Here is a 72,089-nt window from a genome sequence, read left to right on the forward strand (position 1 = left end):
AAGCGGTTAAACCGTTAACCCGGTGTCAAATTGTACTGGTAACCATGGTAACTCCAGGTTTAACCGGTTAACCCGGGTTAGTGGAATGGTGCAAGCGGGCCTAAGTATACATATCTCTCGAGCATACTCTGGTGTCTCAAATCTAAGACATTTGTTTTTAGGGTTCCGTACCCAAAGGGTAAAACGGGACCCTATTACTAAGACTTCGCTGTCCGTCCGTCCGTCCGTCCGTCCGTCCGTCCGTCCGTCTGTCACCAGGCTGTATCTCACGAACCGTGATAGCTAGACAGTTGAAATTTTCACAGATGATGTATTTCTGTTGCCGCTATAACAACAAATACTAAAAACAGAATAAAATAAAGATTTAAATGGGGCTCCCATACAACAAACGTGATTTTTGACCAAAGTTAAGCAACGTCGGGAGTGGTCAGTACTTGGATGGGTGACCGTTTTTTTTTTGCTTTTTTTTTTCGTTTTTAGGGTTCCGTACCCAAAGGGTAAAACGGGACCCTATTACTAAGACTTCGCTGTCCGTCCGTCCGTCCGTCCGTCCGTCCGTCCGTCCGTCTGTCACCAGGCTGTATCTCACGAACCGTGATAGCTAGACAGTTGAAATTTTCACAGATGATGTATTTCTGTTGCCGCTATAACAACAAATACTAAAAACAGAATAAAATAAAGATTTAAATGGGGCTCCCATACAACAAACGTGATTTTTGACCAAAGTTAAGCAACGTCGGGAGTGGTGAGTACTTGGATGGGTGACCGTTTTTTTTTGCTTTTTTTTTTCGTTTTTTTTTTGCATTATGGTACGGAACCCTTCGTGCGCGAGTCCGACTCGCACTTGCCCGGTTTTTTAAATTTGTTGCCAATACTTCATTTCTCTAGAGTCTCTAGACAAAAAATAGAATATATAGTTCTCTCTCACAAGTCACAACGGATGTCAGCTAGAGAGCGGACCATGCTAAGTATTCATGCCAAGTGCTACGTCGAGTATCCATGGACTTATGGAGCTTATAGGGACATGTACATCAGAAGACCGGTTACTCGCTGAGGGTGTTCCAGCTTCGATCGCGCCACTACGTGCACTTCAACTCTTTTGTGGTGCGCGTGCCGCGACCGCTGCAAGAGACCATCGAGTGCGCCGACTTCTGGCCGAAAGGTGTCGTGTTTCGGAGGTTCCGGGGCAAACTGCCGAATCCGACACAAGAACAGCCGATTCAACGGAGCCACGCCGTTTTGTCGCATAAATAGTGTTTAGTTTTTAAGTTTATAATATATATATATATGTATGTTAGTCTGTAAGGTATTTGTAATATGGGCCTTGTTGCCTGATTTAAATTTTAAATAAATAAATAAATAAATAAATAAGTAATTAAGTATGCGTTCTTAAGTGTTCTTACTGCTAAATTTGTGCAATTTAGGGTGGTCAGAGTCTAGCCGTTTGGTTACGCCTCGTCTAGTTAGTTGTTTGTTTGAGAACCCTGTAGATTGTAGACGGCGTTCGAAGTATACGGTACCCTAAAAACCAAAGTGTCCCATGAAAATGCCAGGCCGTGTTTGGCGATCGTTTGTAATCGGGAGCAATCTCAACGAGTCCCAAGGCAGGGGGCGCCGGGGGGCGAGCTTGTTTTATTGATATTTTAGCGGCGGAATGATTTGGAAGCCCGATGGGCGCTCGGGGCCCGTTACTATTGATGGCTGGTTCGAATGTTACTCGTACCTCAGTTTTAGAGTCAACTGAAGTCGTACCGTAAAAGTATAAAACTTTGCCCTTTAACATAACTTTGCCCACCGCGTCACAGTTCAATAAAAGCGAAATAACTTAAAAGTAGTTACAGATACACTTTCTGAAGAAAGTAAAAAAAATGACTACTTTTAAGTTACATATTTCGCTTTTGCTGACCTGTGTCGTGGTGGGCAAAGTTATGCTAAAGGGCAAAGTTTTATACTTTTACGGTATAAGTATAGTAACTGATGGTAAGCCGTTTCCGCATTTATAGTCAGGCGTTATATGAAACGAAGGAGATTCAGAGGTTATTAAAATTGGAACAAACTAAATCTGCATGGCATATAATATATAAAGTGAATATATTATGTTAATTTGCATAAATTGAAATGTGGCAATGTCATCATAAATGTCAAATTGATAAGAAAATATGACGTTTATAATGACACTCCCACACTTTGTTCTGTTCAAGTCAGTGCAGAGTTGGCTTGGACGAACTCAAGTAGAAAGTATGATATCTATGAGAATATTAATATGATAATGAAATATACGAAGAGTTATAGTTTCTATAGCAATAACGACAATAACTTAGTACGTGATTGTGTGTGTAAACGTGGGCTCCATACCTAATGTTTTTGCAACACCTACTTTTACGATTATTTCTCTGTTTCCGCTACCCAAAGGTTGTCTGGAAGAGATCGCTCTTTAGCGATAAAACCGCCTGTTGTCTGCCTCTACATTTAATTAATTGTTCTTTTCTTTTGTATCTTTTTACTGAGGTGTGGCAATAAAGAGTATTCTATCTATCTATCTGCGTACTGTTTTACTGAGTAACCCTTAATATGAGTCCTATTGTGCCTAAACTTTTACTTTGACGACACCTACAATGCGAAGTATTGTCCAGTATCGATGTCTATAAACAAGGCAAGGCAGCATTCCCACGTAATATTTTGCAAACAATACCGACCGAGCAAAAAGTTCAGGCGACACGAGCTTCAACTGATACAGGGAACACTGTAAATCGTAATTCGATAACACGATCACAGCAGAGAAAATGGAAGTAAGCTATTTCGAAGCTTTAGAAATTCGTATTTAGACTATAGGTGGGTTAGTATTACGTATGATTTTGATGATTTGTTTAGATGACAACGGTTTCACTCACTTATTGAATTTTTACTCGCTATTGGCGACATGTTCACGCCGCCACTTGACACGCCGTGGACATGCCGCGAGCACTCGAGCCTGAGGAATGACTCCCGACGAGCCCGAAACATGTCGCCAATTGCGACTAAAAATTAAAGTGAGTAAAACCGTTCGCATCTAGAAACAGTTTAAAATATGTCTCACGAAAGTCTAATTTCAATTTTGATGATGGTCCCAAATTCCAATTAGTTTCGTGGATAAGGTTAAGATGTAACTAAACAGTGCAGTGTTTGATGGCGCTTCGGTGTTTTGGAAAAAGGACCCATACCCAAGAAAATATAATGCTATCAAAATCTACGGCCAGTGTGTCATTAAATATGCCTTCGTCTTGGATTAGCCTTCTAGTTAGTCATAGCCTCCAGATACCTACTATGCCCTTTTTCATAATATTTCGTTACATTTTCAGGCTTTTAATATCCACAGTGGCCTCCTCTCTCAAGACGGTTTGGGCTATTGATTTGGTAATTAAAGACGCAACTTGAAGATAAACTACTCTATACATCCTATATTGACACGACCGTGTACTACAAAATCTTTATCAATTGTCACCGTATGGCTATTACTAACGAGAACAATCCATTGCGGGCTTGGGTCTTACTTAAGTATTTGTGTAGTAAAGTGCGCCAGTAATCTATACTATAGCATGAGGTAATGGTATGGGAGTGAATGGAAGTGTAGGGGTCGATATTCCCGAATTATTTGAGTGTCGAATAGTAAATTGTGGTGCGAGATTTAAATAACTCTAGACTTGTTGGTATGGGCATCCCGAGTTTCTAATGACAGGTTACATGGCTATCGTTTAGTTGTAAGGATAAAAAAATACTGTTTCCATGCGAAACAATATATAGTTATATTTAGAATAAATCTGACGTAATCTAGTCACATAGGAAATGTTGATTCACAACGAATGGTTTAAAAAAGTTTTGGACCGAAACTCAAACTCTTGTCACAACAGAACTTTTGTCTTGTGCAAAGCTACCGGCGCTGCTCTGAGTATTGTTATGATGTTACCCTGCGTAAGCCGGTCATCGTCATCACTGAATGATTTCTACTGCAAGACAAGTGCTGACTTTGAAGGCAGCATCAGTATACAAGTTGGGTCCATTTAGTGATAACTACTTATTATTTTGGTTTTATTAATATTTATGATGATATCATTGATTAAATTTTAATTCTTTTTTTACCAAATCGGCGCACCTTTATACCGCGCATGCGCTTGCACGGTATTGTCACCGCAAAGCGCTGAGTGCGCAACGTTGTAGGGCGCGCTTATTTACGCGCTGCTGCTCTGATTACGGGCCCGATTCGGATTTTGAAATAGACATCTATTAGATATCTTTTAGACATCACCAAGATACGATAACAATATGTTTAAGATCTAACCTGTCAAATTTGACATTTGCGCGATTCTGGAGATACTCTTGAACGACTTCCACAGGATATAACTTAGAGATCCAATTCACATCTAATAGATATCTTACTCTATCTAACGTAAAAGTGACATTGGTTGCCCGAATTGCGCTGAAAAAGAGAACTAGTTGATATCTAAACTATAACGTATCTAGAATGGATCTAGTACGTGTCGTCTCTTGTGAATATCTTGAAGTTTGAATACGGCAGTATTGCTGTATAATAAACTCAGAGTAATCGGCGCACCATTTTACCGCGCATGCGCTTGCACGGTATTGTCACCGCAAAGCTATCTGCGCTGAGTGCGCAACCTTGTAGCGCGCGTTTATTTACGCGCTGCTCTGATAGACGCGATGCCGTGCGATAATGCGCGTTGGTAGGACACTTGCGAAACTTATTAGGAGAGTTGGACTTGACATTTACAGAACGATAGGACAGGGCTAAGAGTAAAGAGTGTTTTCATAAGAGATAAGTGGCTTTAATGTTGCCTTACATCATATTGTCATAGAGAACTTAGATTCCGAGTAAAATGCAAATTTCTCCGAGATGGTACACATTTTCCAAGATGGTGGCGGTTCCTCGAGGTCCCCAAATGTCAAATAGTGTGGAATAGGGACCTTTTTTTAAAACTTTCGTGAGAAATAATCATTTATTTACATATACAGGATATATGTATATGTCGTAGTCAGATCGTATAATCCGCCGTATTACATTACGGCTAGCCGTTATCAAAAACAGGGGCGTTTTGAAATGCGGCGGTTCGACGATTAGCCGGATTGTCATTGCGATACGTTCTTCAATAAGGCGGCCAACGTTTAGCCGCATCGTACTACTATTTTAGATTGTAGAGTGACCAGTTCTTTCGGTCGCCTACGTAACCGGAGTTTGACAATGTTTGCAATTTAATTTATTTTTACCATGGTCCCACCGCACTACATGTGTTTATTTTCCAAAACATTTCCTTCGCAACTTAAATAGACGGAGCTCCGCAAGCGGGGCTCCTATTTCTGGGCGGTTTGCCCTTCGGGCATCTGAAGCTACCTAACGAACCTAACCTACTTACCTACCTACGCTTTTTTCCCCAAAGTGTAATATTTTCACGGACGTCTCACTAAATCAATAGGTAGGTAGGTTAGGTTCGTTAGGTAGCTTCAGATGCCCGAAGGGCAAACCGCTCAGAAATAGGAGCCCCGCGAAGCGGGGCTCCGTCTAGTTAAGTTGCGAAAGAAATGTTTTTTGAAAAGAAACAGTCCGACGAACTCCAGATTTGATGGACACCCCAGCGTTTGTCAGGCAGCGCCACGGGTGTTAAAAATGGGAACTAAAAACTGTCAAAGCGGCGGCTAATGACTCGCTGTATTACATTACGGCTAGCCGTGTTGAAGAACGTATGGCGCCGAATACATTCCGGCGGATTCTCATTCAGCCGCATTCAATCCGGCTAATCGTTAAACCGCCGCATTTCAAAACGCCCCTGTTTTTGAAAACGGCTAGCCGTAATGTAATACGGCGGATTATACGATCCGACTGCGACATATATACATACAAGATATATACAGTGGTACTACTAAACGAAATTAAAAGAGACCTTTAATTAACTTACCTATGCACATACCAAATTTCAGGACTGTTCTAGAAATTTCGAAGTTAGTCTTAATCCGATTGTGCTAATATAATAGGTATGTAGGTACGATGTCAATGATACTCCTTTAACACGATTTCTCACGTCTTAAATGAGCAGCAACGCCATTTCCGATACCACCATGCAAACCTAACCCTTAACTCCCCCAACCAGTAAATATGAGCCATTATATTATTTCAGTGAACTTTAGGACTGCTTGTGTACATCAATATGGCAAATTAGATCAGGGTTACGCCACAGAGTAGCGTGTTTACGGTTATCGCTGGGAGGGGAATGTCGATACAGTTTGGGATTATGATTGCAGTTTATTGGGTTATAGTGTATTTATTTATTAGCAAATTCAGTAAGAATTTGTTTTCGTACGACATCTGTTTCTGTTATAGTAAGGCCGGGGCGACTGGTGGTTGCAATAATCCCTACTGTACTAGTTAGTAAGTAAGTACCTATTATAAATGCGAAAGTAACTCTTGTCTGTCTGTACGTCTTCATGCCTCAACGGCTGAAGCGATTTAGATGAAATTTGGTACATATGGAGATAAATTGAGGCCCGAGGATGGATATAGGATAGTTTTTAAATCATCATCATCATCGAAGTCGCAGAAGCTAGTGTAGGTATAAATGTTGTATGGTAAGAAAAAGCACATACGATTAACTGTTAGCACTTTATAAAGTTGTTGCTAGGCTAGGACAGAGTAGGACTTGGTACCTTACAGCGTATTACAGTTAGACAACATATTGTAGGCATATGTGGTGCCAAGCCTTTTTTCACTTACTCTGGCTACCTACTGAGAGATAATCACCTGACCACATCGTTATTTGGCCATATTTTATACCTACTAAAATTTTAATGTTTCGTAACGATACAAACTTCTTATAATGGCTTGATTGCACCCTTCGTCTCGCCGGCATCTATTGCCCTGTTTGCCCATTATGTATTTTATGGATTGCCATTGCATCCGGCAGAAGTATGAAGGTGCCCACCTTAATGTTAAATTAGGCGATCCATCTCGGCCAAAGGGCGCTAAGGGCCAAATAAATTAGTTGGGGACACCGGGGATAATAAACACGCTGGAATGGCCGCTCCAAATAACTTGTTACGAGTGCCCTGTCCTCCCCTATTGACTAATTACGACACTTTGTTTTAGGAGCGCCCTGCACTGAGTTATTGAGTGGAGACACGAGTATTATACTCTATTGCTGGGAAAAGGGATCTGCTAGTTAATTTACCACTCATTTTCTCTCAGCTGTTAAGGTAAATGTACTAGTGCTCGACATGCTAATGCCCAATAGACGACACCTTGCTGTCACCTCTATTGACAATAATTTAAGTTACAAGATGACAAGAAGTTACGTTTACCTTAATTCGTTCCTAAAAATGTGAGTCAGGATACGTACTAATATGGACCCGAACCGCGTTCGTGGCAACTTTGAGTAATCAGCGATGACGCAAGAATTAGTACTACTAAGATAGAACTCTTTAGGTTGGTAAGCTTATTTTGATTATAAGACAGAATAACACCTAGTAATCAAGCAATCACAACTATATAAATTATAAACTGAAATAAATAAAAACAAATAAAAATATTTTTCTGAAATAATTTAATTTGTTCAAATACTTTAATCACAACTACATATTGAATATGCGTATTTTGACTGTGGTTCATATCTAGGTAGGTATGCATGTAAGTAAGCCCGTTGGTAGAAATAAACAGTTGTATACGGTCTAGTACATGTTATGTTATGTTAAAAATTCAGTTAAGATTTTGCATGACTTCACATGATTCCCATGACACTGCAAATATTCCAGCTCAAAAAAGACAGGTTAAAAGCATAATTATAACCTTTCTATACCGAGATTTAACATATCGCGTGAGGCCATCGACACCCGCTGTGTCTCTCAGTAATTACACGACTTGTCGATCGATAAATCAATGCCGTATATCGACTGGTGACAAAGCATTGCCTAAACTTGTAGGCGGACATTTTATCCAACTGGTGAAGAGAGGATATTGTGTTTCGAGAGTATGATAAAACCAAAATGACTATGAGATGATAAAGACAAAATACAATCCTCATTTCTGGTTTATTTCACAGCGTCCTTAACTCTCTCTAGCATAGCTCTCTCTATTGCACGTGGAGTGACTCTGAGCCGCCTTTTATGAGTCTAATAGAGCGACCACATACACTAATCAAAGAATGACACAGCACAGACTGAGAAATACTGAGGAATTTTGGACGAAAAATATTTTCCGAACACTGCCCGGTCAAGTTTTATTCGACGTATGATTTCCTTTTCGAAGTTGAATGATCCTAGATTTTTGTGTCCTAGACTTTAGATCGTTTTTGTGTCAAGGATACATACCTAATCGTTTACAATTTATTATGGGGACTATTGCTGAAAATTGTAACTAGGTTTAAGAAATTGTAATGCTATTATTATTTGAAATAAACAATTTTTTTTTAACATGATGAATTGATGATGTACACTGTGTGATTGTAACATGTCACAGGCTCCTTTCCATGTTAACATTATATGTGAACATAGTATTGTTCTATTTTTAAGTCGGTTAAATTTCCAATATTGTGTCCCACGGTAATTTAAGTATTTATATTTCTTCTCATATCTCAAGTGGGCCATTTCGACTGAAATTCTAGATATAGTTTTAGAGAGCCAGGTGATTAATAGTAAACCAATATATTAAGATATCTATTCATAAAATAATTAGAACTTTATTTCAATGTCATAAAGCTTTTGTAGTTTAAAAATCTGTTAAAAATCAGTTTCAAGTGCGTAGACTCGTATTTCACACGTCGTCGTAAATATGAATGAATAATGTTTGTTTTGGTTAAAATATTCTATGCAAAATTGAACCATATTATAAAGAATTTAGAAAGGGGCGGAGTTCTACAATATGTGCTCATATAGAAAAACAAACGGTGGTTAGAATAAAAACTGTAGTGTCAATCCCATAGGCGTAAAGAAATAGTTTAAACCACACCCTAAAGTAGGTCAAATTCGACCTTATTTTAATTAGGGAATAAGGTGTAATTAGTGAAAAGATTGTACGAAATTATGAAATTCAGTATTGGTTATTGGGAAACCAATGACGTACAAGGAAGTGGGAAATAGCAGGGATGACGGGATCTAAGGTAGGGATCAATAGAGTCCCTTACGAGATCACTCTTCGTTGCCTTCCGCAAACCGTCGGACGTCGGTTCTCTAGCTAGGTCTATCTAGGTTACCTATATTGTGTCCTGACCTGGACTTTGCTAGTTTCTCATGATGCTGGTAGAGTTTGGATTGGAGCATAATATAGTGTAATTTGTTGTGGGGGTTTACTTGAATAACTTTAAAGAAGTACATTTAAATTGTGTTAATTTTAGTGGGTTTAATTCTTTTTGTGTTGTTTATTGATTTGTGGTTCAGACAAGTGCTAGTATTTAATATTGTACTAGTAAAGTTTAAATTATAAATCAATAGACTTATTAATATTGTAAAGTTAGTATTGTTCATAGTGGTTTTGTAATTTTTAGTGAATTTTAATTATTTATTGATTTGTGCTTAGACAAGCGCTAGTGTGTTATAATATACTAAGTGAAGTCTAAGTTATAAATCAATAGAGTCTTAAAGATTGTAAAGTCTTGAGTTGTTTCCAGTGAAAATTAATTAGTTTGTGTTTTAATTGTGTTTAATATGTGTAGTGTTTTGGCCTGGTTTATTTTAGTGACATTTAGCACTGACATGAACTTGGTTGGAATACTCTATATATTAATTTAAATTTAGTTTCGTGAGTTATTTCGTATCTTTCTTATGGGGTAGAGAGAACTAGTTCCGATCCAACATAGTGTTGGGGGGTTAGTAAGTTGGACGGGTAACCTCACGGTGTCAACTATAGTCCAAATTACTAACTTGCGGTGTTTTTGATAAAACCCAGGTGGGGACCTGGCAGTTCCTGCATTTATTAAGACAGGGTCACCCCCTAGGATCTGGAAGATTTGGGTTGTCATCTAGACTTCTTAAAAAAGCCAGATTCTAGACCAATTATCCCGTATCTATATACTTATATATTCACTTTTATATTACCCCTTTCCGGCCTTACTTCTGCTGTCCCAATCCACTGTGTGGAAGTAAGGCTAGCACACGAGGAATAGGGTCTAGACTAAATCGAGCTTCCTCACTCGTCTTAGTTAGCTATAGCATAGAAATTACTCATTGCACATCGAGTAATTACGTGATTAAATTAAATGTGCATCCCGGGATGCTAGTTTTCAAATATATCGGTAGAATAGTTGGATAGATTAGCTGTTAGGTTAGGGTTTTTATTTATCAGGTTTTGTAGGATTCATCTAGATTTATAGTTTTAATATACCAAAGCCATTAGATATTTACAGTAGGTAGCTAGGTTCCTTTTCGATACATTTATGGCTATTTTATTGCATTTGTTGTTCATTATTATGGGTTTATGGATCAACTTCAGTTTAGCGTTAGCTAGGATGTAGTTTGGGGTTAGGGTTTGTTAGGAGTTTTTACATATATTTATTTATGACTTATTGACAAACTTGACTTACTTATGACAAGACTATATATATTTGGTCCCTTGCAACGCTACTGGTAGAAATATATTGTGGGAAAAATTAAAGTAAATAACCACAATATAATGTAGTATTTTAGAATAAATTTGCTTATAAAAAAAATATTTGTTTTGCCTGTCCCTTGGCAGTTTGTATGACGATTACATTCTGTTTTCTGCAGATTATCTGTGATTTTCACACTTGACCTTAAAAATACGGGGTCATATATTATTGAAATTATATCAATGAGTGATTTATCCAGGCTAGATCGAGGCAGATGCAAGATCCGTGGTTTATTTTGGTCCGAAAGTGTGATTCAAAATGACTACAATTATAGTTTGGTTAATATTACTTCATTGATTACTAAAATGTATTACAAAATTGCAGAGTTCTGGAGAATTAGAGTGGATCAAATACTGCTGCTCTACTACCAGTAATTTGTCGGGTTAAATTGTCCCTTTGAATATATTATTCCTGCCATTAATGATTGAAATGAAGATTGAGCTGGTAAAGTACATATTACATAGTGCTCAGAAATACCTATTAAAAATAAAATAAAATAAAATAGGTATAATTTAGCCTAGAGACCTGACTCCATCCGGGCGTGACTGTAGATAAGTAAGTTTGTACGTACTATAATAGTAAAAATATAAAATATTTTGCCATGACGTTACTATAATTATTTTCCTTTAGCTAGCTAGGTTAGCAAGCAAATATATAAAAGGAAAATATAAAGTACAAACAAAAAGGACTTTCTACTTTCATGGTAACTGGTCACGGTAGGGCTCGGTGGGAGATAAATTCAAAAAAATATATAATTTATTATTTATTCATCAAATTCACTTACTGATTACAATATATTTCTGATTTATATGAATAAGATATTCTTACAATTTGTTATAAATTTGCAATAATCTTTTTTTTTCATTTGACAGACTTTACTTACTTTGACATACTTTACTGACAATTTAACTATGACATTCTACAGACTTATTTGATTTTGACATACTTACTATTAACTTATTGATTACATCTTATTACAGACTTAATCTGATTAAGTCAAACATTACTACAACCTGCAATGATATTTCTTATTACTCTGACATAATTCACGGTTTAATAATTATTTAACAATATTAGGATTTTTAGGTGTATTATTCATAACTCTTTCCTATTATGCGAAAAGGATTTCGGTTACTATTAACGGTTACGACGAAGGGTCCTACATAAACACTAAACGATCATTTGGCCAATTTACTGATCCAATTCAAGATATTAACTTATTTAATTAGAATTTATTTAGGTTATTTACATTATTTTATAATAACTAGTAAAGGTAATTACGGATTGCGTTATTTTAAAGGTTATTTAGATTTTCTTATTAGAATTTTTAGTATTTTAGGCTAGCCTAGGTCTAGCTAGGTAGGGGTAAGTTAGGGTTAGGGATCAAAGTTGTTGTTATAGTTGATTTGTGTAAACGGTCGATTATAGCAACACAATTGTTGACGTGAAGACGGATAGCATATTTTGGAATAGAGTTATTGAGTGATTGAAGAACTTTTTTTTAATGATTTTATTTCTATAAAGCAATTTTTATGCGTATGCCATGTTAGTCATAGCTTTTACAAGTTTTTTACGCGATTAAATACTAGAACTTATGAAAATATATTTTGGTCTATTTATAGAATTGTTTTATGAAAAGTAGTTAGCTAAAATTATTAAAGTTGTATACATGGGGAGGCGTACATAGTAATATTCTAAATGTAATTTGATATTTAGTTAGCTAAAATTATTAAAGTTGTATACATGGGGAGGCGTACGTAGTAATGTTTAAAATATTCTAAAATTGCTGGTTTTGTTGTTATTAGATTTCGATATGAATTTTATGTGTACAATGTAGATTTTAGAAATTAGAGACACAAGTCTATATATTTATATTTTATTTCGTCTAACATAAATTAGACAAGGTTCACTTAGCGTAAAGTGATTTCATGTTAAGTTTTGCCATTAGGTTGTTTAATAATTAGTTCATCAAACTATAATGAAAATAAAGTTACGTTACGTTACTTTTACATAAACTTAGGCATATTAATGTAAACTAACGTAGCCTTAGTTTGTGTTGAATTTGTATTGAAGTCGATTGCGTGATTAAAATAAATAAAATCTGGGTTCGATCCCTAGATGTTCTAGCTTATAATAGGGATAATTAAAGTCAGAAAACATTTTAATACGTATATTTTAGTATACCTACCTACTCAACGAAACACAAACATTATCATTGCCAATTGGCAAGGTTGAATGAAGTTTAGTAGTTTTCGGAATACATGCGTTCGATATTACAGTTTCAGTAGGACAATAGTTTCAGTCAGTTATTAAAAGTTGGAAAAAAATACGGGCAAATTAGATTACGATAGTATTGCGATTTTTAAAGCAAATTTTGTAGCAAATTTAAAACGGCATCATTTTGTTTGTTTTCATAAATAAAAGTTAATTAAATTTAAAAATTCGGTTATATACTACATATAATATTATTGATTACCTATCAAAATTTTACATATAGGGAGATTATGATTCAAGGATAAGTTCATTTTGTTGGATTAATGTACTTTGTAACTTTGTGTCTCGTGTTTCTGTTTCAATATATCATAAACATACATACATACATTATTTAGCACATTGTCATCAATGCGTTGTTTGGTATAATTACTTGATTAAAGTGTAGTATTTTAAAAGCTTTAAAAATTATACTAGAGTTAGTCATTCAGAGGTATTACTAGTTTACCTACCTATCATACAGTTAATTTTTGCTTAAGGTTAGGTTAGTTTGTTATGAAACTGATTATGTAAGTACAGTATGGTACGTAAAATAGTCACGTTGAAATAAGTTAATACGTTATTTTAACTCGGTATGTTTATGGTTCATTTGTTATCGACGTCACTCGAGACATTCTTAAAAGTTATCGAGAATAGTTACAAAAACATGTCGCGCCGGCCACTTGACTGAAATTTGAGTTTAAAGTTGAAATCATTCGAAGAATTACAAAAAGTGTTGTGCCAAACCACTTGAGTGTAACGTGAGTGTTGTTTTTGTTATCACTCAAGGTTAAAGTTTGAATATTTTATTTTTTACCATGTAGGGAATAGCGTTTAGTATGAATTCAAATAAATTTTAAAATTACTTACCTACATATTTATGGGTTGGTTTTACGCTTAGTGCTTTAGGATAACATTATTATAATGGATTCACTATATTTGGTTACGATAATTGTCTAATTCATCAAAGTATATTATACAATATACATATATGATTGAGCATTAACATTAATAATTTATTTCGAGAATATTGTATGATATTCATGTTATTTTCAATCTTGATAACACTGCGTTATTAAACTAACTTTTTTTTGACAAAGTCCGTAGGAAAGGTACATTGACTTACATAGATTATTTCGTACAGACGGGTTTCACGAACATAACGAAGTGGACTAGATAATTGGTACGCAATGGAGTTTGTACACAATTTGTTGGTGCACATGTTCGCTCAGGGTTATATGCATGGGTCTATCTATTTATTTTTGAAATCATTGAGTAGGTATAGGAATGTGTGACTTACTCGGTCGCGATGAAGCTATTGATTTATTTTTTATCTAGTGTTTATTGAAATGGCTTATTACTTTTTTTATTATTGTTCTTATATGTAAACATAGGTTGTTAATAGTATTACAATTTCTGAGCTAGAATTGTAAAAGCGAATAATTTAAAATATAAAATGACAATAAGTATTTTAAAGTTCAACGTTTTTATGGCACCTATATAAAAATCGAGTTGCATAGAATATAATTACACGTTCATTTATTTTGAGACTACCTTTTCAGGTATACATACATTTTTCACATATATGTTTACATTATTCACGTATATGCTAGGAATATTTATGAGTAAATAGTACAGTAAACATTGTTCTATAAGCCACAATTTTGGGTTGACTTAAATAGTTTTATATCCACAAACAGGTAATTTGTGAAGCTTGTGACACTTATAATAAGGGCGTTTTTGCAGTTGGTTTAGGTAATCTAGCTTTCCATTTAGATCTAATTACGTGTGAATTTAATAAATTTAGACTAAAATACACATAAATAATGAAATACGATTCGATATTTAATTACGTACTGTAATGCAACGTAAAAGAAACCACCGCGCGTAGTAATAATATGAGTCGTACGCGCTACTTGCTGCGCCCGGTATCGTAGGAACCCGCCTTACCCCGCGCGCGCACAGCCCGCACGGTCGCCCGCGCCAGGCCTTTATAAGCCGCAGCGCGGCCCCGGCTCGCTCAGTTTGTCTCGCGCAGCGATCCGATCACATTGAGATGGGACGGAGTAGCTGACTTGACGAGCAAAGCATCGCGACCGCCCGGTATTGCTTCCGTAGCACGGTTCAGTGCCGGTCAGCCGCGACGTACTTTTCTAAGTGCTAGGACGTACACTCTGTACTTAGGAGTAGTTGCGCTAAGCGATACTTCCGTAATACGGTTTATCTGTTTGGCATTGCACTACGTCTCGTTTGCATGTTAAGTTAAGTAAACCGTAAGTTGTAATATTTTGTTAGTCTCTTTTGTTATGTTGTGCCTTTAAATATTTTATACGCTAATTATTATAGCTTGCCGCTTAATTGTTAAAGTTTGAATCTTTTAGCTTATACTCTGTTGCCTTGTTTTGCATATGTTTGATTTTCTAAACGCTTAGCATTATTTTAGTTTAACTTGCTTTGCAATATTATTATTCCCCTTGTAAACTTTCACTGATATTTTCTTATACGCTAGCCTTGTTTAATGTTAATGTTTGCACAATAACAATTTACGCTTGTTGCTTATTGTTTAATTTTTCATTTCTTACTTTTAGAACTAGCTTGCCGTACTGTTTTGCTAAAGTTTACTGTGATTCATTCATATCATTGCTTTTAGTTTTCGTATTTTCTTAGTTTTAGCTAACGCTTGTCATACTGTTCCTATAATATTTACTGTGGTGCGATTTTCATGACAATAAACCTCTTTAACTCTGCCGTGGTGGTTTCTATATTCGAACCTGCATTACAATCTGGCGCCCAGTCGTGGAGGCCAAACGGTATAACTTAAGACCTAGAACTGTCGAGAAATCCATCAAGACGAAGGTCATCAAACCAGAGATGTCGACTGAATCTTCTCCGAAGGAGCCTTCCCAGCTCATGAGTTTATCGACGGAACAGTTCAGGGAACTGCTACAAGCGGTTGGTAGTAGTAAAAAGAAAACATTACTTAGCAAATGTCCTGCAAGATTCAATGGCACTCGAAGTCATACAGCAGTAGAAGCATTTATATCAGGCGTTTCAACCTTTAAGCAAGTGGAAGATTTAGAAGATAGTGCAATCCTAGAGGGGCTGCCCTTGATATTACAAGACGATGCTGCAGTTTGGTGGCAAGGCGTTAAGCATGAAATAGATACTTGGAAGGAATTTGAAAATCGTTTACGACACGCTTACGCACCAAAGAAACCTACTTATGCAATCCTACAGGATATTATCGAGATTAAGCAAGACAAGAGTACACCAACAGAGATTTTTATACAGAAGAAGCGAGCACTCATTGCACAATTACCACCACCTCGGTTTACAGAACAATTCGAGATAGATATGATTTTTGGACAATTACGTTTTGAGATCAGGGATAAAATTAACAGAGACACAGTAACTACTTTTAAAGAGTTATCTGAAAAGGCCAGACACGTCGAACGCAGTTTAAGTGAAAGAGCGGCGAAGATGGAAAAACCAGTAACCAGTCACAACACAAAATTGAAGTCACGCTGTAATTATTGTAGAATACCAGGTCACACGGCTGACGTTTGCAGGAAGTTGTTACGAAGAAACGAGCAAGCTACTGAGAAACCAGAAGCGGCCCCAAAGCCTAGTCAGTCAGCGACAGCGTCAGTCACTCCTTTGGATACTGCAAAGCCAAAATTTAAGTGTTATGGTTGTGGTGAGCCAGGCGTTGTTCGTAGTCGGTGTCCGAAGTGCAATATTGAGAAAGTTAAGTTAGAAGAAATCTGCTCAATTAACTTATCTGGACCACGCCGAAGGCCTACAGTTCCCATGAAAATTGATAATATAGAATCAATTGGCCATGTTGACACATGCGCGAAATCCAGTGTCTGTTCATACCAATTGTACCGAAGACTTTCAGACGAGGGATACAAGTTTAAACAGGAACGGAGATATATAACCCTCGCAGATGGTTTAACGAAGATGCAAGACGTCCTCACCATCACCGTGCCTATCTATGTGTATGGTAAAATTGTACCTACATTACTCGTTGTGCTACCAGGGACCAGTAATACGAAGACTTTATTAGGAGTAGACTATATAACCGACTCTCTGATGGTCCTCAATGTTCCTCAGCTTACATGCCGATTTTTAGATGAGCCCTCCAAAGTTTTCGATTTGATCCTGGAAGACATAGGAGAAACTCTTATTAGCCAAATAGTATCTGAAGTTTCGTTGCCAGAACTACTCTCTCCAACTTTGTCGACTCCAGAGAAATGTGTGACTCCAAAGCAATCCACATCAATGACTGAAATGAGTCTTGAGCGTCCATATGGACCTTCCTTCAGTATTGGGTTAACCGTGTCCCCAAAGATGGCCGTTAAGCGACAGCTTGAGCCGCAGCTAGCTGATGAAGCCCCTTCCACCTCTGCACAGAGCATGAGTACTAGCCAGCTACCACCTGAAGAGATTCTTAAGAGTTATGGACCTCTAATACCGATTGACCTGCGCACTCCACCGAAACGTCAATGTAACGATCTGCTCGATGGCTACTCTCCCATTATAGATGCCCTGAAGCATGATGCGATGAAAGCTTTTGAAGAAGATGACATAGAGTTATCACCTGTTTCCAGAAATCTTTTCGGAACTCCAAGCACGGATATTGCTTCTATTGACATAGCTGAACGAGTTCTCAGCTCTAAGGAAGATAAGCAGTTGAACGAGTTAATAAGTCAACACGAAGACATTTTTATTCCAAACGGAAAACCAACAACGGAGACAGAGCATGTGATCGACACTGGAAGTCATCGACCCATCTCTGTACCACCGTATCGTTTACCGCCAGCAAAAACTGAAATTTTGAAAGCAGAAATCAGTAAAATGCTCGATGAAGGGATAATCAAACCATGCCAGTCACCATGGTCCGCACCTGTTGTTATGGTTCCTAAGAAGGATGGAGGAACAAGAGTTTGCGTTGATTATAGACAACTGAACGCTATTACAACACCTGACGTGTATCCCTTACCTCGCATTGATGATCTGCTGCACAATGCTAAACGAACGCCTTTCATGTCTACCATAGACCTGCGTGCTGGCTACTGGCAAATCAAAGTCAAAGACGAGGATCAACCTAAAACTAGCTTCGTCACGCCATTTGGCATGTATATGTTTCTCCGTATGCCATTCGGACTCCGTAACGCGCCAGCCACATTCCAGAGACTCATGGATGGTTTCCGCATATCTTTGAGTCATATAAAACTTTTGGTTTATCTCGACGATCTCATCATTATGTCCATATCGTTTGAGCAACATTTAAAAGATCTGCAAGATGTATTCGCTCGTTTGAGGGAGTACAATCTAACAGCGAATAGAGAGAAGTGTAACTTTTGCGTCGCAAAGATTAAGTATCTTGGCCATTACATCACAGCGGATGGACTCGAACTCGATCCAGATAAGATCAGTTCAATCTTGAAGATGCCCGCGCCTTCTAATCTTAAACACTTATTGTCATTTATACAAACGTGCTCATGGTACCGAAGATTCGTGCCAAACTTCGCTACAGTTGCTGAGCCTCTCACACGCTTGACAAAGAAGAACACAGAGTGGACTTGGAAAAGCGAGCAGCAGACTGCGTTTGAGACTTTACGAAAACTCCTCGTTTCAGCTCCCGTTTTAGCACAGGCTGATGATTCTAAGCCTTACATAATTAAATCAGATGCTAGTAGCTATGCCATCGGTGCAGTTTTAGTGCAGGGGGAGGGGGATCAAGAACATCCCGTTGAATACGCTAGTCGGTTGTTAAATCAGGCAGAGCGCAACTACTCGACTACTGAACGAGAAGCTTTGAGCGTCGTGTGGGCAGTTAATAAATTTCGAGGCTACATAGAAGGTTCACCGATTACGATCATGACTGATCACCAAGCTTTAAGATGGCTTATGACGTTAAAGTCTCCAACAGGTAGATTAGCCAGATGGGCTCTACAATTGCAGCCATTCGACTTGACCATAAAATATATACCCGGTCGAACAAATGTCGTTGCCGATATGTTGTCACGCCCTAACTGTGATTTGGACAACAAGGAAAGTTGTGGAATCTGTAGCGTTGTAGTGGATACACCTACAAAGAGTCCAAAAGAAATAAGAGAGAAACAGTTGAAAGATGAAAACATAAAGAAGATTATCACAGCTTTAGAAGGAAGCTCAGTAGAAGATGCAAGATACTGGAGTCATAAAGGATATATCATGAACAACGGCATATTGTACAGATATAACCCTGACAGTGATGCTGAAAACAGTCAGCTTGTTGTTCCAGTAGACGAGCAAAAAGATGTTATCTCTGTTTACCATGACGAGCCTACCGCAGGACACTACGGCGCAGAGAAAACCTTTAATCGTATCAGTATGCGATACTTTTGGAAAGGCATGAGAAAGGACATCGAGAATTACGTCCGAAATTGTATACCATGCCAAAGATACAAGCCTTCCAACATGAAGCCAGCTGGATTACTCCAAACGACAGCAATGAATAAGAGGTTTGAAGTCATTGCTTTTGATTTATTTGGCCCTCTACCGACATCATCAGATGGACAGTCATGGATTCTAATCATCGAAAACTTGTGTACTCGTTGGGTCGAATTATTCGCACTGGAGAGTGCAACCGCTGAAGTTTGCGCAATGACACTTATCAACGAGATCTTCTTGCGATATGGAATGCCGAGAAGGATGATTAGTGACAATGGTACACAATTTGTCAGCGCTGTTATGCAACAAGTAACGTATGTCCTCAAGATCAAACATGCGTTTACACCCGTGTATCATCCAGAAACCAATCCCGTTGAACGTAAAAACAGAGATCTCAAGACGCAACTAGCCATACTAGTAGGTGACAATCATCGTGTCTGGTCTGAGCAGCTACCAAGTATACGTTTCGCAATGAACACAGCAACAGGTTCAACCACTGGCCATTCACCTGCTTATCTGACATTTGGCCGCGAATTGAGAACCCCTGATGACAATGAGCATGATCTAAGGGAGATAATTCTGTCAGAATATTTCATTCCAGAAATAACGCCAAAGTTATTAACCATAGCGGAAACGCTGAATAGAGTAAGAGAAGTTCAGGAAATGAAGGAGGAGAAGAGGAAAGAATACGTCGACAAGAGTAGAAGAAATTGTCCAAATTATAAGCCTGGAGATCGAGTGATGGTAGAAAGCCATGCTGTTAGTAAAACCGCTCAAGGATTTAGTGCAAAGTTCGCCCCTCGGAGAGATGGTCCATACACGATCCTCAGCAGCCATGGACCAAGCTCCTTCCATATTGCCGACCCTAGCCATCCGGACTGTAGTATTGGACTGTATCACGCCTCAGCACTGCGCCCATACCAATGCGAGAAAGATAGCCCATTGCCATCGCCTGCTATACCAATCCGCAAAAGAGGTCGTCCTCCAAAGAAGCCTGTAACCAAAGACACATCCCAACGCACTTCACGCCCGCGTGGTCGTCAACCCCGTCAACAAGATAATCTGGCTTCCTCTCCGAGACGTCTTCGGAGCCAGAGGGGGAGATTGTAATGCAACGTAAAAGAAACCACCGCGCGTAGTAATAATATGAGTCATACGCGCTACTTGCTGCGCCCGGTATCGTAGGAACCCGCCTTACCCCGCGCGCGCACAGCCCGCACGGTCGCCCGCGCCAGGCCTTTATAAGCCGCAGCGCGGCCCCGGCTCGCTCAGTTTGTCTCGCGCAGCGATCCGATCACATTGAGATGGGACGGAGTAGCTGACTTGACGAGCAAAGCATCGCGACCGCCCGGTATTGCTTCCGTAGCACGGTTCAGTGCCGGTCAGCCGCGACGTACTTTTCTAAGTGCTAGGACGTACACTCTGTACTTAGGAGTAGTTGCGCTAAGCGATACTTCCGTAATACGGTTTATCTGTTTGGCATTGCACTACGTCTCGTTTGCATGTTAAGTTAAGTAAACCGTAAGTTGTAATATTTTGTTAGTCTCTTTTGTTATGTTGTGCCTTTAAATATTTTATACGCTAATTATTATAGCTTGCCGCTTAATTGTTAAAGTTTGAATCTTTTAGCTTATACTCTGTTGCCTTGTTTTGCATATGTTTGATTTTCTAAACGCTTAGCATTATTTTAGTTTAACTTGCTTTGCAATATTATTATTCCCCTTGTAAACTTTCACTGATATTTTCTTATACGCTAGCCTTGTTTAATGTTAATGTTTGCACAATAACAATTTACGCTTGTTGCTTATTGTTTAATTTTTCATTTCTTACTTTTAGAACTAGCTTGCCGTACTGTTTTGCTAAAGTTTACTGTGATTCATTCATATCATTGCTTTTAGTTTTCGTATTTTCTTAGTTTTAGCTAACGCTTGTCATACTGTTCCTATAATATTTACTGTGGTGCGATTTTCATGACAATAAACCTCTTTAACTCTGCCGTGGTGGTTTCTATATTCGAACCTGCATTACAGTACAATATATTGGTCAATACAAGTAGGTTAGGGTAAAATTAAAATAATAATAATGTATTACATTACAAACATATTATTTATTCTTTATTTACGTTTTGAAGTTTAGTAATTTTTAAATACAGTTTAAAGTATTATTTAATTTTTATAGCTGTTAATGTAGATGGTTATCAGGTTATCACATTAGATAGTTTCTTTTCATGTTTATGGCATAAATACCTACCTATTTAATTTAATTTTGTTAATTTTACATAATTTCACAGTTTAACATGTTTATTATTATTTTGCCAGGCTCTCCATAGTTACAATTTATAGCAAGTAGATGTTGTTTAGGTTTTTTTAATCACAAGATGGTATAAATATATAAACTTTGCTATGTAGTATATTGCACTGTTATTTTCAAATAGGTAATAGAGTTGGAAAAAAAAATTAGTTTTGTTGTAATAGATGTATTGATTGTATGTTTGCTAACAGTAAATTTTCATAAAAAAGATTACGCATTATTAATACTTCTTTTTAATTGTTTTTTTTGCGAAAGTATTGTTAAATTTTCAGGGATGTATGAAAAAAAAGAATGAAGACGAATAAATTCGATGAATGTTAAACTACGAGTTAGTGCATGTTAGTAATTGCATGAAATATATTTCTTTATGCAGGGCTCTGAGAAAATAGCAAAACTAAATTCAAAACACTTTTTTGACATTCTGACCGGAACACTACACTATACAAGGGAGGTAACACGGTAGTTTGGAGTTAGGATAGGCTCGCTAAAAAAAGAGCATACTTGCAGAGTTTAAACTGCTTCCGTGTTATCTCTATACTACACACAACACCAGATCTAGAACTCACACACCCATCATTAATGTGACGTCATAGTACTTTCTTCATATGGAAATGCATAATGCGAAGTGAGCTTAGAACTTTTTAATGACAATATGTATTATGTAGCTCATTTCGAATCAGTTGAATGATTAGTTGTGCTTTTTTATTGGTCAGTACTATTTAGGAATTTTAATAATTATTATAAATAAATTTATTTATTTAGCGCTTCATTGTAGAAACGAAAGGTTAAGCATTCGTTTAATCTTTTATTTTAACGTCCCGTTAATGATGAACATGCGCCCGACTGGGAAAGACTTTTTGGAAGATTTAAGTCTTGAGTTACGGTGTTGGAATTAAATCTTTTAAAGAAAATGTGTGGCATAGAATGCCCTAAAAACCCCTCGAGTGGCATAAAATGCTCCTTGGTAAAAGGTTCAATCTTGTCTTAAAAAGAGATACGTCAGTTCCTCTCTTGGTCGCTAAAATATAGACATAAAGTCGGAAACGTCGTATGTATCATTCGGATCGATAGAAGGTTAGGACAAATGTCCTACAAGCACAACTTCTATTTTCTTGTTGAGGCAAGCTGAACTGGTTGCGTTTTTTTAATTGTTTATTTCTAACATGTCTGAACTTAGAAACTTATTCTTTCACAAATGTTCATTCTTTAGTTTGGTTTAAACACACACCACACACAGCCGCAACAAAAAAAAAAGGCACACACACAGAAGGGAAGAATGTTAAAAGGGTTCTTATTATAATCTAATTGCATTATTTTTGATTACGATTATTATTTTTTTACTTATTTTGTTTTGTTTCGAAAATTTACTTTCGCAAATATATTGTTAATATATTTAAGCTACAGCAAATTTTGGGAGGCGATTGTAACATGTCACAGGCTCCTTTCCATGTTAACATTATATGTGAACATAGTATTGTTCTATTTTTAAGTCGGTTAAATTTCCAATATTGTGTCCCACGGTAATTTAAGTATTTATATTTCTTCTCATATCTCAAGTGGGCCATTTCGACTGAAATTCTAGATATAGTTTTAGAGAGCCAGGTGATTAATAGTAAACCAATATATTAAGATATCTATTCATAAAATAATTAGAACTTTATTTCAATGTCATAAAGCTTTTGTAGTTTAAAAATCTGTTAAAAATCAGTTTCAAGTGCGTAGACTCGTATTTCACACGTCGTCGTAAATATGAATGAATAATGTTTGTTTTGGTTAAAATATTCTATGCAAAATTGAACCATATTATAAAGAATTTAGAAAGGGGCGGAGTTCTACAATATGTGCTCATATAGAAAAACAAACGGTGGTTAGAATAAAAACTGTAGTGTCAATCCCATAGGCGTAAAGAAATAGTTTAAACCACACCCTAAAGTAGGTCAAATTCGACCTTATTTTAATTAGGGAATAAGGTGTAATTAGTGAAAAGATTGTACGAAATTATGAAATTCAGTATTGGTTATTGGGAAACCAATGACGTACAAGGAAGTGGGAAATAGCAGGGATGACGGGATCTAAGGTAGGGATCAATAGAGTCCCTTACGAGATCACTCTTCGTTGCCTTCCGCAAACCGTCGGACGTCGGTTCTCTAGCTAGGTCTATCTAGGTTACCTATATTGTGTCCTGACCTGGACTTTGCTAGTTTCTCATGATGCTGGTAGAGTTTGGATTGGAGCATAATATAGTGTAATTTGTTGTGGGGGTTTACTTGAATAACTTTAAAGAAGTACATTTAAATTGTGTTAATTTTAGTGGGTTTAATTCTTTTTGTGTTGTTTATTGATTTGTGGTTCAGACAAGTGCTAGTATTTAATATTGTACTAGTAAAGTTTAAATTATAAATCAATAGACTTATTAATATTGTAAAGTTAGTATTGTTCATAGTGGTTTTGTAATTTTTAGTGAATTTTAATTATTTATTGATTTGTGCTTAGACAAGCGCTAGTGTGTTATAATATACTAAGTGAAGTCTAAGTTATAAATCAATAGAGTCTTAAAGATTGTAAAGTCTTGAGTTGTTTCCAGTGAAAATTAATTAGTTTGTGTTTTAATTGTGTTTAATATGTGTAGTGTTTTGGCCTGGTTTATTTTAGTGACATTTAGCACTGACATGAACTTGGTTGGAATACTCTATATATTAATTTAAATTTAGTTTCGTGAGTTATTTCGTATCTTTCTTATGGGGTAGAGAGAACTAGTTCCGATCCAACATAGTGTTGGGGGGTTAGTAAGTTGGACGGGTAACCTCACGGTGTCAACTATAGTCCAAATTACTAACTTGCGGTGTTTTTGATAAAACCCAGGTGGGGACCTGGCAGTTCCTGCATTTATTAAGACAGGGTCACCCCCTAGGATCTGGAAGATTTGGGTTGTCATCTAGACTTCTTAAAAAAGCCAGATTCTAGACCAATTATCCCGTATCTATATACTTATATATTCACTTTTATATTACCCCTTTCCGGCCTTACTTCTGCTGTCCCAATCCACTGTGTGGAAGTAAGGCTAGCACACGAGGAATAGGGTCTAGACTAAATCGAGCTTCCTCACTCGTCTTAGTTAGCTATAGCATAGAAATTACTCATTGCACATCGAGTAATTACGTGATTAAATTAAATGTGCATCCCGGGATGCTAGTTTTCAAATATATCGGTAGAATAGTTGGATAGATTAGCTGTTAGGTTAGGGTTTTTATTTATCAGGTCTAGGGTTTTGTAGGATTCATCTAGATTTATAGTTTTAATATACCAAAGCCATTAGATATTTACAGTAGGTAGCTAGGTTCCTTTTCGATACATTTATGGCTATTTTATTGCATTTGTTGTTCATTATTATGGGTTTATGGATCAACTTCAGTTTAGCGTTAGCTAGGATGTAGTTTGGGGTTAGGGTTTGTTAGGAGTTTTTACATATATTTATTTATGACTTATTGACAAACTTGACTTACTTATGACAAGACTATATATATTTGGTCCCTTGCAACGCTACTGGTAGAAATATATTGTGGGAAAAATTAAAGTAAATAACCACAATATAATGTAGTATTTTAGAATCAATTTGCTTATAAAAAAAATATTTGTTTTGCCTGTCCCTTGGCAGTTTGTATGACGATTACATTCTGTTTTCTGCAGATTATCTGTGATTTTCACACTTGACCTTAAAAATACGGGGTCATATATTATTGAAATTATATCAATGAGTGATTTATCCAGGCTAGATCGAGGCAGATGCAAGATCCGTGGTTTATTTTGGTCCGAAAGTGTGATTCAAAATGACTACAATTATAGTTTGGTTAATATTACTTCATTGATTACTAAAATGTATTACAAAATTGCAGAGTTCTGGAGAATTAGAGTGGATCAAATACTGCTGCTCTACTACCAGTAATTTGTCGGGTTAAATTGTCCCTTTGAATATATTATTCCTGCCATTAATGATTGAAATGAAGATTGAGCTGGTAAAGTACATATTACATAGTGCTCAGAAATACCTATTAAAATTAAAATAAAATAAAATAGGTATAATTTAGCCTAGAGACCTGACTCCATCCGGGCGTGACTGTAGATAAGTAAGTTTGTACGTACTATAATAGTAAAAATATAAAATATTTTGCCATGACGTTACTATAATTATTTTCCTTTAGCTAGCTAGGTTAGCAAGCAAATATATAAAAGGAAAATATAAAGTACAAACAAAAAGGACTTTCTACTTTCATGGTAACTGGTCACGGTAGGGCTCGGTGGGAGATAAATTCAAAAAAATATATAATTTATTATTTATTCATCAAATTCACTTACTGATTACAATATATTTCTGATTTATATGAATAAGATATTCTTACAATTTGTTATAAATTTGCAATAATCTTTTTTTTTCATTTGACAGACTTTACTTACTTTGACATACTTTACTGACAATTTAACTATGACATTCTACAGACTTATTTGATTTTGACATACTTACTATTAACTTATTGATTACATCTTATTACAGACTTAATCTGATTAAGTCAAACATTACTACAACCTGCAATGATATTTCTTATTACTCTGACATAATTCACGGTTTAATAATTATTTAACAATATTAGGATTTTTAGGTGTATTATTCATAACTCTTTCCTATTATGCGAAAAGGATTTCGGTTACTATTAACGGTTACGACGAAGGGTCCTACATAAACACTAAACGATCATTTGGCCAATTTACTGATCCAATTCAAGATATTAACTTATTTAATTAGAATTTATTTAGGTTATTTACATTATTTTATAATAACTAGTAAAGGTAATTACGGATTGCGTTATTTTAAAGGTTATTTAGATTTTCTTATTAGAATTTTTAGTATTTTAGGCTAGCCTAGGTCTAGCTAGGTAGGGGTAAGTTAGGGTTAGTTGAGGAGAGAGGTGGGAGATGTTACATGATGTAGGTACATACCTACCCATATGGATGACTAATTTTCCTCTTGATAAAATCTCTTTTAAATATTGTTAATAAATTCATACACTTGTACTTATAGTTGTGTATATTGAAAAGATCATGTACAGCCAATCGTCACCCGCTGCGCCTCCCAGTAATTATGGCGATTGTCTCGATAAACCACGCGATATTTATATCGGCCGGTGACAAAATATACCGGGCTATTGATTTATCCACGCCGTTGACCTTTTGGAATGCGTTTGAGGAAAAATGAGCAATGCTTAAGCGCCGAATTGAAACGGAATTGTAGTTTTAACGCCTTAATAATCGGAAACATTATGAGCAGTCATTAAAATTCATACGATACATGTAGGCAGGCATTTATAGGTCCTGGAACTTTTATATAATATTTTTGTCACGGTTAATATGTTTTCCAATAGTGATGTGTTTTTGGCGTGGTCCTTACAGAATCTATGCAGGTTTTACTGTATTATATTCGCTACCTATGGATAGCATAATATACTAAGTAGGTGTCAAGCCAAACAGCCAAATAACTGGCAATGACGATGACCACTCCTACTATATTAAGATTTCAGATTTTGAACATAAGAACTGAGTGTAATTTGAGTGTGTGTGTGTATGTGTGTGTTGCGGAAGCGTAATTTTTCAATTTTTTCCTTTAATATAAAATTTTAGTGTTTTGCGCTACAAAGCGGGTGAGCTACCTATTTTGTATGATTAAGTATATTTTTTTTGTATTTTTTCTGTATGCCAACTACTGTTTAAAACACTAATGGTAAGTATTGGATTTTGACACTATATTTAAAGTTTGCTCGGCTAAAGTTAAGTTCTGAAGTAAACAAATGATTTTACTAACTTAAACTAATATCGCTCAGTCGCCGGAGATCTACGGCCGAGTCCAAGCCACAAATAAATGAGGCAAGACAATGGTAGTTCTATGTTTAGGTACCTACTGGCGAGACAGGCGGCCTTTAGGCAAAGACCGACTGAAAAGGATGAAAACATAACACGGGTGGGTGGTCTTTGTTTTTACTGAATTACTATAGGTACAGAATGTCGCCTTTCTGCCTTTCTTAGAGCTCTTTACAGTATTTATGTTAAGTTTCTGTTACAAGTAGGTAAACATCTTAATAAATATTCTTTCGTGTGTGACACATTACAATCAGTAGGTGTGTGCTATATTTATCTTTTTTTAATAATTTTTTTTCCTATGAATTTTTGTTCCTGTTATGTATGTTTTTAAGAACTTATCTAAGAATATATTTTATTTGTTTAAGTAGGTCACCTAACAACATTTGTCGGGTGACAAATGCCTAATTGCCGGAATGATTGATTGTGAGTCACGTGGTATGAATTGTTAATTACACTTATTTAGGGTAATACTGATGGAATAAATAGATTATTGTTTGGGATAAGGTAAAACTGAGTAAGATACTTCTCATATTAATTACTCTTATTTTCAAAATATACCAGAAAGCATTAAAGCTTCCATAACTTCTTACATACGCTGCAATAATTCCACTTCGCCGTTCAAAGGTCCGATCCCGGCGGCGAAACAAAACCTGCATTAAATCCCCCGTACAATGTCCAAGTGACAAACTCATGAGCATTTGTCACTGCGGACCGTCCACGTAATTGCGACCAGCCATAATTACACACCCACCACTTTACGAAGACCTCTCGAACATACACACTTTTCCTAAGAAAACCCTACGGATGAGAAAGAAGCGAGGGGCGGGGTAGGTCAACGTAAAATGGGGGGTATTACTTATTGATGCCCCGAAACGTTTAGTCGATCCTGTTCTAAATTTAACAAATAATTTACGTACGGTCACTCTTGACATCGGTTAGAGCTGGCACGTTGTTAATAATTAATTGCGACGTTTTGTATATTGGCGTTTACAAAACGAATTATATATGTACCACTTTTCGTTTTATAAATTGTTAAATGTGCTTTCGTTGAAAAAATGTGTTCACACATTTTTTATTGTTTAGTTTGGTGCCTGTTTAAGAAATAAATTAAAACAAAAACAGTTTTTTTTCTTAATATATAAATAATATCTATAAAATTTGTAACATTTAAAAGATCAACGTTTATATCAGGTACCTATGTATTTTGTCCTTCCTTAAATTAGCTAAGATCTACATGTACATATTTATTTTTTTGCGGTTTGAATAAAAAACCGCCCTTTAAATACCTATCTGCAAACTTAAATTTGTTTTTTTTTTGCGACATAAAACCTCTAAACTGTATTCAGAAAACTGCTGACATCCCTAAGAGCGGGTGAATAATCACTGGACCCAGCAGCTCATTACGAATGGCCGTCACTGTCCGATCAACAAAACGACAACGCGAAATTACTCGCGGTGACAACCCTATCGATGGGTGAAATTACTCGCGATGACAACCCTATCGATGGGTGAGCGATTACCGAAGACCCTTAGCGCCACTTGCACCATCCCACTAACCCGGGGTTAACCGTTAACCCAGTGTCAAATTATACTGGTAACCATGGTAACTCCAGGTTTAACCAACTAACCCCGGGTTAGTGAATGGTGCAAGTGGCCTCTAGTGGACCTATTGGACTGTGACTGCTAGATATTGTCATAAGACAACAAAATAAGTTTTTTTACCTATGTTCTACTAAAATGGTACCTACAGTAGACTACAAAGATACATCTTCTCCCTGCCCTTATCACACGTTATGTGGGGTCGGCACAACATGTTTTTCTCTTCCATTCTCCTCTGTCTTTCGTCTCCTCAGCACTCACTCCTTTCTTTCTCATATCCTCTTTCACACAATCCATCCAAAGATACATAACTACATCAAAGATACATATAATACATGATATATTATTTTGCATTTTAAAGCTTTAAGTGTTAAAGTTAAAGTGACCACTTTTAAAGTTATGTCACGAGGTAAGTTATGAGATTTAAAAAACGGAATTGCCATCCCGGGCCCATTTCGAATGCAACACTGCCTTAACATTGTCCAACAATATTGCAGAAATTATTCTGACCGCGCGGTAATCCGATAATAAGTGTAATTTGGAGCTATTTAGTAAAATTATTGCGGGACCGACAGGTTTGGGTGCTGGTGTCATGGGAAAATCATTGTCTACATTTAAAGTACAGTAGAATCCGCTTATAATGACATCGAAGGGAAGTGACAAACACGTCATACTAAGCGGATGTCATATAAAGCATAGTTGATTAACTTCTTATTTTTGTTATTTTTTCCAAATTAATCTCAAATTCCTTTATGAGAGATGAGTTTTATTAACCTTGTATAAATTATCAACTTTCACCGAAAATGTCACTATAAGCGAAGTCATCTTATCCGATTATGAAAACCAAACTTCGCACAGTAATTGCGTCATTATAAGCGGTTGGTCAGTATAAGCGGAGTCATAATAAACGGATTCCACTGTATGTTGTCTATACATATTTAAAAAAAAAATCGCGCCTAAATTTTTCAAAGTTGTCCGATAGGTTGAGGTTGTTTGATTGACACAATGGTTAGTCAATTTACTGAAAACGTCTAGGTAGGCGTCGAGCCACGTCTAAATAAGCCATTTGGCGGTTTTTGTAAATAATTAATTTTAAAATCGGATTTTGAAGAAACAATATAATTTTATTGGTTATAGGATCAGAAACAATACAACCTAATGGGTAACCTAATGGTTGGTGGTTATTAATATAAATTAATAAAGAAATACACAGAGGGCCTAATAGTAAGAGCCTTGACACTTTGGCAAAGATGGATACAGTCAGCAGCAAAAGTTGTTAGGCGGGCGAGGTGTTCAAAATAACCTTGACACGCTCTTATTCTCTTAACAATAAAGTCGCGTCAAGATCATTTTGAACACCCGGCCCGCTTAGCAATTTCTGCTGCTGATTGTACGGTGGTCAATGGAGTTAATTTCAGTACCTACCATTTCGTACCTTGTCACAGTGACAATAATATGAGGTCCCTAGCAACTTAATTAAAGGAGTACCTTTTACTGAAGTTAAATTATTTGACTGTACCGCTCTAACACTTGCCATAATTTCCGGAGTAGAACCATAAGATACAAGTGTGTGTATGTATGTGTATGTAGTAGTGTGTGTAACAAACCCACAGCTGTGTAAACCCACGGGTAACTGCTAAACAAAATGTCTTGTTTATTTCCTCGTTCCGTGTTGCACAAAATTAGACACCATTCCATCAGCCTCCGACGTGTCCCCTAGGACACTACTACGAAGTACTTATTGCTATCGCTATTACTATACTCTGAAGGCCTACCGTGAACCACGTTCGACGTGTTGTCTCTCTGTCGCACTTGTAAATTTGTACGTAAGTGTGACAGAGCGGCAACACGTCGATCGTGATTCGCCGTAGGCCCTCTGATAACGACCGGCGACCTTTTTATTCGTAAGACTTTCATTTAAGGTGCCCTTACAGGATGTCATGGTATGACTTGTATTTAACTGAATAACATCTTGACTTACTATGTACATGACTTTACAACGAAATAATAATAAAATAATTTCTAAATGAAAAGAAAAGTTCTCAATGTTGGTCATAGGACAGAGTTAAGGGTAGGTACCATTCGAATTCAGACGATTCGATCACCTACCTAACAAACAGACTTAGTTCCATATCGTTTAAAATTTAATTGAATTTATTCATTTTCTCTCAGCCTTGTAAGTCCCTTGAAAGGGTTCAGTATTTAAATGAATGAGACTCACATATTTTCATGTAACTTTTCTATTATTTACAGCAATTTTACAGCATTAGATTAGGTTTAAAAACCTATCTCTTCATAATTCGTTAATATTGTAAGTAAATCATGTTCCTCAATAACAGACGAAATTTAAATCTAGAAGAAAATATCGAAGGCAATACATTAGGATTAATCGGACCGTTCCGTTCGGTCCAAGTCGTTTACGATGGCTACTAATGAAACAGCTGTATACTGGCGTGCTAATATACTGTGAATCTTACTTAGACATAGAATTTATAATAATATGATACCTACAAGTGTACCTTGACGGAAAATAATTGAATCAGTGTTTACTAGAGTCTGTGCGGAAAGAGAAGAGTCGTGGAATGTTTGGGGCCCAATAAGTACATTCCACGACTCTTCTCTTTCCAAACAGAATTTGCTTGTAGGTAACAATTTTGTAGCGTCCATCCGTGGTCCATCTAGTAAAAAGTCGGGATGACAAAAGGATTCTAGCGATACTTCACACATTTAGCCCTTAACTCGACAATGTCCAAAATACTGGACATAACCTTTGCTTTTTGCTTTTTTTGGTCCTAACTCCAGAATCATTACAACTACTGAAGGCAGAGGGGTTGCAGTGTGTTTGTGACGAGTTAAGGGTTGAATTTAATGTGTTAAACTTCGGCTAGAGAATAAGCTTGGCCATACAAAGAAATAACGCTCTACACGCATAGAGAGCATGTTTTAATTAAGTAGGTAGATAATAAATAAATAAATTTAGATGCAGGTACCTACTTCGTTTTTGTGACTTTGTTATAGTCAGTTCCTAAAAGCTGAATGCTAGCTCTTGTCTGAAACAACTCACGGTACCTTACCTACCCAAATTACGTACTTATGCAGGGTGGCTAAAAAATAACTGCATTCCAGTTGCCAGGGAGGTTTTGGGATTATACTGTGCAACTTTTACTATTGGACGAAATTCGAAATCGCGAAAAAAAACTTTGACTGTTTCATACATTTTGGCTGGTCCATTTTCTATGGGAGGGTAATTTTTTTTCGCGATTTCGGGTTTGGTCCCATCGTAAAAGTTGCTCAGTATAATCCCAAAACCTCCCTGGCAAAGTACAAATATGTATGAACCTCTTTTAGACAAGTCGTATAAAAAGTATCTTAGGTACATCTAGGAACTAGTCAGTGTGGCTTTACTAGCAGCTAATCACAAATTTAGGAGACAGAGGGACACTACGGACAGTGGTTAATTAGGCAAGATGGCGGCGAGAAAGATGGCGTCTTAACGATGGGAGGCTGGTGGGCCACGAAACAAACAATATAGCAATGTGAAATATCTGAAAGACTTACCACGAGCATCAAAGTTCGCAAATTTCAGGCATCTTTCTGTTTTACTCCAATGTCCAATTTTTATTTATATTATATTTTTCTCCAATTAAGGCGTAATTAGAGTGACAGAAATAGTTGCGCGGTTACAACCCTGTTCGCAACTTGCAGCCATCACTTGTTTCAGCTATGCTGCAGGCTGTTTAAAAATCCAAAAAGTTGGAAAAGTTGGAAATTTCAGGAAAATTTTACAAGAAAGAAAAACAGTCGGTCGTACAAAAACATGAAGTTTCCGTAACTATTCCATGTGGAAATTTCGCGATTTTTTCTGGCGACGAGTTACATTTTACACCAACTTTTACCTTTTTAGACCAACTTTGATGACACGACGTTTAATACCTATTGACTTTAGGTCAAGACCTCCAAGTCTAAGGACTCGATTCATGTTTGCTATTATTGGCTTCCTTGTCCTTTCTCTTTCCATCAAGTTTCCCTTCAAAACTGTTCTCACATTACCTATGATTTTTACAAAAAATTGCTTGTATAATTAATGAAAGGTGTTTTTATTAATTATAGTTAATTATATTAGTTTTATTCCTGCTAGATAGGAAAAGCCGGGGAAAATATAAAATAAAACGGACTGTACATTATGATGTTACATCCACATACATTGGGTCTCATTGCGTCGTATATATGTAAGTTAAACTAAGTCCAAAAACATTATTTCTCTACCCTGCTATCGCTGTTTTCCTGGCCACACTTCCTCGACACGTCCTCAGTAATGTCATTCGACAGAACAACTAGTTTATGAACGCGTTCTGTTGTTTCGCAAACTGCGACCAACACGCAACTTCTTTTCCACCCTAACTATATTGTAATTAGGTCGCAAGTCGTTCGGCAGTTGTTGATGGTGGTCAAAGGGCAATCATTATCGTCTGTCGCTACACACTTGATTGGATTCTTTTATTGATGCTTGTCGTAGACTAGTCTTTGTTTGATGTAGTTTTGTTTGGTTCATAAATATACTACTTACTATATATGTATGTGGAAAAATAGTTGGTGGATAGGATTGGAGCTTAAACTGTAGGATTTTTTAGGCCAGGAATTAGATTGTTAACCAAGGGATGAAATGATAACGTCCTTTAAACACTCTACTTTTCATTTCGAATACGAGGAAAGTACAATAAATGTGTTTTTTTAGAACATTACTAAGTATAAATTGTTATGGTATTTCTTGATTTTCTTGAGGGTACTTTCAATTAACAATTAAGGCAAAAGTATCGTTATTTATGAAATGGGGAGTTAAATATCAGAATGGAAATTTTATAACAAATCCATTTAAACCAAAATTTCAATTGCTTATTATAAATAAAAAATAAAAAATCGTACTTGGAACGTAAAATCCTCTAGTGCAGAAACGTATTATTTTCTGCACACCTTTTAGAACAACAATGACTCTCTTTATAAAACTATAAACAAAAGCTATATAGAAAATTTAGTTTAAAAGACTTAAAATAAATATCATATAGAAAGCTTTAGTAAAGGTGACAAAACCCTTCAGATGTCGAGACCGAATCAGATGCAACACGAAATCAAAATATTTAATAAAATATTTTATTTTCTTTTTTTTTTTGTAAATGTTTAATCATTTATTTACATACAATATATATACAGTAGTACTACAAAACTAAATTAATAACTAGCTTAAATCTAAAATAGGCCCTTGAGGCATTGTACCAAGGATGCTGGCGGCATTTCCTCGCTGTATCGCAATGCTGATACGTTGTGCGAGGTAGCCGCCAGCTCTTCGGTCACCAGTTACGTCAACCAGACGCTTCGCGATTTCTGCGAACAACTTATGCGCGCTGGGACCCCATGGACCTAGAGTTTCAACTCCAAATGGTACTCTCTACCGAGGCTCTTATATTTGTTACGTTTTAGAATTTCGGCGCTTTCCGCTGCTCCGCCCGCTTTTACAGTAGTCCGTTGGAGGTGGGACGGTGCCAGTGTGTCTACGCAGGTAGAATCCCACACCAACATCCGTCCCAAGCTCCAAGGAACTAAGGACACTCCATCGGGCCTCTTGCCATCATCTCTGATAATGCCAGTCGGCTCAAGAAGAGCAGGCACATTGATGGTGGCAAGAGACCGACGGACTATGTCATTAAGCGACGCATATATGTCTCAAAAACGGCCTGCTTTTTTTTGACAAGATAATCCGTGGTGTCCCAGTCGGTTTTATTTTATCCCAGTTTTTATTTTAGTTTTAAGTTTATTTTACCATATTTTTCACGTCCAAATAAGAAGCGCCTACGACAATAATGCGAGCAATACAACTCGGCATAGAAAGCTCACATCAGCACTGCACTGCACTTGCACTGTGGAGCATTATGTGCAGTCAGTAACTAGGTAGGTAGGTAGGTAGTAGTAGGTAAGGTAAGGTAAGGTAGGTGTTGCACAGTGTTGCTCCACAAAAGTTATCTGTGGTTTGGAGGCACCCTAAGAGCCACTATCCTATCCTAGACAAACAAAGACGTTTTGCAAATAAATCAGTCTGGAGTTAGCCAGTACATTGATCGCGGCGGCAGCGGATGTGACGTCACGCCGGATGCCGGTGACGGGGTGCCGGAAATGCGGATGGCCAACTTGCGAACTTGTAGGAGCCAAAAATATCATTGAGACCTAAATGTGCGATAAAATGTACATTAAGTAGATAAGTAGCCTGTTAGGAGTCATTTGGGGACTTATCATTACCTAGATTTTGTGAAAAGTTATCACTTATCAGTATCTGACATAAAAATGTCAAATTTCTTGTTGTCTTTGTGTGACTCTGTCTACGTAGCAGGTGGCCATTATGAGATATATTTGATGTAACAATCAAACCAAGTACATCAAATGGTTGTCTATTGTTTGTCCGAAAATTATATAAAATAATACTCATATGCCCGAATTTTATTTGCCCGAATTTCATTTGCCCGAATTGTTTGTTTACCATAAAAATGATGTGACATACTCTTTGTTTACCCGATCATTAGATTCCAGAACGTACGAGTGCCATACGTGTTGTTGTCCATATTATTAATTGTAATAATATTATTTAATAGAATAATTAAACCTCACCTAACCCACTTTTCCAGTAGTATTTCTTTTCTGTAAGGGTCGCAGTTCAAACCTAACCTAACCCATTTTTGTAGTAGCATTTGGTTTCTGTAAGGGTCGCAATTCAAACCTAACCTAACCCACTTTTCTGATAGCATTTCTTTTCTGTAAGGGTCGCAGTTCAAACCTAACCTAACCTACTTTTCTAGTAGCATTTATTTTCTGTGTGGGGTGCAGTTCAAACCTAACCTAACCCACTTTTCCAATAGCATTTCTTTTCTGTAAGGGTCGCAGTTCAAACCTAACCTAACCCACTTTTCCAGTAGCATTACTTTTCTGTAAGGGTCGCAGTTCAAACCTAACCTAACCCATTTGGTTTCTGTAAAAAAAATATATTATGGCTAGTGATAATTATGGCTTACAATGATGATGACAAATGATATTATTGAAATTGATTTTATGGGAAACAAAGTTTCTGGCACGTGACTAATATAGTAAACAATAAGTATTGCATATGTAATTATGGGAAACAATATAATGGCTGTTGACTATTATGGCAAATGAAATTATGGCAAATGAAATTCTGGCAAGTGGGTGTATACCGATGTACTTTTACCAGTACTGTTCATAATGTACTTTTGGACTGTACCAAAATTGTATATTATATAGGTGGTACTAATATTCGTATTTTCACACAGACATGCACTCTGCTAAAAAAATACACCGATTATCAATGTAAAAATAATCCCTGCAAAAACAAACCCAATTCTCAAATGAATAAAATGTCATCAAAGAAAACAGAAGCATACGAGGGGCGTTCAAAATATTCTCGGTATTGATATCTTACAACCTCTTCTAAAATTTCTTTTGTTACTGGCCGCTAAGGTTTATTCATTGACATTAAAAAAAAGTATAATTCGAACCGAGATGTTCTTTTGTTTTTCTGCAATTGCTGAACAAACATGAACATCATGTGCGAATTGACAATGTTAACTAAATCAGAACATCAATGCGTCATAAGATTCTCGACAAAACAGGGTAAAAATAAAAAAACCATAAAAGAGGAAATGGATTGTGTTTACCGTGAGTCTGCTCCTTCTTTATCTACCATTTAAAAGTGGTCAAGCGAATTTAAGGGTGGAAGGGCTAGTATTGAAGATGACCCTAGACCTGGTCGGCCTGTAGTAGCTACTTCACAAGAAAATATTGATAAAGTGGAAAAACTTATATTGGAAGATGGTCGAGTGAAGGTAAAATCTATAGCTCAAGTAACCAATCTTTCTATTGGTATCGTACATGATATTATCCATGACCATCTTAATATGTCAAAAGTAAGTGCAAGATGGGTTCCGCGAATGCTGACTCGGCTTCAAAAAGACATGCGTGTAGCGTGTAGTTCCGATGTTATTGACCTGTGCGGTGAAAATCCTGATGAGGTGCTGCAAAGAATAGTTACTGGAGATTAAACCTGGGTTCATCATTATGACCCAGAGAGTAAACAAGAGTCCATGCAGTGGCACATTAAGGGTTCAGCTCATCCCAAGATGTTCAAGGTCGTCCCTTCAGCTGGCAAGGTCATGGCCACGATATTTTGGGATTCTGAAGGAATATTACTAATCGATTATAAAGAAAAAGGTGTAAATATCACAGGACAGTACTACGCTAACATTCAACGTCAATTAAAGGATGCTATCAAAGAAAAGAGGCGAGCAAAGATAACCAAAGGTGTTCTGCTTCTGCGTGACAACGCCCCCGTCCATACTGCTCATATTGCCAAGGCAGCTATTGTTGAATGTGGGTTTGAAACTGTTACTCACCCATCGTATAGTCCGGTCTTAGCCCCCAGCGTCTTCTTTTTGTTCCCCAATCTTAAAAAGGATCTGCATGGAATATTTTTTTTCTGATGATGAAGCATTGAAGGCGGCAGTGGAGGAGCATTTTTACACCAAAGACAAAAAAATTTTTTTATCGGGGATTTAAAAAAAATTGATCGATCTTTTAAGTGGATGAACATAGGGAGGGAGTATATTGAAAAATAAAAATATCAAACTTTTCGTACTTGTTTGTTTTCATTTTCATACCGAGAATATTTTGAACACCCCTCGTACTTATTTAAACTGTCATCGGCGGAGGAAGAAGTTTTGTCTAATTTATGCTCACAAAGAGCGAAAGAATCTACTGAGAAGTTTCAACAACAAACAAAGACAAACTTTTCAGATATTTCAACAATATTAGCTAGATGCTATAGGGTTGTGCATACAGCAATAATTATGTGATTTTTTATGAAAATAAAAGAAGTCTACATTGCGTCAATAAAGAAAGACGTTCAGGAAAGACACACCAAATTCGAACAGTGCGAGTTCCAATCTCATCGAGGCGGTAAAATTGTTTTATATTTTTCTTTATTCATGAAGCTAATACTTACCTAGCTTCAAATAATATAAAATTATAATTACTAACACAAATTTTTCCCGATGTAGTTTTACAAGACGTAGTAAATGGAAGCTATAGCAGTTTTGACATCAACTGTGCGGCGCCCGCGTAAAACTTTTTTTATTTTTTTAATGACTTTCACCTCTTTTTGATGTTAGCAAGAAGGATTATGGCAGTGACTACTTTTGTAGACGTATCACTCACAACAGAATATTCTGATTCTTATTTGTTTCCATTTCCCCATCTTGCGAGTGGCACAGCCCTGTGTACCTACCTAACATATAAGGTTTCCCTTGCCATTTTGAATCGCACGACATTTCGGGGCGCGCCGCGTTTGACAGGGGCGGTTTATTTGGCTTATCTGAGGCAGCGGTTTTGGTGCTTTGATTAAAGTCTGTGGCGGGACGTGTTCTTGAGAAAAGTTGGACGTAAATACTTTATTAAATTTTGTTTATATTCTTTTTGATACAATAAAAGTTGTTCAAAAAAAGAACAATTAGATACCATTCACATTGAAGTGCGAATAGTTTTATCTGCGATCATATATAACCATGGATACCGCCTTTAGGAACATTACCGTTCAAATTCTCGGGCCAAATTAGTACACATACACAATTACGCCTACATTCAAATAAGACGACGCGTTTACAGAGCCTGTAATCAAAGCTGGTAAACAAAATAAGAGTCATCTTTATTACACTAATGGTACATAGCTAAGTGTAGATGAAATGCATATAATGTCAATAACTACCAATCAGCGACATTAATCCGCTAATAACCTTCTTGCTGTACGTACTGGCCGCTGAGAGTTCGCGGTTCATAAGTATTTGATTAGAATATGACTTGGACAGGGATAGGTTTATGCCATACAGTGAAGAACCAGTCAAATAATTCACGTATAATAATTTAATGCAGATTAAAAGATAACTAGTTAAAATGTTGTTATGTATGACATGACAGACTAACTCAACATAAGTAAATATATCATTGCTGTATAAATGTATTCCGCTATAATAAGTATTTTGTATATTTTATTATCAATCTGCATGGCAGTGCGAAGTCACGTTCAGGTATAGTCTGTCCGTTTTTATAAGATCAAGTACGCCATACTTGATCTTAGAAATCGGACTGGCTATACAGTCTGCAAAATTTACATGGGTACACGAATCGGGTCAAAAATATTTGAACAGCGGAGTCACAATAAATCCCCACTTTCAGTTCAGAATATTTTATATGTATATAGCCGGTCAAGCAAGTTTGTCAGTAGAAAAAGGCGCAAAATTAAAATTTTGTATAGGACCACAGCCGTTCGCGCGCTTACATTTTCTAAATTTGCCGCTCTTAGTGGTCATCCATTAATCACACGTTTAGGGGGAGGGAGGGAGTCAAGAAAATGTGACAAGGGGGAGGGGGGAGTCATAAACTTTGTGACGTCACTTTAACTTCATCAGTAACCGAAAATGTATTTAAATTATTTTATACGCTAATTATCATTTAAATAACAAGGTTTTGAAACGATAATCGTTTTTATTCGTTTAATTTTATTTCTTAATCAGTTTTGGGTTATAAAATTACTAATATTTCTTTTGTCAAAAATATTTTGATAAAATATTAAATAAATATTTGCCGATTTCGTTGAAGAAATGTGACGGGGGAGGGGTTTGCCAAATGTGATCAAGTGTGACAGGAGGGGGGGAGGGGTAAAAAAATCTAGAAATTCGTGTGACGTAATTAATGGATGACCCCTTATAATATTTTAAACTTTCGCGTTTTGAACACATATTAACTCACATTATACGAAACGAAACTGATTTAGGTCGGTAAATCAAGGTAATTGAATATAATTCGCGTTAGACCCGTCTATAATGTGAGTTAATATGTTTGCCGCTCTTTTCTACTGACGGAAATGGCTTGAGAGAGAACCTACATATATGTGACAGTAGAGGGTGGATTCAAATTATCAACATTTTCAGATAATGTGTGTATTTGTTAAATTAATTCAGTGAAAGCATGATAGGAAAAATGTATCTACATATAGGAGATCGGGTATGATTATCTCACGGGTTATATCTCATGAATAGAACATATTCTAGATATCTTGCCAGGCATCCACTCAATTTCATGTCTCTCTAATTGGACAGCTTTTTTCCATAGTTCTCTGCGAATAGCATCTTGTGGGAATCTGAATGGAAAGTAATGTAAAATGACAATACCAAATTTGATTATTAATTTGAAATAACTAGGTAGTTTTTTGATAGCTCCATCTCATGAAATAAAAAAGGAAAATACAAAAAGTAAGAAGGAATTTATTACTACATTTATAATTATATAGAAAATACCTAAACCAAACACAAGTTAATAAAATAGTCTACTTCATTTAGCATAACACCATCCCTATTATCCTCGCAATTTAAAAAGTCGTATGTTGTTATGAAAGTCGTATGCAGTTGTTACGTTTTAGCTTAGCACGGTAGTATTGAAAACAAATCGTCATGTTTTTTCCAAATTCTACTGAAGTTATCTGTTTACTACAAGTGAAAAGTGATTCCACTGTCCTTGGTATGAACTAAAATAACTTCTGCACCACTTCACGACACATGAATATATTTTTAATTACAAAAAAACGTTGTTTTTATAAATCAATTTAGCCATTTGTCACTGACTGTCATCTCGGTGGTACTGAGATTGCCAATCGAGCAGTTTGTAAGTACCGCCTATCGCGGGGTAGTTTGCGTTGGGTCATAATTGAGCGGACAGAATACTTCCATGTATAGCATTTCGCTGAGTTTTATCTATCTCATTTTGAGCGACGAATATTGTCTCAGGTGAAAAAAGTTATTACATACATACTTACCTATCTTTATAAGTACATATGTACTACATACTCGTATGTACCTGGATATAGGTACGGTTGATCCATTATAGGTAGGTACCTACCTATATGTAAAAATGAAGACTTTATTGATGTGAATAGAAGACCAAATAGAATTTAAAGCCTTTTCCTGTCGAAAACAAACGTATGACCCGCTGATAGACATAGTAAGCTGCCACCACAGGCTATGGACGCTTTCAGCTCTAGAGGTGCCATGAACGTGTTACCGACTGTTTTAGTAAGGATTCATAGTTACTTAGAAAATTGATAAACTCATAGACAATTTCCAGTTCCTGAATAGGAGCGATAAGACCAAGAATCATCCAGCACGGTAGATGCTCCAATATTGGATATCAGAAGTAAGTCTCGCCGGGAAACCTCTAACGGACCTCCTGTCGCGCCAAAACCGAACTCGCCTACTGTGTGATTTACCCTAAATCACCACTCCGTCTTGCCGTCCGACCACCAATATAATATCTAGTTCATACTAATTTGAACTCTATTTCAATTGCACATAGTCAGTAGTGACTCAAGTATTTCTAATTAGATGCAAAGTTAAATTTGTAAATGTATGTTTTATTATTTTAATATGGCGGACAAAAAGTCGGATTTGTCGTAATTTGTTCGTTGCTTCGTCGCTTTAATAAATTTACAGTCAATTTCCAGGAAGTGTAAATTGGTTTTTCGGTTTAATATTGTGTCTGTTTTGCTTATTATGGAAGGGGGAGCTGATAACATAATATTTGCTCATTTAATGAAATTTAATGATGATATATTTAGACCCATATTTTAGCAGTGCTGGGTTGTAAAGATTTTAAAATAAAGTTACTTATACTGCATATTTAAATTACTATTAAGTAATAGCATTTATAGAATGTTTTAAGATTTTTGTCTTTTGATTAGTCGTAGACTCACAACTGTATTCGAACAATGAGATACTTACGTCCATGGTCTAATAAAACATGGGTCTATTCCCAGAGTGACACGGGCCTACGTCACAATAACATTGCCACTTTATTTCAACATAACATGTTACATGGGTACATTATACCTATGGTTAATAAGTTAAAATATTTCTTTATAATATTATAATTTTCATTTATATGTATTTTACCTTAAATTTTACAATAACACGTCATTTTTAATTATTCGTTAGCAATATCTTCCGATTCACGAATGAAATTTCAGACTTTCGGGTAATTCTGTTTACATTACTGGCAACACAGGATAGCGCTGTCACATTTGACAATTCGGATCTAGATAACTTCATGCCCTGACCGTCATCCTTGTCGAACGCGTGTTAATTGTTATTTCCTTCTCGCTCAGTGTCAGCAGTCGCAGTGTTTTCCAAACTTTTCACGTCGTAAGCAGGGTAATTAATGTGTAACTGTGAATTAGTTTTTCAAACGTTTGTCTTGTATAGATAAATAAAGTTTAATTTAATACATTAGATTTGTTTTATTTTACTATGTTTCTACATGAATAACTTAAAATTAATGCCGTTAAAATAATTTTCACCGTTGGTTAAAATTCTCCCACATTTTAAAGTTTGAGAACCTGTAAACAGCATGATGACGTAGGCCCGTGTCAGTTAGGTCATACGCGAATCTCGGAATAGAGTACCAGGCGGAGTATATTATTATACCATGCTTATACGTCAAATACTTATTAGATATTGAAACGATATGGATTGGATATGTCAGTGTCAAACAAGTGTCAAAATGGACGTTTCTTCAAACAAAAACGTCACTTTTGACACTTGTTTGACACTGACATATCCAATCCATATCGTTTCAATATCTAGTATTTGACGTATCTCATTGTTCGAATACGGCTTCTACATTCGTCGACAAGGAATTTGAAATCACAATTTCAATATCCATTTAATACGATTATCAGTATACCTATTGCGCTAGCATCTACCTTTAGAGGCGATATTAACGAGTATCCGCCATAATTATGTTTTTCATACCATAGCATACTCATATGTCCATTACGCATTCATAAAATATTCTTAAATTAAATATGACGCGTTTCTATATTTTCACGAGCATGACACGCTATTGAAATCAAATCGGACATCGCATTTTACGGTTCAAAATACGCCCCGGTCGTTTACAAAGTTTACCTGATTCCTTAAAGCTAATATTAGAAATTCCTGTCGACACATGTCAAGCGTCTTGACCCGCAGAGGGTAATGTTGCGTGGACAACCCTGACTCGAGGGGTTCTTCATCTTAAGCTAAAGCGATGTTTTCAAATGCCGTTTGAATTGGTGGCCACTCACGCCGTGCGATCTAAACTTCGTTTAAGGGGCCCACAGAATACCTATATTCGCCGGACGATATCAGCCTTTCAGATAAACGCAAAAGGTGACAGTTCCGAACAACTGACAGGCGAACTGTTAATCTGTGGGCCCCTTTAGTGGTCGTTGTTACGTCAGTTATGTTAGGCATGTCTGTTTGTGGAAAATTCTACGACCCACTATGAAAATGTCCACTGGCCTGTATTTATTATTAAAAGTCTGTAATTTAATTTACATCAGCCATTGCCGTACGAGGACATTTACATGATATTACGGTTTGTTTAGTGATTCCGTAGATATCTAATCCAATTTTATTCATTAGGTATGTAAATTACTACTTAATACAGTTATACTCAGGGTTGGGCAAAATACTGGCTTCCACGTATTTCAAATACAAATTACAAAATACATTTTTAAAAGTATTTGAAATACCAAATACCAACTACTTTGGTGACTGGTATTTGAAATACAAAATACAAATTACAGTGTTTAAAATAATGTATTTCAAATACAAAATACAAAATACTTTTCTTTTTTTTGTTTAATCGTTTAGTTTTTTTTAACGAATATCCTTTCCTAAAAACTTATAGGGTCATTGCGCTTGTTTTCGTCCTTCTCTAGTTTTCGTCCACTTGACGAAATTTGAATATAAACCTACATTGCTGCACAAATTTGGACTGATTTCAATCCTTAGCGAAATATATGTTTTATATCTGTCTACATATAAAACATATATTTCGCAAATAGTAAATTAAAAATGAAATATATTATATGCTAATCTGTCAAGTGGTCGAATACTAGAGCATGGACGGAAACTACTACAATGACTCTATCCCCTGGCTGTTGACGAAAAGTTCTGCGCAGAATAGCTCGCGCAATCAGGCGCGGATCCAGCCCTCAAAAAAGGTTGTGGTCACAGCCACTCCAAAATCGGCCAAGTGCGAGTAGGGGGTACCTGATGATTCCCCGACCAATAAATTCGCAGAGGGATCACAAGCGATTTATTTCAGTCTACGAGTATACACACTTAGCGCCACTTGCACCATCCCACTAACCCGGAGTTAACCCGTTAAACCGTTAACCCAGTGTCAAATTGTACTGGTAACCATGGTATTCTTCTCATATTCTTGCAAATAATTAGGGCTCTGTATTCAGCTGGAGTACCTACCCTAATGATTCCCCGACCAATTTTTAGCAGATTGTCAATTTGCTTACAACGTTTCGCCGAAAATGGTTTCGTAGAGTCAATTATTCGTAGATGTAAGTTTTGGTCAACTAACTTTTGGTAGACTCTTGATTCACATATCATTCAGTTCGCTTCTGTGTAAATTAGCAGACCAATTATTAGAAGATTTTCATTTGGTAGAGTAATCTTTTCATCAAGCAACCTTCAGCCGAGTAACGTTTTATAACTTTTTTTTAAGTTTTTGTCAAGTGGCACTCGATCACACTACATATAAGTATACTTAAGTGCTGTGGACGGTTTTACCTGTGGACACTAATACCGGTATTTAAAGAACTACTAACGATATACTACCATTGTGGACTTAAAAAAATGCATTTTCTTATATTACTAACAATTAGTTATTCACCATATATATGTCGCAGTCGGATCGTATAATCCGCCGTATTACATTACGGCTAGCCGTTTTCAAAAACAGGGGCGTTTTGAAATGCGGCGGTTTAACGATTAGCCGGATTGAATGCGGCTGAATGAGAATCCGCCGGAATGTATTCGACGCCATACGTTCTTCAACACGGCTAGCCGTAATGTAATACAGCGAGTCATTAGCCGCCGCTTTGACAGTTTTTAGTTCCCATTTTTAACACTCGTGGCGCTGCCTGACAAACGCTGGGGTGTCCATCAAATCTGAAGTTCGTCGGACTGTTTCTTTACAAAAAACATTTCCTTCGCAACTTAACTAGACGGAGCCCCGCTTCGCGGGGCTCCTATTTCTGAGCGGTTTGCCCTTCGGGCATCTGAAGCTACCTAACGAACCTAACCTACCTACCTATTGATTTAGTGAGACGTCCGTGAAAACATTACACTTTGGGGAAAAAAGCGTAGGTAGGTAAGTAGGTTAGGTTCGTTCGGTAGCTTCAGATGCCCGAGGGGCAAACGGGCCAGAAATAGGAGCCCCGCTTGCGGGGCTCCGTCTATTTAAGTTGTGAAGGAAATGTTTTGGAAAAGAAACACATGTAGTGCGGTGGGACCATGGTAAAAATAAATTAAATTGCAAACATTGTCAAACTCCGGTTACGTAGGCGACCGAAAGAACTGGTCACTCTACAATCTAAAATAGTAGTACGATGCGGCTAAACGTAGGCCGCCTTATTGAAGAACGTGTCGCAATGACAATCCGGCTAATCGTCGAACCGCCGCATTTCAAAACGCCCCTGTTTTTGAAAACGGCTAGCCGTAATGTAATACGGCGGATTATACGATCTGACTACGACATATATACCGGGTGTGGCCTGTAATATGAGCAAAAAATTTAACTGTAGGCTGTACTCCTCATACTGACCAACATTTGTTCAGCGACTTTTAAAAATAACTATTGGTTTGATTTTTAATACACTTTAAAGTTTATTCTAAGACGCAATGTATTGCGAATTTTGTTATGTTTAAGGCGTGACAAGCAACGTCAATCACAATGATACGGCGTGGCGATGGCGTCCATTGAAGATAATGTTTATTTTGTATGAAAAATAGGGAGTCTAAATACTTCATAAATTTTAAAAGTTGTTGAACAAAAGTGTCACCGTTTGAGGAGTACAATCTATGTTTTAATTATTTGCTCGTGTTACAGGCCACACCCGGTAAATGTAGAGATTGTTTTGGTTCTGAAAAAAAATTATGTTAATAACTTGTAATTGTACATAATAAAAGTGTTATTATATTAATAAGTAAATTTTATCCTCGTAATATAAATGTTTTTTGTGAATTCGGTAAATGATACAAGTGTGTAAAAAAATCACAAAATAAGCGTCAAGGTTTCATTGTTGTTTTCTACAGTTTTCGCATTTCGCCAGATGTTTAATTGATAACTAAATAGTATGGTTAATAAAAAGGAGGTAGAGTAGTGTACCTAAGATGGACACCGTGACTAACGAAAAATCAAGCTTTATTCGTCTAAAGCAGGGCTCTCCAAACCCCGGCCCGCGAAGCGTTCCAATCCGGCCCGCCGACAGCGGTCCAATCCGGCCCGCGGGAGCCAGGCTCCAGGTGTTCAGCCCTAACAAGCAGCAACCAGATCCCCCTCCCCCCCGGCGCGCCGAAATGCTGTGTGCCGTGGCCCGCGCGAAAATTCTGAGGCGCAATATGGCCCTCAGGTAAAAAAGTTTGGAGACCCCTGGTCTAAAGCTTTGCGTACTAAACGATGATTCCGACGTCTTTGTAGACCCTGGAGACAATATCAAGTCCAAAATAATTGCTGGAAAGTTGTACCAAGAATATTGACCATAGGTACAAACCCTGCCAAATATCATACAAAAATATCAATTTTAACATTTATTTTATATCTCTGGTTCCTATTTAGCTAACGTGATAAAACTAGTCTGCAATTATATACTATTTAATAATTGCTTAAAAGAAATAAATAATAGTTTATGATTTATGAACAAAATAAGGCCAAAATCTGGAAAATGTCCATGTGTTGTTGTGGGCATGCCCACCGTGCCCACAACGGTGGATCCGCGCCTGCGCGCAATGTACCTATTTGCGCTCGTACAAGTCGTACATTATATTTAAAAAAATGTTCCATTTTAGGATCATAGAATTTAATAAAATGTATTTTGAAGCTTGAAGTATTTGAAATACAAAATACATGTGAGTGCAGTATTTGAAATACCAAATACAAAATACTTTTCCAGGTAGTATTTGAAATACAAATACAAAATACTAAAATGTATTTCAAATACATGTAATTGAAATACTGCCCAACCCTGGTTATACTAATGTAATTTTCTTAAAGAATAGAATAGAATATAAATATATTTACAATTGTCGCTAAACAAATTATAGGAGATACAACGTGTATTTTAATACATCCGCGAATTGAATCGAGACGTAGGTTTTAGTGCTATAAAACGATTTTTAATCATTTTTTTATACGAGGCGTGATAAATTTTCGAAAAATTTTCGTGCGGCGTATCAAAAATCCACGTTGTATAATAATCGTTTTTCCAAAAGCGATTCGTGTGAGTGCCCCTCAGGCAGCTTGCAGCTTCCCCAATAAAAAACTACATATTAGGATGTGTGTCACGCCGGTCGCGTACGGTTTAAACCGATACCACCGCTTTTATTTACACTCGATGCATTCGCAGGGTTCAATGGGAAATCGGCGATAGTTTTGTAGTCACGTTTCATGGGCCCCGTTTTATAATAGGATTGGTACTGTTCGGGTGGCGTTTTCGATTAACGATTTTCACTTGGGCAATGCATCTTGGATTGGTCCTTCGTCCTTCTTCATCTTGGGTCTTGGACCTGGGAAACTAAGTTAAATTAGCGCTGAGACTTACGTCTTGTCGTGGGCTTATCTTACGATAAGCTTTTCTTTCTTTCTGATTGATTAATACTTGGACACATTTTATAAAAGCAAGGCAATTAGGAATGGACTGCACATTTTTTTGTAAATTGTGAATAACTTCTCAGTTATTTCAATAATTTACCAGACATTAACGAATTCCGTTTAAAAACAGCTGTTATCCGGATTTTAAATAACAAAATGACCCTGAATTTAAATATATATCAAACACGTCTGAGTAAACCGTACACGACACGACGAGCAGAGACAGAGACAGTAATTTTGATTTAGCAAATAGGCAAAAACACTGCCCTCTCCAATTTCAGAGAGAGCCCTTACAAAAGACCACTCGCGTTAACTATGAATGGCCTAAAACAAGCTGCCATGGACACGAATGGAAATTAAAAAGAAAATTCGGAAAACGGAAATTCGAATCGAATTTAAGTACATTTTAAATTTCCCCCTCGCTTTGACTGGCCGAAATAAAAGAATGCCCGCGTTCGAAATGCGAGTGTTTTGATCTCGTTCGTGCATCCCTTAACGGTCGCGGCGTAGTGCACACAAGTCCAGCAGGTTCATAATTATTATGTGGAAAAAGGGATTACTTTAGGAACAAGCCTACTTTTTTTATTGGAGCTAAACCGTTCGGGTAAATGCAAATCAGCTAAGGTATACCCACTTCTTAATATTTTGTGTTTTTACTTCCAAACGTGTTGCAGAAAAAAGAAAACTATGTAAACGGTCGTATTAAAACTTCTTAAAGTCACTGAATTGTTCAACTCACTCACTCTCGTTTATATATATTGATAAGCTCACATATCTATTAATTTCATTCGACAATATATATATATATTTATATATATTTATATTTATATATATACGCATTTGGTACGTGGTACGTTAAGTATTATGTCTGCCGAAGATACGGTCAACCTTAGTTAGTTCAGTACGGTGACTACTGATTTTTCAAAGTCTTATATATATTTTTTGCCTAATTATTTATGTCTATAAATATATAGGTACCTAGATACGTAAGCATGAATTGCATAGGTAATATCTGTGCGAGTGTGCGTACCACTACAACTTATTTAGTTTTCCCTAATAGAGTGGTCCTACTGCATTTTCCTCACTGCACCCTAACGGCCAAGCATTTGCGCGGCACGCGACTAAATGGATTATTTTCTTCGTGTGTTCTTTTTTCAAAAACAATATTACCTATGGGTCTTTTTGTGACGTTCTTTTGTTTCGTGTCTATTATATTCAGAGCTCCCTCCCTTCTTGTTTATTATAGTGGACTACAGGGAAGGGGGGTATTGGAAAGTCCTTTTTATGTTGGCAGTATTGGTAGAAACAAAACGTTGACAAGGATGGGTGTGATTGGATTAAGGAGGGGTTGACTTTACGGTGGCAATTTGGATATTGAGTTGGCGAATCTGCTTAGCGGTCTATTTTGCTCTTTTATGGTGTCAATTTGTCTTGCTTGGCCGTGTTGCGGTTTAGTGGATTAAAATGTAGAAGCATTGGTTTTGTGGGAGTTGAATAATGATTGGGATGTGTTGCGGTAATGGGCATTTGAAAATGGGTTTGGAAATATTATACGTAGATAGAAAAAAATGATTATGGAAGATTAGGAGTTTTTGAACAGGATATTAGAATCCTAACATTCACATACCTATTTATGGCCATGGTAAAAACACAATTCAACATGCTAGTTTTCTATGAGACAATAATTCTTTTATCGTGATTGGTTCCTCTCATAGTAAAAGGCGCTCAGATCGCGGCTATACGGTCATCGGTCAAAAATGAAATAAACTTTGCATGTTTAGGTATCATAGTTAATCGAGAAGGTAACCAAAATAGAGACGTGGCTGGTTATTCTATACAAAACTAGCAATTATCTAGCAGACCTCAAATCAATTTCTGCAATGAAACGCGTCAAGGCGTGAAAACAAGTGTAATGAACGGTGCGTCGGATGACGGATGATCTCGCGACGACTGGGGTCGCGCCCCTGACGTGACGACAAAGTAAATCATTTGTGCGTTTCTACTGTTTCTAACATTGTTTACCTACTCATTGACGTGGCAAAACAAAACACGCGACTTGACTATTGTGCGATTAATGGTACGGCACCACACACAAGCTATTTATTCAGAAATTCAAAGCTTCAGGTCTTGTCTACATCAAAATCAACCTACATTAATAAAAAGCCTGAATCGTACTTTAACTAAACTGAAAATCGTAATTCTAGACCAAAAAAAGTAAGACAATGTTGCCACTGCAATAATTTGTTTGTAAAATAGAAAATTCCTTTTTATAAATAAACACGCTAAGATAATATATTTATTGGTAATTTTACTCCTACGATTTAAAAAAGTACTTTTATTTACTTATTTTTACATAAATACAAGACGCGCTAGTAAAAAGTGGCAACATTGTCTTACTTTTATTGGTCTTGAATTACGATTTTCAGTATAAGGAACCTGCTTTTTGCATGGAAAAATCTCTAAGATCACGGAATATCGGAATGTATTGCGTGGCCTGGTGGATTTATGCTCTCGAGGCTTGAAGTATAAAATTCTATTTAATAATATATTTATATTTATGTTCACCACCTGGTGTAGAAAATACTTACTTAAATACTTTAAAATTAGCCAGTCATATCTCTTCATTGCTGAAACAAGGATTATGTATGGTTTATCACGCCGACAGCCTACACGCAAAAATATACTTACTTATAGTTGAATTATCGAGAAGATGGAATTGCATTTGTAGTGGTTGTATGCTGATAGTACAAGAAAATAGAAAATTCAAATATAGAATGCCTGTAAACAAACAATACTACTACATATGCAATTCCACGCTCTCGATGATTCAACTATAATATAAAGATGTTTCAGGAGGTATGAAAACAATAGGAATATGATAATTGATAAATTACATTAGAATACAATACACACGAGTTCTTAGATATCTATCATCCCCAAAATCACAGAAACCTCATAATTTGATGTATCACAGAACCTCGCTAAATCTTGGCAATTTTTGGGCAAGGTCCGAAATTGAATACGTCATTTCTGAAACGGCGTATCTGCCGTACGGTCGCGAACATACTTACCGCATTCTTGAGATAAGGTATGACCACATTAGCACAACAAAGCTTGCCGATCCGTCATACCGTGACTACTGATATATTTTAATGGAGACTTACTTTTCATGCAGGAACTCGGGGTATGGCAGGGGTATTCGATACGGCTGCGTTTTCGTACACTCAAGTGTAAAAATATGGGTGTAGACAATTCACTTAAAAATATGTCCCGTAGTTCTTAATTCTCTGACATACTTGTAAGAGCTATGGGACATATTTTTGAGATGATTTGTGCTTATACTTATGCACCTATTTTCGTAAGTGTGACCAAATCTAGCTTTTTAATAATGTATTTTTTTATGTGAAACGTGAGGGAAATGTCTTTAAAAAACCCGTAATCAATAGTAAGTAATTTAGTTTTATCAAAATTTTAGACCCAGTAGTTTCGGAGATAAATCGGGGGGAATGGTCGGACAGACATAAGGGTTCCGTTTTTTGAGGTACGGAACCCTAAAAATTGTGGATCCTAACGGATCCTTTGCCATCCGTATCAAATGTAACTACAGAACGGCGAAAACCGACGATCCTCTATCAATCACTTAGAAACCTATCAGCCATATCCATTATGCACGAGATAAGTTTGTACAATAAGTTGCGAACTTCGGGCCCTCAGGCCCCTGTGCCACGACAATCTCTGATATTCTTCTGCTTAAGATATTTCATATTTTCAGATAATAATCTGTGAGGGTGTTTTCAAACCAGAACTTTCCCTGTGGCACCACTGGGCTAGCAAGCGACCATAGGCTACAGGCCCCTGTGCCACAACAATCTCTGATATTCTTCTGCTTAAGATATTTCACATTTTTTTAGATAATAATCTGTGAGGAACACCCTCACAGATTATTAATAACAGAACTTTCTCTGTGGCACCACTGGGTTTACAAGCGGCCATTGTAGCCACTTACCAACAGACAGATCGTGCACCATTTTCACCATGAATACAGTAAAAAAAAAATTGCACCGATACTTGAGTCATTTTCTGATGTGTCCAAGGTCGGGTAATTCCAAATGTCAAATAGAAAATGAAAGAACAGGCTATTAGTACGTCTACCGGGGTTAGGGGTTCCGTACCCAAAGGGTAAAAACGGGACCTATTACTAAGACTCCACTGTCCGTCAGTCTGTCTGTCTGTATATAGTTACAGTGTGTAGGTACAGACCTATCTCGGTGGACGAGCCCGATTCGCTCTTGTCCGGTTTTTTAGAATAGTGAAGAGTTCGAAACCGCTAGTACTATTTGCGCGCAACATTTACGCCCCGTCAAAAAAACAACTTCGATTACTACTATTCATTTCTCCTTTATAACTGGCACTAAAAGCCAGACCTCAAACACCGCTACTTAAGTCAATTGATATTCACAATACACTCAAACAGCGACAATTCAAACACCGACACGTGTCTTACACGACTGTAACCCCATCTAGTGCCATTACCATAACTACTTACCCACACCCTTCATCACATCCTATTTTACCCAAACAAACCATTGCAAAAACCACCTAGCTTCTTTAAACATAAAGTTTAATTTAAAACGCTAGGTTAATTTTGATAGGAGTTTGGGAGAGTAAAGGTGGCCTTTATGGGAAGGAAAAAATAATGGGCAGTCAGTGCAATGCCGCGAAATGCCGCAGAATGGGGAGAGTGGGGACAGACGGTCTAAATGACGTGTGACATATACGTGACCCTCGTAGGGGACAGCGGGTAAAGCGGGAAACGATGCCAAGTCGAAAAGATCTTCGCTGCTTATTTTTTAATCTTCTAGAGGCAACGCAGAAAATAAAACAAAAGTATTATTAAGGAAATTTGTATTAGGTTATATGTGTTCTATAAGTTTAAATCCCAAAACTAAAAATAAGTATTGTCAAAGTAAATAGTGAGTTGGAGCATTTAAGCCAAATATTTACATACACACTATCAACGACTAATAAAAGAGTAAAAGTCCCCAAAATTATTTAGGTAGTATTTAATTAACTAGCAAATTAGGTACCTACTGTTTCCTTGTTGGGAGGTGATTCCAGTGCCAACGATGTAAGTCAATAGTTCATTATCAGCCTTTATGCTCCTGCCTTAAAAATCTTTAGGTGCCTGTGCAAGCGGCGATGACGCCAAGGAAAAATCCATTCCTTACCGAAAAATAAGGAAATGTCAAATTTCTTCTTCCAAATCTCAAAACAATCCATAACTTGGTCGTTAAATATTTTGCGAGTCATCCTCAAACTGCCCAATCGATTAGTTTCCCGTCGTCCACGTCCATATGTCACCAGGAGGGGCAGTCCCTAGCCAAATCCCAGAGGAATTCCGGCCAGTTTAGTGCGGGAAGATTGGAGACGGGAAACGACATTCTTGGGAAAGTTGGATTTGTGGGATAGTTTTAATTTTAAAGTTCAGGGATAGCCCAAGTTGTCAGCGCTGGATGGACCCTATTCTATAAAGCTACAAGTTACAAGTTTACAAGTGTAAAACGCGCGTTTGACCAATGGTTAGGAGCGTATTGACCAATGTTGCTGCATTTATTCAAATTTGAACTTTACACCTGATGTCAAATTCGTGAAAAGTCCAGTTCAAAATAACAAGACTTGATTTGCGATCCAACGAGCAAGTCAAGTTGCATGATTAATTATGATTACAAAGTTTCTGCCCCCCTCACTGCGTCAAAGTTTCGTCTAAAGAAGCAGAGAAATAATTTTTATTGTACATAGGTATGTAGATTTATTATGGCTGCATTATTATACATGAAAAAGTATACTCCTCGCTTTACCGGCTACCAAATTTTCATCAATTTTACTTACCTGAGTATTCCTTTAATTATACTTTGCACGTTTCGTCCAAATTTATAAACATTCCGTCTTTGAACTCGGCTAATCCCGTCAAAACAGCAATTTTCTTGTGTCGCTTCAAATCCGATGTCCCCCTCGAGGCAAAGCGAAATGCCTTGAATCATTCAAGGCAGAATTAATATCAGTTGCGTCCTGCAATTACCCTGCTGGTATCACTGCGCGACTCGATGCAAGAGTACAATATTCAACAGAGAGGCCGGGCCATAACCAATAAAACTTCAATGGGCCGCATCTTTGCCTTAACATTCCCGAAATGAATTTATAGGACAAATTTTGCTAGGCGAAGTTATAGGTGAAATAGGGAAATGGATTTTATAATTAGGGACTTAGTAGGTACGTGAAGTAGGTACTGTGTGATGTGTAATTGGGTAGGTAATCACACACACTCACTCTCTCACTTATGATTGATTAGTTTACTCGTAAAAGTTTTTTATTATTAAACAAACCATTCATAAGCGATTTCTGCTATGTCTAATAGCGATGTTACGTAATTACAATTCAACCATGTTTTTACTTCGCCGGATAATTTTACAACAAACCTAATTCAATGACCTCCACATACTACCCAAAGGTTGTCTGGAAGAGATACCTGTTGTCTGCCTCTATCATTAATCAATTGTTTTTCTTTAAGCTGTATTTTTTACTGAGGTGTGCCAATAAAGAGTATTCTATCTATCTATCTTTTTAAGATTCTCGGAACGATTTCAAACATTCTACAAAACATTGTACTAAATGGAATGATAACATTTCATACACTTTCCTTTCAACTGTCCCCTCTAGAGTATAATCTCTGGATCTCTCAGGAGATCCTAATTCGGCTTGCGACAACGTGCCGATTAAATTTTAATATTTCAAGCGGAAGACGATTGCGACGGGGGACGTTTGTTTTTACGTCCTTTGTTGTGTTTGTTGTGCAATTCCGGGAATTCACGGAATTGAGAGGCGCGATGAGCTGGAGTTATTCTGCCGTTATATTTTATTGGAGTTTAAAAGAGCTTGATTGTTTTCTTAGAGAACTGACTAGAGGAACATGGCGTTGTTTGACAACGACTTTTGTGATCCGGATATTAGAATTAAAAAAAAAAACAATTATTAAATACAGGTTAAGGTCTCTTTATAAGTATGAAAACGGTGAAGGGTTCGCGTTCAAAAGTAAATATTAGTCGCACTTTAATACTTTAATAGATACTCGTATTTATGTTAAGTTATAAGAGTAGGTACATAAGCCTCTACCATCAGTTTTAACATTGACGTAACGCTCACGTCTACGTAATTTACTTTCTGTACATCTCGCTTCCACTATTGCTCGCATATGCGAGTACGAGCGAGATGCATAGAAAGTAAATTACGTAAACGTGAGCGTTATGTCAATGTCAAAACTGGTGGTAGCCGTACTACACTTTTGAAGTGTAGTTTGATCCGCTAGTTTTATTGCTGGGTGTACTATGCAGGGGTGCTAAGCGAATAGTTTTACTTTACAGAGTGTGAGAGCGTGCAGTTGCTTTTGGTTTCACTTCTTTTTTTCATTAAGGGGGTTCCCTTAAACACGTTGAGTGCCCGGTACCCGCTTAGTGGGTTCTCTGTTCTTAGTCGCTTTCCTCCAAACCGGGAAAACGCTGGGATCGGCTAAGGGCGTAGCGCTACAACAACGTTGGCAGTGAATGTGTTAATGAAAAAGTAAATTTATTTTATTTATCGCATTTTGCACTTCCCAAAATCCCTATCCTCAACCAATATTCAAATCCAAACAGAATGGACATTTATTCCAAATTGCCTCAAAGTCGTTTCGCGATATTTCATCAATTACCCCGGCAATGAGTTGTTTACGCGCGGGGCCCGTAATAAAGAATACCGACCCGGGTCCCTGGGGACGCTTGACCTGAAGGGTTCCGTAAATGAACCCCTTGAACCCCTTCGCTGTTTGCTGAGACGACGTTCGGTTTTCAATTGGGTCCATAGATATCTATAGATAACGCTGAATCGCCTACACTGGACTCCGACGGTGATGTAGGTAATTGACCGAGCGAAGTGAAGGTCTTCGTTTTAGCTTGGGTAAAAATGTTAATAATAGTATATCTCCGGATGTTCTCCTCTACAGGTCACATTTTTATGTCAAAAGGTGTGTTTTACGTAGACAGATACTTAGTGAATTGTTTTGTGTTCCAAAGGTCTAGCAGGCTAAGCAAACAAGAAGTGCCCCTAACGACGATTTGGTCATTCTTTCAGGTGGTGTACTGGCAGGTCCTAAGAACACTCTATGCTTAATATCAGTCCTTGATCTTCTTTTGTTTTCGAGTTATTCAGGATAATGTAAAATAATCAGCGTATCATTGAACGCGTCATATTTTGTAAACTGTTCAAGTTAGATTAACCAAACAAAATTATTATTGACAACAATAAAATAGACTACAAAATGAATATGTTTAACCTGCATCATGTCCTTATACTTCATTATAAAAAAAAAACATTTTATTTTTCTTCTCATTTTTTTATTATTTCGCGGAGGTACGAGTACACCAACAAAAAAAATGCATGAGTAGCCACTAATACTCACTACATACACATATAAAAATATTTGCATAAATCTTCGTGCGTCATGTCAAAAAAAACATTATCCTTGTTCGATAATGTTATAATTTTGTTTGGTTAGGTTAGGTTAGGTCTAACTTGAACAGTTTACAAAATATGACACTTTCAATGATATACGCTGATTATTTTACATAAGACAAGTTAAGATACAATTAAAAGAAAGTATACAATGTACAAAGGCGAACTTATCCTTATTATCCTCGAAGATCGAGGACTGATATTAAGCATAGAGTGTTCTTAGGACCTGCCATAACACCACCTGAAAGAATGACCAAATCGTCGTTGGGGGCACTTCTTGTTCGCTTAGCCTGCTAGACCCATGTTATTCTGAATCAAATGGTAAGGAATCTTAAAGTGTTTGTAATTTTGACATAAAACAATGGTAGACCAAGGTTTTGTTTTGTTAATAGTGTAACTTTTTTGAAGCAATAAAATTAGAATCAGACTACCTACTATATAATCTAGCGTGTGTTATAATGGCATATCAGAATTCAAGCCTCGCAGCAATTCCGCTTCCTGAGGAAATATAAAATTGTATTGACGGATTAATGGACAATGGTCCTTTTTACTTTTCGCCCAAGGGCACAAAATCGGCATGCGAGCGCCGGGCAAAATAAAACGACGTGGGGCAAAATAAAACGACTTGGGGCAAAATAAAACGACTTGGCGTAAAACAGGTAGCGTCAGCAATTGACTAATTTTGGCCGTGGACCGATGATGACAGGGTTTGGTACTTGAGAAAAAGCTTTACATGCGTGTTTGGCGTATTATTTTACCCTTCAAGATGATAAAGGATTTGATTGATTTAAGCGACTTGATATTTGGCATTTGGGCGAAAGTAGGAAGGAATATATTATTATAGATATTAGGGTTGAAAATGTTGAAATATAAAATCGATCCGATATAATCTAAAAAAAATCATTTGCTTTGTTTTCATTGTTAAAATATATCAATAATTAAATGAAGTTACATAAAAATTAGTTTATGTCGTAGATGATAAAATTTTAGGTATTTTTTTGATTTCGGATGAATGAGTATTGTATCTAAATCGACTTTTGAACTCTCAAAGAATGAAAGTAGCTGGTTTGTTACTGCACACCGTTGTATGGGGACCTTGCACTTTGAGACTATGCGCTGAAACTTGGTACAGTTGATTCGTAGCTGGTCTTGAGCAGATACAGACCGGGAGCCGTCGAGAGCCACCTCTCATTTAGTGGGGGGGGAGGGGGAAAGTTCGACGCTGCCGCGCTTCACTTGGAGCAACATTTTTCCAAAACTATACCTATTAGGGCATGTAATATATCATTTTAGGATAAATTAAGGATGAGGAATCTAGTTTTAGAACAAAAACAATGCTCTTTCTAACAAAAAAAAAAGCATAAAGTAGAAAAGACTAAAAAACGTATTTTTGATTTTTTCATAATTACCAATTTTTTTTTAAAGTGTAGCAGGAATCTGAAAACAAAAAATACAGTCGTAAAGCTACACTTATTACGTTTAAGAAAATATATAGTTTAATATACAAAACTGTTGATAAATGGGAGATAAAAAATAATATTAAGCGTGGGTCAGAGTGATCTCAATACAAAATATTATGAACGTGGGAAAGTTACTTATAATTTGTTCTACAATCGTTTATTTTTCTTGTTTTTCATAAATAACTCGTAAACGGTAGCCCACAGCAAAAAAATATCTGTTACATAAATAATCTGTTTCAGATTTCTTATAAAATAAGTACTACTGTTTTTCGCTACCATCAATATTAAAAAAAATATTGAAGGGAGAAAATAAATACTTAGGTCCCCTTTTTTAGTCATTCGTAAATAACTCGTAAACGATGGCCAATAGCTAAAAATTTTTTAGTACATGAATAATTTACATAAAATTTCCTACAAAAAAGGTCATTCAAACTTTTTCGCTAGGATCAATATTAAAAACGATATTAAAGAGAGAAAATAAATTCTAAGGTCCCCTTTTTAAATATTGATCCTAGCGAAAAAGTTTGAATAACCTTTTTTGTAGAAAATTTTATGCTAATTATTGTCGTGCACTAACAAACTAGCTAAAGTAGGTAGGCTCTTAATTCAAAAACGCAAGAATCGTTTTTACTCATACTTACGACGCTAAAGTAGAAGAGAGCAAAGAGTAAAAGTATCAAGATAATTTCACAGAACTTCTCCAAAAACAGCGGAATATCGGTTGTTTATTGAAATAGGGTAATTATTTTAATAGGACATCCGGTGGTTTAATACGGCCGCCTTGCCGCTGTGTTAGCGTTAGAGTAATGATACCATATGATACCAGTGGCGTGCACTTCATAAAGGCAAAAAGGCACTGCCTACCCTACTATAATTCCGATGTCTATCCTCTTAAACTACTTAATTTAATTTATACCTGATCGTACTATCAGTAATCGATATAACTTAAAACATTCTAAAAATTAATAAGCGCTCCATCTACCGGTTAAGCTTTGTCATCAAGTCATCATCTATAATAATTCTACGCGACGAAGTTTACACCACGCGGCACTAGCGCCGCTACGTGCCTTGCACGGCAAAGACAGAAAACATTTCCGTCTAAATCTTTCTATGTGTGCCTCCCCGTGAGTCGTCGTTACGCGGTTACAGTGTAGTGGGCCTTCCTATAAGTACGAGCACACAATTATACAAGTAACGCACACATTTAGACGCAATAGGCAGTGTCTTTCGTACCAAACATAAACGAATGACGCCCGAAAGTTTCCGAATAGTTCCGATGTTTACGTGACTATTTTAAAAAGTAGCATTTGCTATGGTAATTTAGTGCAAAAACGAGACTATTTTTTTATTCGTTTACAGTATTTGGTTAAGTTTATTTACATTTTTTATTCGGTCGCCATTGTTTGTTTGTTTTGGTGAGTTTATGAGATAACAGTTAACAGTTGCCGGAAATTATAAAGTGCGATTAGTGAAAAAATGGATAATTTTATCTGTGAAAGTTGTGGGTGTGGGTGTGGGTGTGTGTGTGTGCAAACTATTAAAAATGATGCGTTTTCGAAGCTTCCGTTTAGCCAAAAAGAAGTAATTGAAAAGACTTGACAACAAAATGAAAACCATCACGCAATTTTTTTGGTGAGTTAGTAGCTCTCATTTTTTAAGGTTCCGTACCCAAAGGGTAAAACGGGACTCTATTACTAAGACTCTGCTGTCCTTCCGTCCGTCCGTCTGTCATCAGGCTGTATCTCACGAACCGTGATAGCTAGACAGTTGAAATTTTCACAGATGTATTTCTGTTGCCGCTATAACAACAAACACTAAAAACAGAATAAAATAAAGATTTAAGTGGGGCTCCCATACAACAAACGTGATTTTTGACCGAAGTTAAGCAACGTAGGGCGGGGTCAGTACTTGGATGGGTGACCGTTTTTTTTTTTGCCTTTTTTTGCATTATGGTACGGAACCCTTCGTGCGCGAGTCCGACTCGCACTTGCCCGGTTTTCTGATATAATTTTGCCTACCCAGTCCCAAATCTCTGTGCACGCTACTGTATGATACATTCGATGCTCAGGTGTATTATGGGGTAACTATAATTAAATGTATATAGTCACAGTGAAGCGTGGGAAGGATCTTACGTTTCAGCGTCAAAAAATGCCGGATGATATTCTATTCTATCTTATCGATATCATGCTATACTTAAACAAGGCCGATCACAGGAGAAGGCATAGATAAAGATCACAAGGAGAAGTGTTGAATACCTATGGGCCGAAATTACCCACCACAAAACAGTCGGAGTATATAAATGACATTCGACAACTCATTCAATTTGATTGAGGAAGTCAATTGATTGCGCGAACAAGTAGATTGTGTCACAAGGGAGCAAAATGAAATATGTATTTACGCACGGAGTGGGCGTACATTGAATCCTAAGCGTAGTGGTAGTGAGGAGGAGCAGAAATAATATTGCTACCATGTGATGTGACACATACTGGTTTTCTCATCAGCTATGAGTAAATTATTGTTTCAAAATATTATATACAGTCGACGTCAAAGATATGTTTACACTTTTACACTTTACTGCCTTGTAATAAGGTGAAAAAGTGTAAACATATCTTTGACGTCGACTGTACCTATGCTAAAAAAATAGTACCCATGCAAAAAAAGTAAAAAAAATAGTGTCCTAGAACAGAAAGTGCCACTTTATCCGTCCTAGCAGGGAAGAAATTGTAGTTTGTGTTACAAGGGATCAAAATGATATATTTCCGTCAAGGGCGTATATTGAATCCTGAGCGTAATGAGGGATTCAAGTGTTAACGCCCAAGACGAAATAATTTTGATACCGTGTGACACACTGCTTTTCACATCAACTATGAGGAAATTGTTATGTTCCAAAATAAAATATGTATTATTTGACAAAAAAAATAGTATGCAGGAAAGAAAAAAAGAACAGAAAAGTTCAACTTTGATCCCTCCTAGCAGGGAAGAAAAGTGCCACTTTGATCCCTCCTAGCGGGGAAGAAAAAGCCCTTTTTCGAATAGGTGATGTGAAAAAGCCTTATCCGAATAGGATGGTGTGAAAAATAGATTTCAAGTCACATAGGTACAGTTGGTATGCGTGGTGGAAAAATAGTGTACGCAATATGTCAAATAGGATTTGTTGGTTTTACGTGCACTTGGTTGTTATTTATCAAACAAACAAGCTAGGACAAAGAATTAATGCATGGGAAAGTCGAAGCACACAGTCAATTCGGTTTGGAAGTTAACCCCAACTGAATTGTTATTAAATATTGCTTTCAATTGCCATCAAGTATCGGCACGTCTAACCATAAGCCCTAATTCTGTATGCAAATGTGCAGCTGTGCGCTACGGACCTTCATTTTTACAATAGTAGCTTTAGCAGTCATTTAATATCTTGTTTTAGCTACCACAAAAGGACCTAACTTAGTTGGCATTACGTGTCGCTTGTGGCCTTTGAAATGAGCATTGCATTTACAATAAAAGAATACCACAAATCGTGCCGTAATCAGAGCCTTATGGGATCTTTCTTAATGACCCCTAATTGTATAGAAAGCGTTCCGCTACCGAATTTGCGTGGACTAAACTTACGTTAGGTTGTAGTTATTTACCTCTTAGTCTTGGAAATCGGGGTCTGCTCGGATATCTAACCCTGAAAATTTGCGCATTATTTAGGTATTCCCGACTTATGCATGTCAATTACCTATTCAAGAGTAAGTATTTTGCCGTCATAGTAGGTTTCTATCTACTATGACGCTAAGCTAAAGGGGCCCACTGATTAACAGTTCGCCGGACGGTATATCGGCCTGTCAGTTGTTCGGAATTGTCAAAATTTTGTTCTAACTGACAGGCCGATACCGTCCGGCGGACTGTTAATCAGTGGGCCCCTTAAGTCTATAACTAAGTCGATTGTCCCGTGATATTTACATATTTTATTTTATTCCTCTTGTAACCTAAGCTTGAACGTGAGTATAGAAGAGACTTTGCACATGATTTTCGTACATTGACACGCCTGTTGACATCTCTATTGCACTCGCATTAGGTATTATACTGTTGTCAAGCTCGCACAGTGACATTGACAACCCGCATGGGCGGGACAGAAATATAATTATGGGCGGGTAATAGAGATAGCAACAGGCGGGTCAATGTACGAAAATCTATATGTAAAGCGTCCCTGCTTTAGCGTGCTAGTTTTACAAGAAGGCAAGATAAAGCTTTATACACAGTATAATACGGCTCGTCGTGACACCCGGAAGATCAATTCTGCACTTGGTAAAATAGCCCACCCGATGAGGACAAAAGTTCAGCCAAAACAATAGTAGTTTGGTAGCATCCAAGTTAACTCTGCACTGACTTTGACCGAACAAAGTTTGGAAGTGTCATTAATAAAGGTGACATTCGGATTCCTCAGTAATGCGGTGACGAACGTCACTCATTTTATCAAGGAAATGTACCTACAAGTACCGACAGCGGTGAAATAAACGCCGCCGCAGTAATGTCGTCACAGTACTGCAGCTGCACTTGACATTCGGACATTAAAAACTAGTGCCTACGCCAATTCTTGGGATTAGTTGTCAAGCGGACCCCAGGCTCTCATGAGCCGTGGCAAAAAAAATGCCGGGATAACGCGAGGAAGAATAGTTGACATTCGGACATTCATAGACATTTGACGTCTCTTTAGACACTTTCACACTTACTGCCCGATTCGAATGGATATGGATTAGATGTGTCAGTGTCATAAGTGACGTTTTTGTTTGAAGAAACGTCACATTTGACACTGACATATCTAATCCATATCGTTTCTAGATCTATTAACTGACGTAGCTTAAAGTTCGAATCGGGCCTTTAGTTATTGCAAAGATAATTATTTCTAGCTTGCCCCGACTCTACTAACCATGCTAGCCCGGCCGTAAGAAGGCTGTACAAGGTATAAGGCTGTATATAGCACCGGGCGACACCCGGCTGTCGCGGGATCGATACAGCCTCCTGCACTCGACCCCCTCCCCCCACCCAGCCGCCCGCCCTAGGAGCCATTTTTACGCTCTCTTTATGTTGGAAAGCTAACTTTTTATATTTATGTTTCTACTAAGGTTATCTCTTAGTATATTTGGTTGGGTTATGTTTATGTGCAGGAATATGTTCGAGGTATAAAGCGTGCGGATAAAAGTAATGCGCCGAAAAGTATTGAGCAAGAAAGTATTTTTGATACGATGAAGTCATTTTTTGTTTGGACTTACATACATATACTTAATGATTAAAAGGATTATATGAAATAGAAATACATATATGAATATGTTTTAACTATTTAAACACAATTTATTTGAATGAGTTCTAATGTGAGTGGGTTCAAAATGTATAATTGAGAGAGTCATTTTTTAATTAGTCACGTACGTGTAAGTATGAGTATTAATACAAAGCAAAAACTTGCACTGTTACGGCAGTGTAGCGTAGTGACAATCAGATATATCGGAGCGGCCAAGGTGCACAAAAATATCTAAACATGCACTTAAACATCTCGATAACAGAAGCTTTGTTCAGATATTTGTGAACACCCTGGCCGCTCCGATATATCTGCTGGCGACTGTACTATTAAACATAACACATGAGCAACCTCTAAAACTTAATCCAAATTTAAATATTACTACGCCCTACGCCTACGTACCGCATTCTTTGGATAACATTATTCCGTAGAATGTAGATAAAAGCCTGAATAAAAAACACCCGTGTCCCCGATTGGTGGAAAGTGTCGCCAAGGGCGTGGCCTGTGTTTGTCGCCAATGGGCGTGGCGAGAGAGAGACGGAACAGTGTCACTGCTGTTTAAAGAGCCTTAAGGCTGGGCGGGCTCAAGGCTCATGTATGCATAAAGGGAATTCTCGTAGCTGGGAAGAAAGGTTGGGTCATTTGTAGGGCGCGTCTGATTTTTCCTTTTTATCTAATATGCCTGTGAATGTTCGGATTATTGTAGCACATAGAAGAGATCATCACCATGACCAACTCCTTCTTAAAAAGCGTCCGGCTAATAGTTGTATGAAAATCTATTATTGTTTCTTTTTGCCTATACAAAGTAGGTTTCCACATAAAAGGCTTGTATGATGTTTACTGTAGTAACTAGGTACACTAACTGTATTAGGTGTCTATTTTATTTTACTAAATATTTTACCGAGAATTTTAGGATTCGATTTTATATATATTCGAGATACATACTATACTGTAGTGTTCTTTAAGGAAAATACAGGTTTTTAAAAGAGATCAGCAATTTTGTTTTACGAAAGTATAACACACCAACTGCAATGCCGACGGAAGGTATCCAAAATAAAGGAAATTTCTTAAATGTTTGTATAGGATAAGAAATATCACATTTCCAAAATTGAAACTTCCTTTGTTTGTCGTCAAATGTGATTTTCCTATTTTGTTGGAAATTTTCCACAACTTACAAACCGAGCGTCCAAAGGCCTGATTACCGCTTACCATGAAGTGTATACACCAGGTACGTTTGTTTTAAACCATAATTCAAAAAAATGTTTATGAAAACCCATACTCATTTTGAACGACCTATCCAACGACAACCCAACAGTAGGTACCCCAAAAAAAAAATACCACTTGGTCAGTAATGTCAGCATTATTGATTGCCAAATTGCAGTTTTATAGCACTAACGATTACAGAGCGAAGCCTCGGACGGAGAGACGGACAGAGCCGTCTTAAACTATGCTGGGGCCCCTGGGCACATAAGAATTTGGGGCCCTTTTGGAAACTAAAGAAAACGAATTAAACTAACATTTTTCTACTATGATCTTCTATTTGGGTAATCAAATATTCTGTTACAGTCTGTCCTTCGGGGCCCCCTGAGGATGGGGGCCCTGGGCATGGGCCCCGTGTGCCCTTATGGTAAAGACGGTACTGCAGACGGACATGGCAATACTATACGGTAAAGGTATACGGTAAGGTAGTTGGCTACGGAACCCTAAAAAGTACAAACTCGAGGTAAAGTAGAAGAACTGAAATTAGCCAATAAGTATGTCAATAGGTAATCCTAGTTTAGTATTGGTACAGCCAATTAATGCATTTAGCTAGCGTTCTTCGGTTCACCCCCCTTTGAGGGGGGTAGGGTGGTTTCCTCCTCACGATGCTGTGTTTATCGTTCAGGTTCAAAGACAAAACAACCCTTATTTCAGTATTTGAAGTATGTACTAGATATTAAAGTGGACTTTAAGATTTTCAAAGTAACATTTTATTATACTTAAGTAATATACGATTTTGATAGCACACGCAGTGCAAGTGTTATTTTAAACGTCAAACTTCTATGAAATTATGACGCATAAATAACTTGCACTGTGTATGCTACCAAAATCGTTGCAGACTTTTCTTGGTCTAACTCTAACTTTATTCAAAAACGACTGCGTCTTTATAAAGTTTGACAGTTTGCAGCTGACATGTGGTTACTTTTCAACAAGCTTACGAAATAAAAAAATGTAATGAGCAGCTATTAAAACAAGTCAAATATGCCAAATATGCCATATGGTAAATATTTTGCGCTTATTTAGCAGCAACCGATAAATTCCTAAAATACATAATTAATTGTAAGGGTACACGCAATTAATTCTTATCGGCAAATAATTAATTATAACCATGAATTAAGCCGTCAAAATTTGCATTGATATACAAAAAGGCCCTCACTTTCTCCGCAATATTTATTTCGCAACATCTCAATTCACTTAACCCTTAAGTGGCGCATTCATGCCCCGGGCCTTTCAGGGCTCATACTTAATTTGTATATTTTTTACATAATATAGACGGGTTTTGATAAAAGCACCCATTCACTGACGATACATTTATTAAAATGTGTACACTGTACACGTTGCTGGCTAGGTGAGAATTTGGTATATTTGTGAAACGCCCAGCAAAGAACAGAAATAGAAGTAACTTTCTATATTTTCTGTTTCAATCCAAATTTCAATCATCCACAGAGGCATGATTACAGTGACGTTGTTACGTGCAGTTAAATGCTGAAGAGTTGGGTACATGGTACATACAGTCAAATAATTTAATTTACGACCCATTTTGTACCTTTTCATAGTAAGTAAGTAAACACTTTATTGTATGAAAAGAAAGGAATATTGCTTACATCAGATAAAACAAAGGCGAACTTATCCCTAGGGGCTGTCCATAAATTACGTCATCGTTTTTTGACGATTTTTTACCCCCCCTCCCCTAAAATCATTCAAAAATCATGCTTCGAATGACCCCGTTTCCTCCTACGTCATGCTACCATCATCCGATGTCCATACCCCCCCACCCCTAATTTGTAATTTATGAATAGCCCCCTAAGAGATATCTCATAGTGACAATAGTATGAGGTCTCTAGCGACTTTCATATTGATTGTCACTGTGACAATATGAAATGGTTTGGAAATTAAATTATTTGACTGCACATGCACATTGCACAATATGCACATCGTTAGACGTTGAAAATGACCGGTGAAAATATGGTTAAAGAATAAAATCACGAAAAAGTTTTAAATTTAAATGTCAACTTATTTGGATCATATTTTACGTAAGTAGATTTATTAATTTTATAATGTATCTTACCTACCTCCTGTAGTGTGTCGGTCATATATAGTTTATAAAATCTTTTTTTAAACATTTGGCAAAATATATAATTATATTTTTGAATTTGTGTACCTTTTTAGGGTTCCGTACCTCAAAAGTAAAAAACGGAACCCTTATATGATCACTCGTGCGTCTGTCTGTCTGTCCGACCATCCCCCCCCCCCCCTTTATCTCTGAAACTACTGGGCCTAAAATTTTGGAAAAAATACACAAAATAGTACTTTACCTATAGATGACAGGAAAACCTATTAGGAATGTGCAGTCAAGCGTGAGTTGGACTTATGTACGGAACCCTTGGAACGCGAGTCCGACTCGCACTTGACCGGTTTTTATGCTTATAAATGTCTTTATTGGAACAGACTGCATATAGTATAAATGAATAAAATGTAAATATAGATATCTAAATACAAAATGAAAACCTTTTTCATTCGTGCTATTTCGACATTTCACCGCAACGTGCACATTGAATACCGTCTGAGTGGTCTCTCTTTACGAGCCCGGGCGCGCCATGAAAGGAGAGAAACACTGTCTTGGGCCCGCGCCCGCACTTCTTTGTTATTTTATTAGAGCGCCTTTTCATTCTGCGTATGATGCTACCTATGCGTATGGAGATGCTCTATGTGATTACTGATTGTATATGATGTAAGGTACTTACTTTCAGTTTAAAAAAGCAGTAGATTTTATACTCTGTATCTTTAGGTTTTAGTAAACAAAATCTACTCTCAAATGGCTCCTTAAGCCAGTTGAGGGCAGATGAAACACTTACATGATCAAATAATGTAGGTTAAAGTCAGGTCGATCAGTGACTGATCAAGGCGGTTTTGTATTTGGTTGGTTAATCAATAAATGTTGTAACTACCCGAAAATGTACAAATTGTTTGTTTACTTTTATGTAAATACGTAAAGTCCCTAAAGAAACAGACTTTAGGCAACTATTAAGTATCTACAGTCCGTCTAAGTCTCAAGATCACTGTGTTATGTCTTTCCTGTAGACATACACAAGAGTTAAGGGCTATAAAGGTTAATTTTCTTATTTAACCCTTATCCACGCGAAAAGGTCCTCCTTTTATTTAGAGAACCATGATAAAATCATTACTTACATGCCCACAAGCTGTTAACTATTGCCCACAGGAGAGAAAAATGTACAGTTCGCGCGAACACACTAGTTTTCTCTCCTGTGGGCAATAGTTAACAGCTTGTGGGCATGTAAGTAATGATTTTATCATAGTTCTCTAAATAAAAGGAGGACCTTTTCGCGTGGATAAGGGTTAAATAAGAAAATTAACCTTTATAGCCCTTAACTCTTGTGTATGTCTACAGGAAAGACATAACACAGAGATCTGTTTGACCCAGCACTGACCTGACATATTTTTTATTGTTGTACTTAATTATTTTATTTTAATGTATAGGTATAATGTTTATTCATCTATTTATCTTTTAGCTGACATTGTTTGTATATTTTTGTGTTTCAATTTATTAATGTCTTACTTAGATATAAGTAACATAATACAGTATGTAACTGAATGAAAAGTAATGTTTAGGTCATACTGAGCAACCTTTACTATGGGACCAACCCCGGAAACGCGGATAAAAATTTTGGATGTTTCATACATTTTGCTGGTCTGATGTTGAAATTTCCTATGGGAGAGTCAATTTTTTTTTCGCGATTTCGGGGTTGGTCACATAGTAAAAGTTGCTTAGTATGACAGTCTAAACATTAACGGGTTTGAGTAATTGCTTTTCGTTCAGTTACATACTGTATGTAATAGTCGTAATAGTCTCATGTAAACGTTTTGGTGTTACACTGTAAGTTTATATTGAAATAATAGACATGAAAAAAAGATAAAAACAAGGTAGCTTTGCACCGACTTGATTAGAACAAAGTGAGGAAGTGTCTTTATTACTCATTATAAACGTCATATTTTCTTAGAAATTTGACATTAATTTTATACCATAGCCACACTTTGTCATCAAAAATGGCAAACCGGGTTAGCTAGTGCCGACTCTATCATTTCTTCCAGAATTTCTGCTCTTTGAAAATGTCCGGTTTACGTTTTGAAATGTTAAGACGATTTTAATTTAGAATAATAGTGGTTTGTTTATTTAAATTAATAATTTCTACCCAAAATCTCTACGTCGACTATATTTCGTACGGTTATTAAAAACGATCGGAGTAGGCTCAATTTCAGGGTGATATTTTATTTCAAAGAAAGACATACCTCGTATTAAATAAAAAAAGTCCTTGTTACTACTCTTTCATAAACTGAGTGATGTTAAATATTCTCAATTAATTTATAAATTTTATAAACAAAACTTCCGTGAGACACAAATTTAATTAATTTATAAACATGACAAAGAAAAATATCACAGACGCAATTGACAACCATGATTAAGAGCGCTCTTACAAGAAAAGTCGAAATAATGCAAAATTGATGATACTAGTCGACAAAATTCAGGACTTTGCGCTCATTATTAGAAACAATGAGTACTTGTTCCAGTAAAAGCGTCTTCTTATCTTTATAAATATCGTTGTAAATATTAGAAAAAGGACTTATTAAATTAGTAATGATTTTTTTTCTGATGGTCGTTTCCGAAAAACCCCGTGAAGCACTGAATGGCGAGCTCTTATTTGGAAATGTTGAGAATTTTACTCTGCTAAACCTGGCTATTTTGTATTACTAATACCCTGTACTTTAGGCATATCAAACTATATTTTTCCTACATACCTTTGAGAAAGAGAAAATCAAAGTAAAACGAACTCGATTTTCTCTCCGAAACAAGTGTCAATTCCTACGAAAATCTACTTAATATCCAAGTAATTTTCATACTCAAGCAATCTGCAACGTTTGCTTATACTGTTGGTATACATTAGTGTTTATGAAATTCTACTATAATTTTTTGGCAATTTTTTGAAAACTACTCTATATTACCGATGACGCGCGCTGCGCCAGCTCAGTGCCGCGGCAGAGCTTGTAGAGGCAGGACGTGTGTCGGTCGGCTCCGCACATTTTCAACGGCGACGACGAGGTTTTTTATCATTGTGTGCGGCGGGCGCCGTGTAAAACGCTATACTGTGTGCGTGTAAACCGCAACGAGAGACTTTGATCCTAGCACTGTTTTTATAGTATTATAATTTATAATGGTACAGTTTAATAAACTACCGGACAGGATTAAAAATATTTGAAACGACCTGACATTCTATATGTATTTATTTGACTCAAGATAGTACTCAGGGTCTGATGATGGAGCCGGAAGGTGGTCACCGGTACCAATCAACCATGCAACTAAACCACTTCGTGTTTGGGCTCGTTTGATTCGGCTCAACAAGATCTTTGACTTAAGATAGTACTCAGGGTCTGATGATGGAGCCGGAAGGTGGTCACCAGTACCAATCAACAATGCAACTAAACCACTTCGTGTTTAGGCTCGTTTTATACGTCACAACAAGATCTTTGACTTAAGATAGTACTCAGGGTCTGATGATGGAGCCGGAAGGTGGTCACCGGTACCAATCAACCATGCAACTAAACCACTTCGTGTTTGGGCTCGTTTGATTCGTCTCAACAAGATCTTTGGCACAAGATAATACTCAGGGTCTGATGATGAAGCCGGAAGGTGGTCACCGGTACCAATCAACCATGCCACTAAACCACTTCGTGTTTAGGCTAGTTTTATTCGTTTCTATAAGATCTTTGACACAAGATAGTACTCAGGGTCTGATGTTGGAGCCGGAAGGTGGTCACCGGTACCAATCAACCATGCAACTAAACCACTTCGTGTTTAGGCTCGTTTGATTCGTCTCAACAAGACCTTGGACACAAGATAGTACTCAGGATCTGATGATGGAGCTGGAAGGTGGCCACGGGTACCAGTCTACCATGTAACTGAACCACTTCGTGTTTGGGCTCGTTTGATTTGTCGCAACAAGATCTTTGACACAAGGTAGTACTGAGGGTCTGATGATGGATCCGGAAGGTGGTGACCGGTACCAATCAACCATGCAACTAAACCACTTCGTGTTTGGCTTCGTTCGATTCGTCGCAACAAGATCTTTGACACAAGTTAGTACTCAGGGTCTGATGATGGAGCTGGACTGTGGCCACGGGTACCAGTCTACCATGTAACTGAACCACTTCGTGTTTGGGCTCGTTTGATTTGTCGCAACAAGATCTTTGACACAAGGTAGTACTGAGGGTCTGATGATGGATCCGGAAGGTGGTCACCGGTACCAATCAACCATGCAACTAAACCACTTCGTGTTTGGCTTCGTTCGATTCGTCGCAACAAGATCTTTGACACAAGTTAGTACTCAGGGTCTGATGATGGAGCTGGACTGTGGCCACGGGTACCAGTCTACCATGTAACTGAACCACTTCGTGTTTGGGCTCGTTTGATTCGTCGCAATAAGATGTTTGACACAAGATACTACTCAGGGTCTGATGATGGAGCTGATGATGATAGACAGGTACCCGTCGCCACCTTCGCGCTCCATCATCAGACCCTGAGTACTACCTTGTGTCAAAGATCTTGTTGAGATGAATAAAACGTGCCTAAACACGAAATGGTTTAGTTGCATGGTTGATTGGTACCGGTGACCACCTTCCGGCTCCAACATCAGACCCTGAGTACTATCTTGTGTCAAAGATCTTGTTGAAACGAATAAAACGAGCCTAAACACGAAGTGGTTTAGTTGCATGGTTGATTGGTACCGGTGACCACCTTCCAGCTCCATCATCAGACTCTGAGTATCACCTAGTGTCAAAGATCTTGTTGAGACGAATCAACGATCCTAAACACGATGTGGTTTAGTTGCATGGTTGATTGGTAATGGTACCTTCCAGCTCCATCATCAGACCCTGAGTACTGTCTTGTGTCAAAGATCTTGTTGAGACGAATCAAACGAGCCCAAACACGAAGTTGTTTAGTTACATGATAGACTGGTACCCGTGGCCACCTTCCAGCTCCATCATCAGACCCTGTGTATCTTCAGTGTCAAAGATCTTGTTGAGACGAATCAAACGAGCCTAATCATGTTACTACATGGTTGATTGGTATCCGTGACCACCTTAATCATCATCAGATCCTCAGTACCAGTTCGTTTTTAAACCCTCGTTGATACAAACTTTACAACCTATAGGTATCAAATGCAATGACGAAACATGTAAATAAGCGAGTAGGTACCTATAATTTCTTTCGAGTAATATACCTTCATAAGTACGAGTATGGGGCTATTCATAAATTACGTCGTTTCAAATGGGAGGAGTGGGGGGGGGGGGGGTCTGGACATCGGATGATGGTAACATGACGTAGGAGGAAACAGATTCATCCGAAGCTTGATTTTTGGATTATTTGAGGGGTGGGGGGGGGGTCAAAAATCGTCAAAAATAGATGACGTAATTTATGAACAGCCCCTATGTACATTTGCACTGCATTTAGTATTTTCGTACTTACCAAATAACAGTTTTAGAACTTTAAAAGTTAAGTACAGTTAGTGTTGTTATGGTTGATTTCAATATGCTTCGCGA

At 37.1% G+C, this 72,089-nt stretch overlaps 1 long non-coding RNA gene across 1 annotated transcript; it reads right to left on the minus strand.

Annotated features, from left to right (window-relative positions):
- Positions 1-2,394: 2,394 nt before the first annotated feature.
- Positions 2,395-54,576, minus strand: LOC134798812 (uncharacterized). The gene is made up of 2 exons (XR_010145271.1): positions 54,466-54,576; positions 2,395-2,450 (listed from the first exon to the last, which is right to left on the minus strand). It is a non-coding gene; the product is annotated as an uncharacterized LOC134798812 (long non-coding RNA).
- Between the last annotated feature and the right edge of the window lie 17,513 nt (positions 54,577-72,089).

The sequence above is a fragment of the Cydia splendana genome, chromosome 17 (assembly GCF_910591565.1).
Source record: "Cydia splendana chromosome 17, ilCydSple1.2, whole genome shotgun sequence".
Lineage (NCBI taxonomy): Eukaryota > Metazoa > Arthropoda > Insecta > Lepidoptera > Tortricidae > Cydia > Cydia splendana.